We start from the raw sequence: 71145 nt of genomic DNA on the forward strand, positions 1-71145 counted from the left end.
AATATGTTTATCTTTTCTCATATTGCCTCTAAATTTCCTATCTTGCCTAGGACAGAATAAATATCATTTAGACTATTTAGAATAAGAAAGAAATGAGGTGTTTGGAAGTAACAGCATATGCAAATGAATTTCTTAAGGTAGTTCCAATGAAGAAAAAAAACCTGGAGACATGGCAGAATTATTGATCTCAGTGTTGTCATAGACGAAAAAAGCCACACACTTGTTAAATTTTAACTTTTATCAGTAATTTAGTATTTCACTGGGGAAAAGTCCAGTGTGAATACAAACTGGACATCTGTCAACATTTAAATTTTAATCAATGATATACTGTTGCAATAAGGAAATGTTCAAATCAACTTTGATTTGTACATAGGAGATCTCACGTTTTAAAAGGAGAATGAGAGAATGAGGGTGGGGGGATGAGTAGGGGACCAGTAGAGTCAGGGAAATGAAAGATTACAAAAATTGAGAAGCAGCTGTTAGGCAAGTGAAATCCCTCTGCTTTCGTTAACTGCTGCTTATCGAATTTCGTCTCTAGTCCTTCCACAAAGACTAGAAGATAGGGACTCTATCTTCATTTGTTAGCTGGAACTAACACTAAATTTTTTTGGCAGCCTTGAGTTTTTTCAGATAGGCACTTTAAGGGAAGTTGGGCTCATTCCAAGGATGCGGCTTTGAGCTGTTGTAAACTGTGTTAGTCTTTATATGCTAAAGCTGAGGCCCTGTTGAGAAGAGGTCTCAGAAGAACCTGGCTAGAGTTTGGTCAAGGAGAGAATCTTAGTGTTTAGGTTCTTAAGGAGACTGCTTTCTTGAACACTTCTTTGAATAAATATTTCTTATATTGCTTTATTATTACACTTCATAGACATGGTAACATTTTCCACCAATGACTTAGAAAAAATCTTTTTGAGTTTTAGTGACAGTAGTCTTTTGAAAAGTTAAGAGTGCAGAATGAGAAAGCCTTCAATCCACCTCCACTTTGCAAGTCTTTTTTACTGTCTCTTCATCAAGGGTCCTTTCAGCAGAATCTTTCCTAATGTTTCAAAAGCAGAAATGAAAGTTTCCGCTTAGGACAGGTGTGTGAAGTTCACTGACATGGTAAATTCTAATCAACCAACATATATTTATTGAAGGGCTTTTAGGCTTAATGTACTTGGTGTTGTGGGCATAATGTAGTTTGGAAAAAGAAAAGTAAAAAACACATAATTTAGGTCTTTCTTTGTAAGTTATAGAAAAAGGAGACAATCTTCATATTTTTATGTTCTTTCTGTTTTTTTAAAAAGACTTTATTTCTTTTTTTTCATTGCAGTGCGCGGGCTTCTCATTGCGGTGGCTTCTCTTGTCGCGGAGCTTGGGCTCTAGGTTCCGTGGGCTTCAGTAGTTGTGGCACACAGGCTCAGTAGTTGTGGCTCGTGGGCTTAGCTGCTCTGTGGCATGTGGGATCTTCCTGGACCAGGGCTTGAATCTGTGTTCCCTGCATTGGCAGGCAGATTCTTAACTGCTGCACCACCAGCAAAGTCCCTATTTTTATGTTCTTACATGGAAGTGTTTATTTCTTGTGTGACTTGCATCTTGTTCCATTAACACCACCATTTCCCCCTTTCTTACTGTGCTCTACTGGCTGTTCCACAAACATGCCAGGCATTTTCCTTGCCTAGAAAGCTCTTTCCCTAGATATTCACCTAGTCCACTCTCTCACTTACTGCAAACTTTTGCTCAAATGCCATCCTGCTCAATGAGGCTTGATCTGACTATCCTATTTAAAATTGCAAGCCATTCCCCTTTCCTCTTTCCCCACCCTACATTGCATCATTTACTTGTTTACTCTGATTGTCATCTGTCTCCCTCCACTAGAATGTCTGTGTCATTAGAATCTATATATATATATATATATATATATATATATATATATATAGATTTTTTTTTTTTTTTTTTTTTTTTTTTTTTTTGCGGTACGTGGGCCTCTCACTGTTGCGGCCTCTCCCGTTGCGGAGCACAGGCTCCGGACGCGCAGGCTCAGCGGCCATGGCTCACGGGCCCAGCCGCTCCGCAGCATGTGGGATCTTCCCGGACTGGGGCACGAACCCGTGTCCCCTGCATCGGCAGGCAGACTCTCAACCACTGTGCCACCAGGGAAGCCCCTAGAATCAATATTTTAAAAAATCAATATTTTCTACTGGTTTTTCTCAAGTTCCTGGAACACTGCATGCCACTTGGAAGGAACTCAATAAATATTTGTCCAATAAATGAGTCCTTTTTTGTAGTGGATTTTCTGCTTCCTTTCTCCAAGCTTATCCTTTTTTAAAACCATAATTTAATTAATTTATTTATTTGGTTGCTCCGGGTCTTAGTTGTGGCATGCATGTGGGATCTAGTTCCTTGACCAGGGATCAAACCCAGGACCCCTGCATTGGGAGATCGGAGTCTTATCCACAGGGAAGTCCCTAACCTTTCTTTTTATCCAACTTGTTTTCTTTCCACCCATACTGTTCTTCACGTTCATGTACTAGTGTTTTCTTTTCCTTTTTTTTTTTTTGACTGGGTGGGGGTATTTTAATTACAGAAATGGGATCATATAATACCCATCACTCAGTCAGCAGTTTTTATCACCTAACAATACTAGGACAATAGATACTGATGCTACAAATCTTTTTAATGTTTGCATAATGTTCCAGCATATGAGGTCAGTACACTACTTTTATTCATGTCTGTCACTATTTTTCCACTCCCTTCACTTTGGGGCACCCCATCCCTGGTCTCCCCCATTTTTCCTTCTACCTAGTACTATTTACCCATTCATCCTGTACCCAACAGTCCCAAACATAGTGATCACTCAGTAAAGTGTTTGTTGCACCCCTGGTCTGTTTCTGGCAGCGATTAGCTGTGTGCATTGTTTGAGCGAGAGCTACTGAAGGGAAGGGTGCCACAGAAGAAGGCACGACTGAAGAAATTAAAAGCTGGGGTGGGGCCTTTGGTGTCTCCCTGAAGCAGCGTGGGCTTCGGAGGGGCAGGGCGGGCTTAGGGGACCGAGAGGACCGGGTTGGCGGCTCTTGGAGGGAAGGGTGGCCCTGGGGTGTCAAGGTCGGCCTTGGAGTGTCAAGGGCGGCCTTGGAGTGTCAAGGGCCTGTGCAGCAGAGCAGGGTAGGTTAGGGGTGGACCTGGGCGGGGCTTGGAGGGGAGAGGCCAGCCAGGGGGCGGGGCGGGCAAAGAGCGCAGACTCAAATGCGGGCGTTCAGCTGGTCTCTCCAGTCCGACCGCGCTCCGAGAGCCATGGAGCGCACTGCTGGGCGGCTCGCCTGCTCGACTGTGGGGCTGTGGCTGGGGTTGTTGCTGCTGTGCAGCTGGGGGTTCCCTGGGAGCGCCGAGCCACGGGCCCCGCCGGAGAATATCGGTAGGCGAGAAGGAGGCGGTGCGCGGCGGGGGGCGGTGGGAGCGCGCCCCACGCCGGGCGGCCGCTGCCTGATGCGCCAGGCCGGGCACCCGCGACGCCCGCCGGTACGCGCAGAACGAGCTCCCTGCGCAAGTGGAGCTCTTCCCGGTTCGCGCCTTGAGACTGCTTTACGTGCCCCAGGGACCGCCCTTTCCCGGGCGTGGAGACTTGACCGCTTGAGCAATGGGCCGTGGAGGGGGGCGACCCGGGGTGGCGGGCGGGCGCCAGGCCTCCCTGCAGCCCCTGAGTCGGAGGCCTTGGGCTCCGGGGAGGCTGAGGCCCCTCCCGCGGCCTTCCCTTGCTGCACTTGTTGGGAGGTCGGTCTTCTGGCTGGTCCGGGAGCGACGGGCCAATTCCGCTCTGCAGATGAGAGGCGCACGCGGGCACAGCACACCAAGTAGCGCAGATGAGCTGACCGCGCTGACCGAGTCGGCTTCCAGTGATGGACTGGGGCGCCCTTCCCCCGTCCGCTTTGCTGAAGTCGGCCGGCTGGCACAGTCCCCTGGCTTGCACAAGTTCTCTGCCTAGGACGACTACACAGCCGAAACAGCCACTCTTTTAGTTTGAGTGGTTTTGGTGGTTTGCCCCCTGTTTATTTTGTTCTGCTTTGTTTTTTTATTCCCCTTTAAGCCGTGTTCTTTGGAATCATTAACCTGTTTACATTAACGAGATGGAACAAATCAAGGCAAAAATGGCGGCCACTTTATTTGAAATGCGTCCTGGAAAGGCGCCACCTCCTCTGTTCCTTTGCATTGGGCGCACAGAAGGGTGTGCGGCGGTCCACTTGGTCCTTCCACAACCAACTGTGAGAATCTTGGGCCATCTGGCAAAAAAAAAAAAAAAAAAAAAAGTGTAACTACCACTTTTGTCTGGGGGCAGTGTCTGTCCAGATTCATAGTTCTATCTTCACTGTGGCTGTCACTTGCCTCCCCGTCCCCAGGCTTCCCTAAATTGTTGATAACAGCCTTAAGCAACGTCTGTTGTTGATTTACGGCCTTTCAGAAACAAAGCAAACCTACAAAGCTGGTAAGAGGGAAAAAAAACCTGTTCCTTTTTTCCCCCCCATAGCGATTATTGGAGCTGGCATTGGAGGCACTTCAGCAGCCTATTATCTGCGGCAGAAATTTGGGAACGATGTGAAGATTGACGTGTTTGAAAAAGGAGAGGTGGGGGGCCGTCTGGCCACCGTGACTATGCAGGGGCAAGAATATGAGTCAGGAGGTTCTGTCATCCATCCTTTAAATCTGCACATGAAGCGTTTTGTCAAGGACCTGGGTATGTAATTTGGTCTTAGAGCTAAGCGGACTTCAATATGCATGGATATTGTTGTCAGATAGGGAACTGAAACTTGCCTGCCTTGTTAATCGTCTTTTACAGTGAAGCTGGTAAAACTGCTTTCCTCACTTTCCTGCTAGCAGTTGGTACTGCCTTAGGAGCTGCTCTGCTGTAATGGGACACTAGTTATCTGTATCTTCAGTTATCTGGAATTACAGCCATGGGGCACAGGGTGGGGATGGTTGCTGCTGTGGGTTCTCAAACCTCTGGGTTCGTGTTAAAGAATCAAAGAATGGTTTGCGTTAGCAGAAACCCTAGCGTACTCATTTTACAGCTGGGGAAATGAGGCCCAGAGACTTGAGGTGTCTGGCTTAAGGTCACTTACACAGCTGTAGGTGCAAACATGTGCCTAGAACTTGGGACATCGGACTGCTTGCCTACCAGCAGAGGCACTGGACAGGTGTGGGGGAAGTGTGGCCAGCCTCTGCAGGCTCTTTCCTCAGGGAATATTGTGTAATTTTGGCCTTCTTCCAGTTATCAGAAATATCCAGTTATGCAAAATAGGATTTGCACCGGAACGGGACTGACTTCTTTTCCTTAGCTGCTTGCCACATCTCCGGTGGACGCCTCCTGGGCCTCTTTCCTGCAAGAGGGCGAGTGTATTCCAGGAGCCATTTATGCTGCCAAGAGTCATGTCTGACATTTCTGTTTTTAAGTTGAATTCAGCTCATCCTTTGGTTTTTTCTTTTGACTTTTTAGTCTTTTTAGACTAACTATAGCCAGTCTCATTTTGATATATCTGCATGATCATCCAACCCATCTTTCAGGGAATCCGCTTTTGGAAAGTGTGGTGTCTAGTGTATTACCCACTGTTCTAAAGATAGAGCTCCTTTAACATGTCTCCTGAGAACTGGGGGAAGCCCGGATTCGCTCACTTCAGAACGTCCCCGATAGCTTCAGATTACCTTCTCTCATTTGAGCAGTACAGAAACCACTGACTTAGCTACCTTTCTTTGTTTTTACAGGTCTCTCTGCTGTTCAGAGCCCTAGTGGCCTAGTGGGGGTGTATAACGGAGAGACTCTGGTATATGAGGAGAACAGCTGGTTTATAATAAACATGATTAAACTAATTTGGCACTATGGATTTCAGTCCCTCCGGATGCACATGTGGGTAGAGGATATATTAGACAAGTTTATGAGGTAATTTCTTCTCTTCCGTTTAACCTAAGACTTTTTATTAGATGATCTGTAGGAATTATAGTTTTCTCAGAACAGTTCTCTACCTAACTGCAGCCTGTTTTTAAGATCGTTAGGCAAAATGTTTTGTATACAATACACAAACCATTTATCCACTTCGAAGCTGAAAGGGTAGTTTATTTTTGCTTCTGAAAACATATTTTGCAAATGCTTATTTAATGTTACCAGACACTTTAAAATGCTCTACAAATATTAACTCCTTGAAGTCTTGTGACAGCTCTCTGAGGTAAGTACTGTTATTAGCTGCTTTTCACAGGTGTGGAAGGTGGAGGCTTAGAGAGGTTTCAAGTGTGCAAGTCCACCCGCCTAGTAACCGGTGGAGCTGGAGTTCTTACGCAGGCAGTCTGGCTCCAGAGTCCTCCTTCTTAATCTCGGAACTGTTTTAGTGTTGTGTGTAGATGAATGAGCTGATGTGTACAAGAGCTTGTAGAAAGGATCAGAAAACTTAAATGAGCTTTATTTAACCGTGACGTGATGTTTCAGTGAGCCAGCAGCCTGAAATATCAGTTCTGAGCCCCAAGAATTTAAATTCGGATATTAAATTCCCACACTGTCTTGTGTAGTGAGAATACAGGTGCCTCTTTTCCTTCTCTATGTTTTTCTGTATTTTCAAAAATTTCTTTGTGTATGAATATGCATTGCTTTGGTAAGTAGGAAAAATAACATAAGATAACCAGTCTACCTTTGAAAGACACAACCTATTTGTTTTTTTTAAGGTCATTGGCATGTGCTAATTTTTATGCTGGTTTACAGTTTTAGATCCTGGAGAAACTCAGCTTGTAAATGCTAATAATGTTTCATTACTGTGACTGTGCCAATGGAATAAAATAATTGTTAAAAAGGTAAAATTAGGGACTTCCCCTGGTGGTGCAGTGGATGAGAATCCTCCTGCCAGTGCAGGGGACACAGGATCGATCCCTAGTCGGGGAAGATCCCACATGCTGTGGAGCAACTAAGCCCGTGCGCCACAACTGCTGAGCCTGTGCTCTAGAGCCCGCGAGCCACAACTACTGAGCCCGTGTGCCCTAGAGCCTGCGCGCTGCAACTACCAAAACCCACGTTTTCTAGGGCCTGTGTGCCACAACTACTGAGCCTGTGTGCTGCAACTGCTGAAGCCCACGTGCCTAGAGCCCATGCTCCGCAACAAGAGAAGCCATTGCAAGGAGAAGCCTGTGCACCGCAACAAAGAGTAGCCCCCACTCGCCACAACTAGAGAGAGCCTGCATGCAGCAATGAAGACCCAATGCAGCCAAAAAAAAAAAAATTAAATTAAATCTGTTAAAAAAAAAAAAAAGGTAAAATTACATGTCATATGACCAAGTATTGCCCAGCACAAATGTAAGAGGTGAATAGGATAAACGTACTCTAGTTTCTGTAACTTATAGTAGATAAGGACTTCTTTCTTTCTAAACATCATTCTGAGGTCAATTTCTTGAACTCCTTTCCAGCGGGTACATTAAGTTCAGCTATAGTGCAGGTTGTTTTAAAGTAGTCATTCACTTGTTTGTTCATTCACCAAATATTGAGTACTTATTATGTGCCAGGCAGTATTCTAGGTCCTAAAGATGTAGAACCCAGAACATGTCCCTGCCCTCAAAGAATACATATTCTAGTAGAGAGACAAGCAGTTTACTAGGAAAATACATAGAATTTGTGTAGAGACAGCCAGTCACTTTTTTTCTTTTAATTTTTTATTTTTTGGCTGTGTTGGGTCTTCATTGCTGCGCGTGGGCTTTCTCTAGTTGCGGTGAGTGGGGGCTACTCTTCCTTGCGGTGCGCGGGTTTCTCATTGTGGTGGCTTCTCTTGTTGCAGAGCACAGGTTCTAGGCATGCGGGCTTCAGTAGTTGCAGCGTGCAGGTTCAGTAGTTGCGGCACGAGGGCCCTAGAGCGCAGGCTCAGTAGTTGTGGTGCATGGGTTTAGTTGTTCCGCAGCATGTGGGATCTTCCCGGACCAGGGATTGAACCCTTGTCCCCTGCATTACAGCCAGTCACTTTTTTTTTTTGTTTTGCGGTACGCAGGCCTCTCACTGTTGTGGCCTCTCCCGTTGTGGAGCACAGGCTCCGGACGCGCAGGCTCAGCGGCCATGGCTCACGGGCCCAGCTGCTCTGCAGCATGTGGGATCTTCCTGGACCGGGGCACGAAGCCGTGTCCCCTGCATTGGCAGGCAGACTCTCAACCACTGCGCCACCAGGGAAACCCTACAGCCAGTCACTTTTTAAAGAAAGAGGGCATGTTGCAGCATCCTCAGCAGAAAAATCAAGTTCACATGGCATCAGATACAACCTTGCCTGTGTGTATCAGTTTTCTTGACATGTAGAGAATTGCCCTTTCAGAAATTAAGAAATCACTTTTGAAGTGAATTCAGGGTATTACAGAACTGTGAAAAAGACCCAGTGAGGGGATACATAGATTATACTGTTTTTAAAAAGTTTATTTTATTGAAGTATAGTTGATTTACAATGTGTTAATTTCTGCTGTACAGCGAAGTGATTCAGTTATACATATACATACATTCTTTTTCATATTCTTTTCCATTATGGTTTATCACAGGATATTGAATATAGTTCCCTGTAGATTATACTATTTTTGATTTTAGAAAACAATTCCCAAACTTTATGGAATTACTGCCCCCCTCCAGTGTATCTTTGATACTTGATTATAGAGCGCTGACCTTTATGTTGTTTAAAGGGCCATCCATTTCTGTTTCTTTCAATAAATCAAGAACATGCAGATCTTATTTTGATAATTTTGTCATACCCTATGAGATAGTTGGGGAAAGGGCAGGTATTGATCCAGCATGTGCCAGTTGCTAAAGTAGTGAAATACTGCTGGACTTGTGAAATAGCTACTACCTGCATGTTTTCTCTTCCCTGGGAGTCTCCTCCACTGCCCCAGCAGGGAGTCTTGACTCAGTTCCAGTGCTGTAGTCAGTCTACTTTCTGTTTAATGTTGTACCGGTTATTAAATATTTGTAATATCACCCATGTTACAAAAACCAGGATTGGGAGCCACAGAGGTTGCCAAAGAGGAATCTGGAACAGTGAAATCCCCAACATTTCAGTAAAGTAGTAGTTATTAATCCTGGCTGTACATTATATTCACATGGGGATCTTTTTTTTCTTTGGCCATGCTGCGTAGCTTGCAGGATCTTAGTTCCCAACTAGGGATGCAACCTGAGCCCCCATCAGAGGGAGTGCGGAGTCCTAACCACTGGACCACCAGGGAATTCCCAACATGGAGATGTTTTAAAAATAAGAATGATGTGGGACTTCCCTGGTGGCACAGTTTTAAAAATAAGAATGATGTGGGACTTCCCTGGTGGCACAGTGGTTAAGAATCTGCCAATGCAGGGGACACAGGTTCAGTCCCTGGTCCGGGAAGATCCCACATGCTGTGGAGCAACTAAGCCTGTGCGCCACAACCACTGAGCCTGCGCTCTAGAGCCCGCGGGCCACAACTACTGAGCCCACGCGCCGCAACTGCTGAAGCCCGCACGCTCTAGGGCCTGTGTGCCGCAACTGCTGAGCCCGTGTGCTGCAACTATTGAAGCCTGCGTGCCTAGAGCCTGTGCTCCACAACAAGAGAAGCCCGTGCACTGCCACAAAGAGTAGCACCCGCTCGCCACAACTAGAGAAAGCCCTCGCATAGCAACGAAGACCCAACACAGCAAAAACTAAATTAAAAAAAAAAAGAAGGCTGTGCTCTACCCCTAGAGAAGTTTTATTTCATTGGTTTGTGGTAGGCATCTGGGCATTGGTGTGTTCACCTCAAGTGAATCTTGCCTATAATCAGGGTTGAGAACCACTGGGTTAAAATGAGTAATTGGAGAATATTCTTGAGTTTTCTCTTTCTTTGAATGGTGTAAGAAACCTAAAGTCCTTGCTCACATATTTTCTCCCTTTTTTGGATATATATGACAGAGGCAGTTGGCTCCTTTTGAAAGTGGCTTGTGTGATCTTCTGTAGAAAGTTTTGGGAGATTTGTTGACCAGCTTTGGGGAGGTACATTGTCATTTTTGTGCTTCTATTTCAGAGTGTGCAGAGTGAGCAAAAGCCCATGTGACAATAGTAAACCATGATACGTGAAAGAGGGTTCAAGCTTGTGGTAGGCAACACCCCACACCCCTGGGAGTGTGCATTTTTCTTTGCTGTTGAAGGTACTTGGGTGGAGAGCCTGCTGCCCCTGATACCCACACTTGCCAAGTCAATTTCCAGTTCTGAGCATTTATTTATGCAGTTTTTCTGGTTGGATGCCATTCTTTATTCCAAAATTCATGTCTTATCTCACCCCTTGCCTAATACTCTAGTCACCATTCATCTCTCTTTTAAAACATCTCAAGTATTATATGGTGTACACCACACACACACTTGTGTTCTGTAGTATGCATATTAGCCAGAATGTCATAGATATTCAGTCACATATTTGTTGAATTGAATCCTGTGGTCCACAAAATGGCTTCCTGTTGAGATATCTTGGCTTATAGGCTGGGTTCAAGCTCATTCTTGTCTCTAGCACTTAGTGCATTTCTGGGGACATGTTAGATCCTGAACACTTCTTGATCTGAGACTGATAGGACTCATAGTGAAAGGCTTTATAAACACCCTTTTTATTCCTCAAAGGAAAAAAGTTACACCTAACAAGTCATTTTTTATTCTTTTCGTTTTCTCATTTCCCAAATCCAGTCTATCTTGAATCCTATCAGTCTTTAAAATATATTCAGAATTTCACCACTTCTCACCACCATCACTGCTACCGCTTTGATCCAAACCACCATTATCTCTTGTCTGGCGGCATGTGGGATCTTAGTTCCCCAACCAGGGATCAAACCCACATCCCCAGCATTGTAAGCACAGAGTGTTAACCGCTGGACCACCAGGGAAGTCCCGTCTGGATTGTTGGAATAGCCTCCTGTGGTGGGCTAAATAATGCTTCCCTCCCTCTGCAAGATGTCTACATTCTAATCCCTGGAACCTGTGAATGTGTTACCTTACATGGTAAAAGGGACTTTGTAGATAAGATTAAGGATCTTGAAAAGGGGAGATAATTCTTAATTATTTAGGTGGGCCCAGTGTAATCACAAGAGTTTTTATAAGAGGGAGGCAGGAGAATCAGAATGAATATTAGATGTGATGATGGAAGAAAGAAGTTGGAGTGATGCTTGGCGGGGCCATGAGCCAAGGTGGCTTATAGAAACTGAAAAAGGCAAGAAAATAGTTTCTTCCCTCAGAGCTTCTAGAAGGAACCAGCCTTGCTGACACCTTGAGTTTAGCCCAGTGAGATTGACTTTGGATTTCTAACCTGCAGAACCATAAGATAGTAAGTTTGTATTGTTTTAAGCCACTGAGTTTGTGATAATTTGTTACTGCAGAAATAGGAAACTAATACACCTCCTAACTCATCTCCCAGCTTTTGCCCATGTGTCATCACAATCTGTTTTCAGCGTAGCAGCCAAAGTAGTTTTCTAAAAATCTAAGAGTTATCACATTACTCCTCTGCTGAGAAACTTTCAGTGGCTATTTCATGCAGAGTTACAGCCAAAATCTGTGCCATGGCTTGGAAGACCTGATAGGATGTAGATAATCCCATTCATCATTTTTAAATTTCCTGTTTGTTATGGGCAGAGTTGTGTGTCCTCTCTACCCCCAAACTTATATGGTAAAGCCGTAACCTCCTGTACTTCAGAATGTGACTGTATTTGCAGATAGGGTTTTAATGAAGTAATTAAGTTAAAATGAAACCGTTAGGCTGGGCCCTATCCAATTTGACTGTTGTCCTTATAAGAAGAGTAGATTAGAACACACAGAAGAGGCACCAGGGATGTGCACAGACAGAGGAAACACCATGTGAGGACACAGCAAGAAGGTGGCCATCTGCAAGCCAAGGAGACAGGCCTCAGAAGAAACCAAACCTGCCAACACCGTGATCTTGGACTTGGAGCATCCAAATCTGTTGGAAATAAATTTCTGTTTAAGCCAGCCAGCCTGTGATACTTTGTAATGGCAGCCCTAGTGAACTAATATACAGTTGGTATTCTGCGTACTCGTTCACCCATTGTTGAAAGTGGGATATTGGAGTATCCGGCTATTATTGTTGAACTGTCTGTCTCTCCCTTCAGTTCTGTCAGTGTTGCTTCATGTGTTTTGGAGCTCTGTTGTTAAGTGCATATATGTTTATAATTGTTATGTCTTCCTGATGGAGTAACCCTTTTATCATTATAAAATGTCCTCCTTTGTCTCTAGTAACAATTTTTGTCTTAAGTCTATTTTCTCTGATATTAGTGTAGCCACTCCTGCTCTCTTTTCATTACTGTTTGCATGGTATATCTTTTCCCATCTTTTTACTTTCAACCTATTTGTGTCTTTGAATCTAAAGTGTATTTCTTGTAGACAAGATAAGTTGGATTATTATTATTATTTTTTAAATCCAGTCTGCCAATTTCTGTGTTGTGTTTGGAGCGTATAGTCCATTTATGTTTAATTACTGTTGATACTTGCTTTTTATATGTCTTTTTTCTTTTTGGCTGCACCACATGGCATGTGGGATCTTAGTTCCCCACCAGGGATTGAACCTGTGCCCCCTGCATTGGAAGGCGGAGCCTTAACCACTGGTCTGCTGGGGAAGTCCCTCTATTTGTCTTATATCATTTTTGTTCCTCTGTTTCTCCATTACTGCTGTCTTTTTTTTAAACCCATTTATCTTTTGATGGATATTTGGGTTGCTTCCACCCCTTGGCTATTGTGAATAATGCTGCAGTAAATGTGGGTGTTCAGTTATCTCTTTGATCCTGTTTTCAATTTATTTGGATATATACCTAGAAGTGAGATTGCTGTATCTTTTGGTAATTCTACTTTTAATTTTTTGAGGAAACACCATACTGTTTTCCATAGCAGCTGCACCATTTCACATTCCCACCAACAATGCACAAGGGTTCTAATTTCTCTACACCCTTGCCAGAACTTGTTATTGTTATTTTCTGTTTTTTAGATAGTGGCCATCCTAATGGGTGTGAGATGATAATCTCTTTGTGGTTTTGATTTGCATTTCTCTAATGATTTAAAAAGTCAGATAAGGGGAAAGAATTTCAAGCATATACAGTGGTCCTTTGGTATGCATGGGGGATTGGGTGTAGGACCACCCCACAGATACCAAAATCTGCAGATGCTCAGATCTCTTACAGTTGGCCCTCTGTATCTGTGAGTTCTGCATTTGTGGAAATGGAATGCCAACTGTATATTTATTAGAAAAAATTTGCGTATAAGTGGACCCATACAGTTCAAATCTATGTTGTTTAAGGGTAAACAGTATATCTTTATACTGTCTTTTATATTTACCTATTTAATTACCTTTACCCATTCTTCATGTGGATTTGAGTTTCTGTCTGGTGCTATCTCAGCCTGAAGGGCAACTTTTAGTATTTCTTGTAGGGAAGATTTGCTAGTGTTAAATTATCTATTTTTGTTTACCCTGGATTATATTAATTTCTCTTTATTTTTGAAGGATAGATTTGCTGGATATAGAACTCTTGGTTGATAGTCTTTTTTTCCCCGGCATTTTCAATATGTCATCCCACTGTCTTCTGGACATGATGGCTTCTGAAGAGAAGTCAGCTCCTAATCTTACCGAGGATCATTTTTGCTGGATGAGTTGCTTTTCTCTTGCTGCTTTCAAGATTTTCTCTTTATCCACAGTTTAACCATTATGTGTTTAGGTGTAGATTTTTTTGAGTTTATCCTTTTTGGATTTGTTGAGCTTCCTGGATGTATAGATTAATGTCCTCCATCAAATTTGGGAAATTTTTGACCATTATTTCTTCATAAACTTTTTGTCCGTTTCTTTTTTCTCCTCTCCTAGGATTCCCATTATGTGTATCTTGGTATGCTTTTTGTTGTCTCACAGGCTCCGAGGCTCTGATCATTTTCTTAACTCTTGATTCTTTCTGTCCCTGATTGTATAATCTCAACTGACCTTATCTTTTTTTTTTTTTTTTGCGGTACGCGGGCCTCTCACTGTTGTGGCCTCTCCCGTTGCAGAGCACAGGCTCTGGACGTGCAGGCTCAGCGGCTGTGGCTCACGGGCCCAGCCGCTCCGTGGCATGTGGGATCTTCCTGGACCGGGGCACGAACCCACGTCCCCTGCATCGGCAGGCAGACCCTCAATCAGTGTGCCACCAGGGAAGCCCTCAACTGACCTTATCTTTAAATTCACGGATTCTTCTGCTGTTTCAGATCTGCTGTTGAGCCCCTCTAGGGAATTTTAATTTCAGACTATACTTTCCAACTCCAGAATTAAAAATTTTTTTCTATAATTGCTTTCTCTCTATTAATAGTCTATTTGTTCTAATCAACATTGTTTTCATACTTGCTCTAGTTCTCTAGATATGGATTCCTTTAGTTCTTTGAACATATTTATAATAGCTGATTTAAAGTCTTTGTCTATGGGACTTTCCTGGTGGTCCAGTGGTTAAGACTCTGTGCTTCCAATGCAGGGGGCGCGGGTTTGGTCCCTGGTTGGCGTGTAGCGAGGCCAAAATAAATAAATAAATAAAGTCTTTGTCTAGTAGGTCCAATGTCTGGGTTGTCTTAGGGAAAGTTTCTGTTGACTCCTCCCCCCCACCCCCCCACCCCATGTATGGGCCATACTTTCATGTTTCTCTGAGTATCTCATGATTTTTGTTGAAAACTGGACATTTAAAATAATATTAAATGGCAGCTCTGGAAATCAGAATTTCCCTCACCCCAGGTTTATTGTTGTTGTTTGTTTGTTTAGTGACTTTCTGGGGCTGATTCTGTGAAGTCTGTATTCTTTGCCATGTATGGCTACTCAAGTGTGTGTGTTGGGATATGTTTGCAATGCTCTGGAGGGTGGTTTACAACTCTAGCCTTTACTTCTGGCTTGCTCAAAGCCTCAAGGTCAGCCAGAGGTGACAGATTAGGGCCTTCTCAGGTCTTTCCTGGGCATGTGACAGCCTTGTACATGGACATGAGCTTCTAGGTCCCAAGGAATGAATTGGGGTTCTTCATTCTCCAATATTTAAAAAAAAAATCTTTTGGTAAGCCTCTTATTAGCCCCAGTTGGTATCACAGCCTCAGGCAGCTGACGTTAAATTGCCACTGATGTTTTTGACAGATGCACTCAGGATGGGCTGTTTGTACAGAGCGAGCTCTGAATCAGGTCAAAAAAGACAAGCCCTAATCTAAAAAATACAACAAACTAGTGAAAATAACGAAAAGAAACAGACTCACAGATATAGAGAACAAACTAATGGTTACCAGTGGCAGGGGGGCGGGGGAATACAGGGGTGGGGGACTGGGAGGTACAAGCTATTGGGTGTAAGATAGGCTACAGGATGTATTGTGCAACTTGGGGAATATAGCCAATATTTTATAATAACTGTAAATGGAGTATATCCTTTAACAATTGTATTAAAAAAAACAAAAGGACAATCCCTGAGGATAGAGCTTTTGAGTGAGTTACCAGATAGGGCAAAAGTGGCACTTCTCTGGGAATGGGAATTCTGGGATGCTCCAAGCCTGTTTTATCCCCTCCTGTGGCTGCCAGCTTGCTGGTTTCACAGGGATTGTAGTTGCAAGGCTGCTGATTTTGAAGGCTACCTTGTTGCTAGCAATAGGGGAATGGGAATAGGGGAAGTTAAAATACCACAAGGCTCACTTGTTCTTACAGACATTCAGCCATTTTTCTTGAATCAATTCTCCTGGAATGTTGTTTATTTCCAGAGTTCTGAAAAAGTTGACGTGGACAGTGTTTGTCAGTGTTCTCATTGCTTTTATGTAGGGGCAGATGTTTTCAGGTCCTTACTCAACTATCGTAGAAGTGCTTCACCCCACCTGCCCTACTTTCTTCTGTCTGTGCCTCTTCCTGCTCTCCGGGATCTCTCTGCCTCAGCTGCAGTGCCAGGCATGCTGCTGTCATAAGGCCTTTGCACTGCTCTTACCTCTGTCTGAAACATTTCCCCCCGCTCCTGTCCCTTCAAGGCTTGTATCCTCACCTCCTTCGGGTGTTTGCTGACGGATCACCTTCTCAGTGAGGCTTTCCTTGACTACTTATTTTTTGTATCATCTTATTTAGAGTTGCAACCCTGTCAGCTCCAAGCATTTCTAATCTTACTTTTTTTTAAATTTAAATTTTATTTATTTGTTTTTGGCTGCATTGGGTCTTCGTTGCTGCATGCGGGCTTTCTCTAGTTGAGGTGAGAGGGGGCTGCTCTTCGTTGTGGTGCGTGGGCTTCTCATCATGGTGGCTTCTCTTGTTGAGGAGCACGGGCTCTAGGCATGCGGGCTTCAGTAGTTGTGGCGCATGGGCTTAGTCGCTCCGTGGCATGTGGGATCTTTCCAGACCAGGGCTCGAACCTGTGTCCCATGCATTGGCAGGTGGATTCTTAACCACTGTGCCACCAGGGAAGCCCTCCAATCTTACTTTTGATTTACTTTTCTCCTTGATAATTATCATCCTCTAAACTGTCATATAATTTGCTTGCATTTCTTTATTTATTTTATTGCCTGTTTCCCCATCTAGAACAAAAGCTCCATTAGAGCAGGGACTTTTTTCTGTGTTGTACTGACTTCTGCATCCTTAGCACCTAGAGCAGTGTCTGACTCAAAGTTGATGCTCCATAAATATTTGTTGAATGATTAAATGAATGAATGAGTGAATAAATGGGTAGGGGTTATACAAATGTAGTTTAAAAAGAAAAGAAGTTTGTGTAACCAATCTGATTAGCAGAAACTACTAGTTACATCTCACTTTTTAGTAAATAGGCATTTTTTCCTTAAATTTATTTATCTCATTTATTATTTATTTTTGGCCGTGTTGGGTCTTCGTTGCTGTGTACGGGCTTTTCTCTAGTTGCGGCGAGTGGGGGCTACTCTTCGTTGTGGCGCGCAGGCTTCTCATTGCGGCGGCGTCTCTTGTTGCGGAGCACAGGCTCTAGGTGCCCGGGCTTCAGTAGTTGTGGCTCGCGGGCTCTAGAGTGCAGGATCAGTAGTTGTGGCACAGGGTCTTAGTTGCTCCGCGGCATGTGGGATCTTCCTGGACCAGGGCTGGAACCCGTGTCCCCTGCATTGGCAGGCGGATTCTTAACCACGGCACCACCAGGGAAGCCCGTAAATAGGCATTCTAATGCAGGGGTCTCTAACCCCTGGGCCTCGGACCTGTTAGGAACCGGGCCAAACAGCAGGAGGTGAGCGGGGATGGGGAGGGGGGTGGTGGGGGTGTGGGGGTGTGGGCTGGGCAAGCAATCGAAGCTTCATCCGCCGCTCCCCGTCGCTCACATCACCGCCTGAACCATCACCCCCGCCCCGTCCGTGGAAAAATTGTCTTCCATGGCACTGGTCCCTGGTGCCGAAAAGGTTGGGGACCGCTGTAATGCAGCTAGTTTTGTAAAGCAGTTACAGTGCTCAGTGTTTACACGGTGTATATTGTCTCATGTCACCCTCTATGAGGCCTTTACTTAGGAGGCTTGTTTTGAGTGCGGTTGGGGCTCAGGTGGGAGGAGGCAGGGGATAATTTTTTTATAACATCATACTTAAGTTATTTAATTGGCTACTATTTTGTCATGCTGACCATTACAAAAGATTGCTCTTCATTTTATGAGGTATTCAGTGCATTATTTTTCTGAAGAACTCAGTGTTTTCATCTTACTTTTTCCAACTTCCTAGGGACTACAAGCCAAACAGTATGGGCTGGAAGGAATTATTTTAATTTCTCAGTTTTGGCACTGTATTTTTTTTGTATTTTTTCCCACAAAAATATATTCAACATTTTTTTTTTTTTTTTTTTGCGGTACGCGGGCCTCTCACTGTTGTGGCCTCTCCTGTTGCGGAGCACAGGCTCCGGACGTGCAGGCTCAGCGGCCATGGCTCACGGGCCTAGTTGCTCCGTGGCATGCGGGATTCTCCCGGACTGGGTCACGAACCCATGTCCCCTGCATCGGCAGGCAGACTCGCAACCACTGCGCCACCAGGGAAGCCCATATTCAACATTTTGTATACTATACCGTTAGACAGTAGGTAATGTTGAAATGGATATGACATTATCTCTGCTCTTTAAAAAAATTACAGATTATTTTGAGAGAAGAAATTCGATGTAAAAACTCTTCTGTGATCACTGGTAGAGATCTTTCCTTGGCACTTATTTCTTCCTTTGCTTCATACACTTATCTGTGCATATGCCTGAGTACCTATTCCTAACTGTAAGTTCCTTGAGAGAAAGAAACCATGTCTTCCTCATTTTTGTATCACTTGTACCCTGAAAAAATATGTATTGAATTATTGCATGAACTAATTTATGTGAACATTTTTTCAAGTCTCTAAAGTGCAGAGAATGTCAGGTGATAGTTCCTAAAAATTAAATAATTTGAAGTAGTATCTAAGTGCTGAGCATGAGTGCTAAGTGTTATGGGACTTTTGGAGGTGATGACATTACTGTGGACTGGGAAGTTGGGTAAGACTTTGCAAAGGGTTTGGGATTCAGGCTCTGAAGGAAAGTGTAGCTAGTTGTTCTATGATTAGGGATGGGAGTGTATCCCAGATGGAGGGAAGAGGCAGTGCAGTGTTTGGGAGCAATATCCAGAGCATTTTTGGAGAGCAGTGAATGAATGGGTCAGCTGTATTCAAGTGGAAGATTGTGTGTGTGTGTGTCTGTGTGTGTGTGTGTGTGTGGTTGAAGGCAGAGGGGGATAGTGGTTCTTGAGCCTTCTACTTGCCATGTGACTTCTAGACAAGTTCTTTAACTTCTACTTTGTTTCTTTATCTGCAATTGAGCAAAGGAGTTAGTTAGACTTGATGAGCTTGGCTCTAAAAATCCATGATTTTTTTTTTTTTAATGTCAGAACTTTAGTAAGTAACAGTAATACGCAAGATGTTTTTTGAGTAAGTGGATGGATGACAAAATAAGGGTATTTTCGGACATCTGGGAGATTCATAAATGTTTCAAAGAAGAGAAACTAGAGGCAGGTAGATCAGTTATTCACTTTAGTAGTTTGAATATAAATCCTTACTTAAGATCAGGGAGATGAGAATGAAGTAACAGAAGAGATGTTAGAAAGATTGATAAGATTTCCTTCTTAGGTGGGAGAAGCAGAGAGGAGAAGTGAAATGTTTCCATTTGAAACTAAATGAACTGAGAATGACATGTAGGATGTTGGGAGAAACTTGTTATTTTTGGTTGTGGGAGGAGAGAGGATCAAGTCTAGTGGAAAGGTAAAGTTTAACTTTAGACATGTCTAAGTGTGCTCAAGATAAGATGAATAAGACATACCTACTTCTCGAAAGGTGCTCCCAGTGACCATATTAATGCAGAAGAGTGTATATAAAGGACAGTGGCCTTCCCCCAGAGGAGGCGGAGGGAGAGGGAGGCCAAGAACCTCTGGGATACCTGGGGCAGATGGTGACTGAGGTGCATCTCACAGGATAGGTAGGGACTCATCAGAAGGACACATGAAAGTCACTTTGAGTCTTAGAATGCTCTTTTCCTTCTTTTTTTTTTTTTTTTTTTTTTTTTTTTCTTTTTGCGGTATGCGGGCCTCTCACTGCTGTGGCCTCTCCCGTTGTGGAGCACAGGCTCCGGATGCGCAGGCCCAGCGGCCATGGCTCACGGGCCCAGCCACTCCGCGGCATATGGGATCCTCCCAGACCGGGGCACGAACCTGTATCCCCTGCATCGGCAGGCGGACTCTCAACCACTGCGCCACCAGGGAGGCCCTCTTTTCCTTCTTTATGTGTACCCTTCCCCCTGTCTTGTTTGGTGTTTAATGCCCATTTCTTTTCTGTTCAAAAGGATCTACCGCTACCAATCTCATGACTATGCCTTCAGTAGCGTAGAAAAGTTACTACATTCCCTAGGAGGGGACGACTACCTTGGATTATTTAACCGATCACTTCTTGAAACCTTGCAGAAAGCAGGCTTTTCTGAGAAGTTCCTTGATGAAATTATTACTCCTGTCATGAGGACCAATTATGGCCAAACCTTGAACATCAATGGCTTTGTAGGTAAGTCAGGGCTTGGAATAGTTATGGACATTAGTTTACAGAGTGGTTTACCTGATGCTATGGTGGCTCCTTACTTTAGGCCATGATTTGGAGAAGACTACCTTTCTTTGTGAAACCTCAGACACAGTAAAAATGTTGGCAAAATTGTGTATGTGTAAATGTGCATTTCTATGGGAACAGAGTCTTTAGCTTTTATTAGTTGAATGCTTCTCATCTGGGGGAGATTTTGCTCCCAGAGCCATCTGGCAATGTCTAAAGACATTGGAGCAGGGCTTAGCTGATTGGGAAGGGAGAGTGGGTAGACGGCCTCTTACAGAGTCAGAATTAAAACACGTTTTCTTCCTACTGCGGACAGGGGCAGTGTCAATGTCCGGTACTGATCCTGGCCTTTGGGCAGTAAAAGGTGGCAATAAACTTGTTTGCTCACGGCTCCTTCAGGCTTCCAAAAGCAATCTTATATCTGGCTCAGTAATGTCCATAGAGGAGAAAACGAGGACCAAGCAGACAGGTAAACTTGAACTTCTGTTTTATTGTTCCTAATCTTCCCTGCAGAAAATAACGGCTCAGGGAGAAAAACCTCTTTCCATCTCTCACTCAGTTCCAAATGATGGAATTTTAGTTTCCCGACCAGGGATCGAACCTGCGCCCCCTGCACTGGACGGCCAGGGAAGTCCCAAGTGATGGAATTTTAAATTGGAGGTGTTGTCTGTCATGTAGAAATATTCACAAATGTGCTCAAGTACAGCAGCATGACTCTTTGGATTTAAAAAACAATTTCATCCTCAAAAGTAAAAATTTCATATTTTGTACTTATTGACAAGATTTTATTTCCATTCCAAGTAGAAAATTGGCCTCATTGTAATACAGATGCAAGGGATAATTATCTTAAGGGATAAAACTTGTTTAATGCCTTAGAATTACAGAGAAACTATTAAGAAGGTATAGAATTATTTTTAGAAGGTATAAAATATAGTATGTTAGAAACATTAAAAAAATGTATGCTTCCCTATTGCCTCTAGGAAATCCCACAAAGGTGTATGAAGCGGTCTACCAAACTGGATCTGAGACCCATTCAGACTTCTATGACATCGTCCTGGTGGCCACTCCATTGAATCGAAAAATGTCCAATATAACTTTTCTTAACTTTGATCCGCCAATTGAGGAATTCCATCAATACTACGAACCTTTAGTGACAACTTTAATTAAGGGGCAGTTGAATTCAACTGTCTTTACCTCTAGAGCCTTAGATGAGTTTGATCTCGGTACAGTCTTAACCACGGATAATCCAGATTTGTTCATTAACAGCATTGGGCTTGTGTCTTCTGTGGAAGAAAATAATAATCCTCAACCAAAAGCGGACAGGGCACACGTTTGGAAGATCTTTTCCGCAGGACCTCTTACTAAAGAACAAATTTTAAAGCTCTTTGTGTCCTATGATTATGCTGTGAAGCGGTCATGGCTTGCATACCCTCATTATACGCCTCCAGAGAAATGCCCTTCCGTCGTACTCCACGACCGACTTTATTACCTCAGCGGCGTGGAGGTTGCAGCGAGTGCCATGGAAATGAGTGCTGTCGCAGGCTACAATGCTGCTCTCCTCGCCTATCACCGCTGGAACGGGCACACACACATGATTGACCAAGAGGACTTATATGAGAAACTTAAAACTGAACTATGAAATACCACGATTTCTTTTTTTCCCCTCCTGGTTCCAAATGGAATTATCACTGGCAAAAAAGAACACAGTCTGAGCAGAGATGATTTTGAAACAGATATTTTGCCATTATCATTGTTTAACAAAAGTAATCCCAGTGAATCATGAGATATACAAGGTTCTAATTAAGCATAAAGGCATATTCATGCTTATTGAACATGCATCTCCAAAATTTATTCTTTCTTTAATATCCATCAGCAGTGTTTCCCAAACTTCTCTGATCATAAGAATCATCTGGAGTTTGTTAAACGTATGGATTCTCTGGCTCCTCTGGAGTTGCTGATTTAGTAGGTCTGGGGTGGGGCCCTGGATTTTGAACCAAACCTTAAAGCATTTTAAGCTGAGCACTTGAGGAAGAGTCATCTTTTAGTTCGGGTCAGTTCATTTGTGCTTCGCAGCTGGATGTCATCTTCAGTCAGATACAACTACTGTGGGAGCTGGTATCTTATGCCTGGCTTTAGTAATTTATATTTTTCAAAGTACATATGCCCATGCTTGAAGCCTTGACTTTCAGAATGTTCTTTTCATTGCTTCTGTCTCTATTTCATTAGGGGTGAAATTCGGAAGTCTTAGTTTAGTATAAATTTAAGATGTCATGCAAAAATCTTAAAATGAAAAGTACAGGCTATTGATTTAAGAAATTGGCCATTATCAAACCCTCACCTGAGGAGCTTTTAAGAATAGTGATAGACCTCCGCAACAGAGATTCTGATTTAGTTGGTTGAGGATAGGACCTCAGCTTTTTGTAGCTTTTGAAAGTTCCTAACGTGCATCCTGGGTTGAGATTCACTGATGGTGGCGGTTTATGATGTTTCCCAAGGGTTTTTAGTGCCTTACAAGTCCCAGGAAACCCAATCCATTATCAAAGCGGGTCCATGTTGCAAAGAATGATTTCTCTCAGTGAGAACTCTCGTAATCTTGATAGTAAGATGCAGTGACAGTCTCACAGCAGAGGCAACTTAGATTACTCCAGAGCAGTTGGCACTAGAGTAGGATATTCAGCAAGACACCTTCCTTGATCAGATCCAGTGTATGTTCAAACTGTTAAATGCTTCTAAAGGTACTGTAGCATTTTGGTTGAGAAATTGGTTGCTGAAATCTTTTGAGGCCCTGGTTCTGAGCCTCAGCTGTACACTGGAATCACCGGTAGGAGTGCTTCCTGAATGATTCTAATATGTAGCCAAACTTGAGAACCAGTTCTCCATCTGTACAAAGATCATGAGTGACTGTCCTTATAGTCACTGGGAGGACAGGACAAGTAAAAGCTTGTGAATTCTAAAAGTAACTGCAACCAAGTTAACATGTATTGTTTAAAAAAAAAAAGTCCTCCAGATTATAGCAAAAAACAGAACATTGATTCTCAAAACAATTTCTTCTCTATTACAATTGTGAATAATATGCTGATAAAACTGCCAAGATATATTTGATGTAGAGGCAGGAATTAAATTTATAGTTTGTCAAAGGGTCAGCTTTTTACTATTTTTATTCTTAACAAGTATGTTGAGACATTCATATTTTTCCTTTTGTGGTTTTAATGAAGACAGTTATGTAGAGAGTGTAATACTATTATGTATGTGCTAAAAGTGGGTGAATACTAATGAGGTAATTTAATTTCTATGACTTATAGACTTGTTTTGTGATAGGATATATTTGTACTTAGAACACCAATTTAAAAGGTTGCTGTTATATCAAACCCAACTCTGTTTTCCAACAGGGCATCTGAAGTTGTTTCCTCAAAGAGCAAAACAGGTTATCCGTATGTCAAGCATATTAGTATTAATGCAATTACAGCATTAAAAAACCTTTTTTTTAATTGGAAGAAAAATCCTATCAGGGCCCATTATTCCAGGAGGCCGCTCAAATCATCTTTTTACAGAAGAGACTGGTAAAAATTATGCAGGGGCTGAATGAAGGCCAAGTTCTGCTCCAGTGGTTCTCCAACTTGAGTGTGCATCGGAATCACCTGGAAGCCTTGTTAAAACATTGCTGGGGGCTTCCCTGGTGGCGCAGTGGTTGAGAGTCTGCCTGCCGATGCAGGGGACATGGGTTCGTGCCCCGGTCTGGGAGGATCCCACATGCCGCGGAGCGACTGGGCCCGTGAGCCATGGCTGCTGAGCCTGCGCGTCCGGAGCCTGTGCTCCGCAACGGGAGAGGCCACAACAGTGAGAGGCTCGCGTACCGCAAAAAAAAAACCAAAAAAAACGAAAAAAAAGCCCCCCAAAACATTGCTGGGCCTCACCCCCAGAACTTGGTTTCAGTAGGTTTGGAGTGGTATACGAAAGACTGCGTTTCTGTTATGTTCCTAGGTGATGCTACTGGTCTAGGAACCACACTTAGAAAACCAGTTCAACAATTCAGCTCTGCGTGGCTGCAAAAAACACAAGCTTGTCGACATTAGTGAAGAATCGAAGAGAATAGAAAAATAAAAATGTATTGGCCTTCGTTAGTTTGATCCCTCGCTATTCTTTTGCTGTAAACATTTCCTATAAATAGGAAATACCACTTTACATACACATAAGCCACCTGTTTTATTATACTTTACAAGTACCTCACATACTGTGTGTACACCCCACTCTCCAGTTTTAAAGCGATTCATGATTTGTAGGCTTTTTACCAGATCACAAAAATAAGCTTAAGCATTTGCTCGATAGGTTTCTTAAAGTTAGGTTTATGATACAACCATCTGTAAAATCTCTCTCATTTGAGTTTGTGAACCATAAGATTTATGAACTAGGTGACTATACCATGGGCAGCGTTAATCACCGTCTTCTACTCCACAAAGAACCACAGTGCACTGGAATGTTTTTCTCTGGAATTGTATTTCTACTCTTGTATTCAAAAAAAGTTCCCACGTATGTTCAAAATAAAACCATGATATCATGACTTCCTGTGTTTTACTTCTGTTGTACTATATGGTTGACTCTTCAACAATGTGGGGGGTAGGGACGCCGACCCCCGAGCAGCCAGAAATCTGTGTGTAACTTACAGTCAGCCCTCTGCACGTGTGGTTTCTCCATTCAGTTCAGAATCCGTGGATTCAAACCACCATGGATGGTGTAGCACTGTAGTATTAGTAAATTATTTACTAATAATCCAAAATTATTTTGGAAAAAATCTGTATAGAAGTGGGCCTGCACAATTCAAACCTGTGTTGTTTGAGCAAAACCGTACTTGGTATGTAAACGTATGTGAAAAAGTCAGAGTGAGTTTGTCAAAGTTATGGCAAGAACTTTGAAAATTCCAGTTAATGTTTCAGAAGAAACCCACTCAGGCTTGCAGCTTCTTTATCTCTGTTCAGTGGTAAAAGATACAGAAAATGGGCATCCTTGCCAATGTTTCATATTTAATAAGATTCTTGTATTTTAATGCATTAAAAACCTCGGGGACTTCCAGTGGATGAGCATCCACCTGCTAATGCAGGGGACACGGGTTCGATCGCTGGTCCGGGAAGATCTCACATGCTGTAGAGCTAAGCCCGTGCGCCACAACTACTGAAGCCCGAGCGTCTAGAGCCTCTGCTCTGCAACGAGAGAAGCCACCATAATGAGAAGCCCGTGCACTGCAATAAAGAGTAGCCCCCACTCACTGTAACTAGAGAAAGCCTGCACGCAACTACGAAGACCCAGCATGGCCAAAAAACACCCCTAAGAAACAAAAAACAACACCCGTGAACAAATCAGTCACAACCAGGAACAGGTCATGATAGAAAAAAATCAGAATAAGAGCAAATCTATGTTCAGAACAGCTGAGAAAGCATTTTTGACTATTACAGAAGTTTATTTAACAAAAAAGTTCAGTAAGAAAATGTACACGACCCAATTTTCATCATAGTAAAATGTGAGGAGGGGACATGTGGAAGCAGTTGATTGCTCTGGTGAAGACAGCCGTTGTTCATACTCGTTCCAAAGCTTCTAACATGATGATACTATTTCCTCGTATTACCTAAGAAAGAGAAAATGAATTTGAAAGAACACAATTCATTTAACAGACATACCGATGATTAAAATGATTTGATTTCATCAAATCATCAATGGTTTTTTGGTTATTAACTGTGAGTTTGTGAGGCTTTTTTCCTGGTCACAGGAACGCAAAATAATTCCAGTCTTTTAATAATGACATGAAGCCACTAAGCCCTTCATAATGAGATGCACATCTAGATCGAAGACTAACAAGTACCTTTTTGAGACCAGTCTCCAATGACCCATTTCACTTAAACTGCAGGACTCAAAGGAACATGCCCATCCCTGCCCCTAAGGGATCCATAAGTTAGTGGGAAAAATAGGTACAGCAGAATACATCAGTCAGTTTAGGGGTATAAGATCATTGAGGGAACAAACCAGGATGGAAGTTGGAAAAAGTAGGATTTCTGAAGATGACATTTTAGCCGGGTCTTGAAAATTGGGTACAATTTTGACAGGAAGATAGGAAATTCTAGACAGAACTGAGATGAAAAAGTGTAAGGGGATAAGGAAAAATCTAATCTGAATAAAGTAAACGGTTATGAAAGGAAGTGGTAAACAAAGACAGTTCGCACCTAATCTTAGAAGGCCTCAAACACCAATCTTAAAAGTGTTTGGAAAGCATCGTGAAACCAACAATGAACCAGTGACAGTTTCAGAGCTGGGGGAATGACCACTGTTTTGGCAAAAGCGTATATAAGAGAATGGGGGTGGGGGAGACTTAGAGGCAGGAAGAAAAGTTATAAAGAAAAGGCCCCAGGGGCACAGTGCCTGATATAGTAGCCATTCTATAAAAGATAAGCCAGGATACTCATGACAGCATAGGTGAAATGGCTGGTAATGGCTGGTAAAGAGGGATAGAAAAATAAGTCAAACTGGAAGGGGACTATGAAAATAAGGAGCCCCTGGTGGACTGTAGGTAATGCAATCACAGATCAGTTCGAGTAGAGCTGGATAGGTGAAAAGGACAGGAGTGGGATGAGGGATGTGGAACGATTTATTAGAAATGGAGGCATTCTGAGTGAGATCAAAGTGGAGCTATGCTTGTAGGCGGGTGGTGGAAAAATAGCTGTAACTTGTTCTTTCCTCCTCTCATTCTACTTGCTTTATTTATTATATACAGTATCATTTACTATCTTCCTCACTCCAGTGTCATTTCTATGAGGCAGGGACTTTGCTTGGTGCACCATCCCCAGTGCCTAAGCTGTGGCAGACACACAAAAGGTTAAGTACTGTTAAGTAAACAAATGAACCTCCATGTGATTACCGCAGCTGACAGACTGGGAAGGAACATGACAGGTGGGAAAGTGTCTTGGAGCCTGGCAGAGGCAAACAGCAATGAGTATGGTGAGAAGGTGGCAAAGAATTAAAGAGCTGCATTAAAGAGAACAAGGCCCTGAAAATGACAATGGGGATTGAAGGAAACTACAGATTCTTACTCTTCTTACAAGTTAGGAAAAGAAGAAAGCTAAACAACATGATTACCTAGTTCTCAAGAGTTTTAAACTCCTGGCTTATTTGCAACAGATGATAAACATCACATCTCACTGATAAAAGCATGAAAAACAAGTAGGCTTCTTTCCTAGCTCCCTCCTAAATTTGTCCCTTTCTGACACTTTCCCTAGACGTGGAGGGTGGTGGAGAGAAGTTATTTCAGGTAACTAAGATTTTCAGATCTGTGGGCTTTTCCTTTTTGCCATCATTAAAAAACAAAACCACTACTTTCATCAACATTTTCTAAAATGGTATCACACACTTCTTTGCCTTCTCACATAATACACAGTTAAGGTTTGTCGTGAACACCTCTGTTGTGCAGCACTCTACCTCTTTTCCCACTGTGCTCGAGGCCCCATTCTCCGAATCAAACTGGAACCATCAGGTCCCGAATTCCATATTGCTCCTTCGTTGGGCTTCAATACTAAGTATTGGCAAAGTGCTGCTGAGGCTTTTAAAGTCTCTTGCAAGGGCACAACTGCCTAATAAAGAATACAAACATAATATGGAGCTACAGAAGCACAAAGCCTGATCATCTGAAATATGTAGCATCAAAAAAAGACACAATTTTTACTACATTCTTAAGGGAACCTTGGAGTGGAGCAGAATCTTTAGGAAATAAGACAGAGTTGACGCTACTGACTACTCTGGGGATGTCTCAGAAGATAAGAGGCTGGTCAAGACATTGTTATGTAATTATCCACCTGACAGATCCCCCAAACAAATTACGCCACCCCCTTCAGAATACACACATTCTTAATACTATTCTTAATTTAATACTATTAAGTTTGGGCAGAAGACCTAAATAGACATTTCTCCAAAGAAGATATACAGACTGCCAACAAACACATGAAAGGATGCTCAACATCATTAATCATTAGAGAAATGCAAATCAAAACTACAATGAGATATCATCTCACACCAGTCAGAATGGCCATCATCAAAAAATCTAGGAACAATAAATGCTGGAGAGGGTGTGGAGAAAAGGGAACCCTCTTGCACTGCTGGTGGGAATGTGAATTGGTACAGCCACTATGGAGAACAGTATGGAGGTTCCTTAAAAAACTAAAACTAGAACTACCATATGACCCAGCAATCCCACTACTGGGCATATACCCTGAGAAAACCATAATTCAAAAAGAGTCATGTACCAAAATGTTCATTGCAGCTCTATTTACAATAGCCCGGAGATGGAAACAACCTAAGTGTCCATCATCGGATGAATGGATAAAGAAGATGTGGCACATACATACAATGGAATATAACTCAGCCATAAAAAGAAACGAAATTGAGCTATTTGTAATGAGATGGATAGACCTAGAGTCTCTCATATAGCGTGAAGTAAGTCAGAAAGAAAAAGACAAATACCATATGCTAACACATATATATGGAATTTAAGAAAAAAAAATGTCATGAAGAACCTAGGGGTAAAACAGGAATAAAGACACAGACCTACTTGAGAATGGACTTGAGAATATGGGGAGGAGGAAGGGTAAGCTGTGACAAAGCGAGAGAGAGGCATGGACATATATACACTACCAAACGTAAGGTAGGTAGATAGTGGGAAGCAGCCGCATAGCACAGGGAGATCAGCTCGGTGCTTTGTGACCACCTGGAGGGGTGGGATAGGGAGGGTGGGAGGGAGGGAGACGCAAGAGGGAAGGGATATGGGAACACATGTATATGTATAACTGATTCACTTTGTTATAAAGCAGAAACTAACACACCATTGTGAAGCAATTATACTCCAATAAAGTTGTAAAAAAAAAAAAAAGAAGAAGAACCAGGAGACCTGGGTTCTAGTTCTGAGCTTGCCACTAATCAGTGATGTGTCACTTCCCCTGTCTGAGCCTAGGTTTCTCTTTCAGTTAAATGGAAGGGCTGGGCTAAACGATCTCCCGTCCCTTCCTACTCTAAAAATGTTACCATTCTATCCTTCCTTCCAAGGCCTTTTTAATTGAAACTTGTATCAATTTTCAATTCAGAGAGAAATGTTTCTGATGCCTAAGTGAGAAGCTGAGTTTTCAACAAAGGCAGCTATGCAAGTTTTTATTTTTCAGACCAAACGATTCTTTGGGGCAGTTTTGATCTCAGTTCTCATAACTTAAAAATCTAGATTTTGTCATTACTCCAATCTAAAATAATATACTGTGACTCCAGGGAGATCATGGGAAGCAGCCGCATAGCACAGGGAGATCAGCTCGGTGCTTTGTGACCACCTAGAGGGGTGGGATAGGGAGGGTGGGAGGGAGGGAGACGCAAGAGGGAAGAGATATGGGGATATATGTATATATGTATAGCTGATTACAAGTATAGCCAAAATACAAATATTTTGGTTGCCAACACAAAAATAAAGAATGCTCAAAATGTCACATTTAATTTTATAACATGTTTCAGTGCCAGCCTTTAGTATGTGTATGGTATAATCCACACAAATTAGCAGGAACATTCATTTCATATATACTTTACCCAGTAAATATTTAATTTCAAATCTACGGGTCTTGAATCATGTACCAAATACCATCCAGTCTGTTAAACTCTCCTCAAATTAAAGATGAGGAAATGAAAAAAAAAATACTATTAAGTAATTTCAGTGGCCTCAATGGGCCACTGATTGGACAAAGGAATAATGATGCCAACGTAACTGTCTCCTTAGCCAAACAACTTGTGAAAAAACAAAACTGTAACTTGTTTCCCCTTTTTTCCTTAGCAAAGCTATCCTTCCATTTTCTTTAGACTGTTTTTTAAATTAAAGACAATTGATATATTATCATTATTTCATTTTCAAAGTGAACTCAGCCACAAGAATTAGCACCTACTAACACAAGGCTTTAATTTTTAGTCACACAACACCCATCAGAGGTGGAGGAGCAGACTGCCTAACACGGTAAGTAGGTGCTCGTTATTTGAATGACTTGGGAAGACACTGCTTTTAACCAATTTCCGTGTAAAGAAAATTAAGCCCATCAAAATTTAGGGAGAAAATTAAGAGAAAGATCCATGATCTAGGCTCAATTCCTTCTCTGATAAAAATTCCGAGAAGTGCCACACATTCTCTAAAAAGTTGTCTTCCCAAGTTAAGAACTTTAGATGTCAATTCCTTCTTGAATCCTTTTTTAGCAAATTTGTTGACATATGAACCAAAATCCTAATCTACCCTCTATTAGAATGAAGATTTCCTAATCTGTAAAAGGAATGGCTAGGGGGAAATCTTGGGGTATTTTAAAACTGTTTTTATAAGAAACTGTTGCTAATGATTTGCCCATACTTTTATTCATTTTTAACAGAAGCTCAAGGAGACTGTACCTGGAAAGAAGGCAGGTTTACATGAAACGTGTGGGGGTGGGCGGGAAGTCTCATAGCTAGAGATTCCAAGTTGTTTCTCTAACCCTGACTACTGATTTGCTTTTCAAAATGCAGTAATGGAAATACACTTGAAATAAGCAATAACACAAGCCTTGGAAAGGGTGATTAAAAAATTACACCCTTTTACTGCTCAAACTTTAAAAAGTGAGGCAAAATCAAGGCTAATGATTAGGAACTCTTACCACCTCTTAGAGGTCTACATGCTCAATGATTTGCTAAAGCTAAATTGTCTGTTTTGATTCACCCTGCCCAGGTAACTCAGACTTAACACTTACTGGGTATACCGTCCTGTGTTGGGCAGAGTGGAATTCAAAGTCTGGGTCTTGTTGACAAACATCGACAAACTCTTCTTCGGTAGTCATACCACTATGGCCTATTGAATGCAGAAACGTTTGCTCCTATGATTAAGAAGTCAGCATCTGTTTTCCTCCTATTTTCTTCCATGTGAATGGCTGTCATTGTATCCCTTGCAACTTTCACCTTGACTACTTTTTGAGTGTGATAAACCAGAAAATCTAGGTTAATTATATATACAATTAAATCCCAAAAGCGTGATCTGTGACCTGGCAGATCTGCATCAAATGGGCACTTGTTAGAAATGTAAAATCTCAGGTGCCATCCCATACCTATTGAATTAGGATCTGCATTTTAACAAGATTTTCTGGGAATTCATGGCATGTTAAAGTTTGATAAGCAGTAATCCTCACTACATGTTAAAATTACACAATATCTTTTAACAAAAAAAGAGAGCAGCACCCTTAGAGATATAGTTTCAATTGCTTTGAGGTGGACTCTAGGCATAATTTTTGTTTGCTTGCTTTTAAAAAAACTCCTCAGGGCTTCCCTGGTGGCGCAGTGGTTGAGAGTCCGCCTGCCGATGCAGGGGACATGGGTTCATTCCGGGAAGATCCCACATGCCGCGGAGTGGCTGGGCCCCGTGAGCCAAGGCCGCTGAGCCTGCGCGTCCGGAGCCTGTGCTCCGCAATGGGAGAGGCCACAACAGTGAGAGGCCCGCATATCGCAAAAAAATCCCCCCCAAAACAAAAAACAAACAACTCCTCAATGACTGATTGTAAATGCTCTCAATCACTGGTTAATCTTTGCCTTACATTAGAACCACCTGGGGAACTTTAAAAAAATTTTTTTATTGGAGTATAGTTGGTTTACAATGTTGTGTTAGTTTCTGCTGTACAGCAAAGTGAATCTGTTATACATATACATATATCTACTCTTTTTTAGATTCTTTTCCCATAGAGGCCATTACAGAGTATTGAGTTCCCTGTGTTATACAGTAGGTTCTCATTAGTTATCTATTTTACACACAGTGCTATATATATGTCAATCCCAATCTCCCAAATCACCCCTGCCCGCCGGCCCCTGTAACCATAAATTTGTTCTCTACATCTTTGTCTCTGTTTCTGCTTTGCAAATAAGTTCATCTGTACCATTTCACCTGGGGAACTTTAAAAAACTCTAGGCTGCATCCTAGACTAATTTGATTCTAAAATACAACTAAGATTGAGAACTACCACTCTAATGAAGGAACAAGTATGCGTCTCTATTATAGAATAAAGCTCAAAAATGATTTCTAACAGCCATTTCAAGTCTAAGGACCTCAGTGGGTTCTGTGTAAGATTCGGATCTAACCTACAGGTAACTGGGATATTATCACAGTTGAATAACTGTCATTAAGTTAAACTAAAAGGGAGATGGATGTCTAATCTTGCCTGAAATTTGCCTAACTTCAGTTTAACCCAAGAGTTTGATAGAAGGGACGTTAATGCTTATTCCAAAAGAAAAATGAAATCTCTTAAGAGAAATCTTGTGTCTTTACTTACCACCATTCCAATATTGTTCTGTTGCCCACTAGTTGCCATCTCCACACATTCATCTATCACAAGATTCATAAAGGGATCAAATCCCCTCAATATTCCTTGGACATGTCTGCCACCATTTAATTTCACTGTGTAAAGGGAAAAAGACATTTTAATAAAACTGACCATTAATTATCAACTAAACTATTCATTAAAAATTAGGTGAGATAGGGATTTCCCTGGTGGCACAGTGGTTAAGACTCTGCGCTCCCAATGTAGGGGGCCCAGGTTTGATTCCTGGTCAGGAAACCAGATCCCATGTGCATGCCACAACTAAGGGTTCACCTGCCGCAACTAAGGAGCCCGCCTGCCGCAACTAAAGACCCAGAGCAACCAAATAAATTTAAAAAACTAGGTGAGATAAAACTCAGGTATTTGAGATGTATAATCTACTATCTTTACTATAGGCCAAGCACTGGGCTAAACATTTTACATTTACTTTCACAGTTAAACTTATAAGAATCCTATAAAGTAGAATTATCCTGACTTTTTATGAAGGAACTGAAGTACAGCATTTTTAAGTAACTGGTTCAAGATTATACAGTTACTGTGGGGTACAGCTGGAATTCAAACTGAAGGCTGCTTGCCCCTAAAGCCATGGTCTTAACCCCTATATACTTCGAGTACTGTACAGGTTAGATTTTAGTCCTTGTCTGTCCTTTGTTTTAAGGAAAAAAGTTAAGTTTTCAAATAGAAAATAGAAAATACTGTCAATTTTATCAAAGTGAGAGAGGGCTTATATGAAGTAATGAAGAGTCTGAAGTACTGTGAAACTTCCTAAGTATCAAAAATTAAGTAAATAAAACTGTCTAGTTAGAATTTTGATAAACCTGCTTAATTAATGGATATGAATCAGAGGTTCTGTGTGCTTTGAATTTTTATGTTGCTCCTTCAAACATTATATACCGCCAAGGCACATGTAAAAAGGAATTTAATATTTAAAAAAAAAAGCCCAAAAATAAAAAACCAAAAAGACTTACATGATAACTTCTTGTCCATAAATCTGAAAAAGCAAAAGGGGCAAAGATTATGTAACTAATTAAAAAAATTTAAGCACAAGTAAGCACAAAAGTAGGTATAGTCAAGATAATCCGTTAAAATATACACAATAGGAATAATGAAATTTAAAAGAGTAAAAACTGTACTGTGGTAAAGGATGAGAGAGTGATGGGCTACCTCAGTTAGTACTTATACTAACTGAGCAATATGATTTGGGAAGGGGAAGATAAACAAAAATGGAATGGATTTATAATACATTAATGTACATTAAATTGCATCTTTATACTGATGTGAATTACAAACCATTCTTGTTGTTCAATACTGAGCTAACTTTCAATGACAGGATTTTACAACCATAACAGAAAAACAAAGATTTGGTTATATTTTTAGCTATTTCCAAAACCAAACAAAGTTGTGAAGAAACCAGAAGGTATTCAAACTATACCCAATCCAATAGGCATTTTATTTTATTTTATTTTATATTTGAGACAATAAGTAGTATTGTTTTATTTAATATTAAACACCAATCTTAAGTGTTCAGGATAGTCTTCAACACATAATTACGCTTTAGCAAAATAAATGCATATTTTGAAGTTTTAAATAATCTGAATTAAACAAGAAAATTCCATCTCAGCAGGGTAGTATGAGAATATGAAGACATGTAGTCAAACCAGTTTTTACCTCTTCCAGTTATAGGCTAAAAAATATGAAATTTCATTCAATTTTAATATAAATCATGGGAGAATTCAAAGATAAATAAGAGAAAGGGCCTGACAGAAGGTGTAAGAGGATAGGTTTTTACAAATAAAAAGATATAGTATGATATATAAAATAATCTATTTTAATAGGATATGTTATATAAAACAAATATAACACACATGAGCTTATTTAATCCTATGATGGCTTTTATAAATCACATACATACAAATTAATAATAAGTATCAGCATTTAATAGATGGGGAACTGAGGCTCAGAAAGGTTAAGTAAAATTTCCAAAGTCACAGCAGTGAAAAAGTTTGAGCAAAATCAAATGGTTCAGTTTGGCTGGAGAACACAGCACTCAAATGTTAGTGCGTGTAATATTCGGTGCCTGGATTTCTGATGGAGGAGCTTGAGTGCCGGGTCAAGAAATCTGGACTTTGTTATGTATACAGCAATAAGTTATTGCAGCAGAACCAGCCAATGGCAAGACTACTGTGGCATGTGTAAGTCAAATCATTATGCTATACACCTTAGACTTACACAGTGCTGTATGTCAATTATATCTCAAAAAAACTGGAAGAAAAACTGGCATTGACTTTTAAGAGCAGGACAAAGAATTTGGTTAGGCCAGGGTATCTCAACCTCAGCATACTGAAATCTGGGGCCCGATAGTTCTGTTGTTGCATGATATCCAGTGCATTGTAGAAAGTTTTAGCAGCAACCCTGGTCTCTTCCTACTAGATGCTGATAGAACCAGACTCCCATCCCCTCAGTTAAGAACCAATGAGTTATGCTAAACCAGGAGGATGGTATAAAAGTGTAAAAGATGGTTATTTGTGCGAAATTAAAGGAAGAAAAAAATTAAAAGTCATTTTGGAGGCAGACCTGCCAGGATTTCACAATTCATGAAATCTAAAGATAACAAGAGAAAGGTATTAAAACTAGTTTCATCCTCTGAAATTCTCAAATAATGTCTTAAGAATCAAAAAGGAAACCTTACAAATACAGAATGGTCCTTCTGTTAAAAAATAATTACCATTTCTCCAGTTCCTGATGAAGCCAGAGGACACGTAAGATTTTACCAGCTCACCAATAAAAGGATAACTTGGATAAGCATTTTCACAGCAATAATTTTTTTCCTTAATGTTAGGCTTATGATTTAATAATTGTCTTAAATTTATAACAGATCCAACTAAAATACACACGAGTTTTTGCACAAAAGATGGCTTCAATACAAATGTGCATTTAAGTGTAAAATCATTAAATATGAACTTTTCCTTAAGTCTGACTTCTTTATGGGGCTGATAATAAATGAACTGTACACACGGCAGACCAGATGGCTGGCTGCCTCACAAACTGATCCCTGGACCAATTTTCCATCCTTTGTGCTATCCAACTACTACAGCCAGAATTCTGGCATTACATAGTATAAACAAGACAGAGAAATTACTTAGGAAACATGGCCCATGCTAAGTTCAACCAAGAGTGTTTGAGGACGCTAAAACTTTAAAATGGGCCTTATCTAAAGTAGGAATATCCTACTTTGAGTTGACTTTCCTGGGTTCAAACCCCACCCCCGCCCCCCAAACAACCTAGCCTTCTCTAATTAGAAAAAATGAATATTCTCACACAGCTCTGTTAACAGAGCAAGATATCACACGACACTCAAGTTTAAACTAAGAACAAGAAAACAAGAAAAAGGAATGTGATTTCTAAGTTAAAGCTCAAAGAAACAGCTACAAACACACTCTAAGATTAAAGAGGCTTTTGATTCCTCAGATACTATCAAACACTTCCATTCCACCCATCTCCTTAGTTCCTTATAGAATTACTCTCCAGCCACCTTATCTAGAACATGATGCTACTCAAGATGTTCAACAAAGGGTGGCATTCGAGATCTTCAAGTAACCAGCGAGAGCGTGCGGGAGACAGGGCTTGGTGCTCCTGCCTGGGATGCAACTCGGCGGGCGGAGGCGCCTTGCTGCCTCTGGTAAACTTGCCCACCGGGCCGAAATGCTACGTCTGAGCGGGTCTTAGGCCCCGAATCGCGGGACACCGGCCCGGATCTCGGCGGCCACGGATCAGAAGACGCACGCCAGGCGCACTCTCGGGAATGGCGGAGGATCTAAGGAACCCGAGGCACACAAATAAGCTGCCATTTGGGCGCGGGCCTCACACCTACTTACTTCTTCAACTCGGGAGGGTGAGCTTTGCTCATGATGTCTACTCGAGGAGCTCAAAAACGCCTCCAAACGGAACTTGAGTCGGCCCTCTCGCTCCAGCAGTAGGCCCGGCGCTTTGCGTCTGACGTCACTCACCCCGTTAGCCAATTGATTGTCTGCCGCTTTCCCGCTTTATCTCGCGATACTTAGGGAAGGCCTGAGCGTGTCGATCAGTCCCAAGCTTCCGGTTGCGCCGCCAGCGATTGGCCAGGATGGAGGGATGGGACCTTCGGGAACCCCGTTCTTTCCCGTCTGTAAAATGGGGGTGCGCCTCTAGCTTCGGAAGGAGCCTGGTTAATCCCGTGTCTTTGTGGGTTGCAACATGTATCTTATTCATATGTACCAAATGAAAATGAGCTCTAGAGGAGTGGGCCCCTAATATTTCTTTGCATGTGTGGGGATATGTCCATGTATTGCGCTGCCCTTTGTTGTGCTTTGCAGATACTGCGTTTTTGTTTTTGTTTTAAACAGAAGGAAGGTTTGTGGCAACCCTGAGTCTAACAAATCTCTTGGTGCCATTTTTTCTTTTTCCAACAGCATTTGTTCACTTGGTGTCTCTATGTCATTTTGGTAATTCTTAACAGTATTTCAAACTTTTCATCACATTTGTTACGGTGATCTGTGATCATACCAAATAATTCACGTGCGACTTGCTTTATTGAGACATTTGCTTCACTGTGGTGGTCTCCAACAGAACCTGCAGTATCTCGGAGGTTTGCCTGTACTCCCACAGGAGAATGTCATGCTAAGTCTAGGGTTCTGGTAACAGCTCAGTTAGTGAGTGACCTCTGCACCATAAGAGAGGGTGTTTGGGCCTCAATTTCCAAGACTTTGAATCTAGAGCCCAGAAGTGTATTCCCCACGGTCGGTCCTGCAATGCTTGTTAACAATGCCTCCAAAACCCCACTTAACGTACATTGTCTCTCTGTATAAAATGTGAAGTGCAGCACACAAATGATCTCTAATACGAGGTATTGATTTTCAAATCAGGAGTGTAGGTGTAAACCGTGGTCTCTGACTTGTTCCTAGTTAAGTTATCCAAAATAGGTGCATCCACATTTATGAATCAGATACAATTGGGATTAAAGAAGACTTAGGCCAAAATAGAAAAGCATTAGTGATTTTAAGTAGGGGATGGTTCAGATTCAGTTCATTCCTAATGTTCAGGAATGACTCTATTTAAATACCAGTGATAGTAAAGACTTAAACTCATCTATTTTGTACTCTCTTGACACTCAAAATCCCAGGCATTGCATTTTCTCTAGAGGGGTCATAACTGTCTTTTCCATTTTTTGTTGTTAGTGTTTAGTTGAAGCTAGAGAACTGATGTGGATATTGAATTTCTTTTTCAGCCTTATAGTTTCTGTCTTTTTACATTAACAGACTTCAATTTGTAGTGTCCTAGCATGCCCTCAAAGTTCTTCTCATTTACAAGCATCCGAACCATAACATATAACTAATTTTCACTCCCCTGGACCTCTTAAATTTATTTCACACATTACAAAGAGAAGCATCCTGAGAAAGTTATATATTCACTGGCCAGATATAAGGAAAGAAACACAATAGTGGAAGAAAAATTAAGTCATGTATTTTTAAAACCAAACCACTAGGAAAATATATCACAGTCTTGAAACAGCAAACAGACAGGCTATATTATCATTTCAAGTAATAAGTTGGTAAAAACACAAGGTCCTTAATACAATGATAAGGTGCCAGAACTGGGGCAAGAACAACGCATGACGCACAAGTAGTATTTGGTACCAGAGGGCTGTCCCGTTTTTTGCTCTAAAGGAGTCACAGCTTGCCCCTGAGTTGCTTACTTTTTCTTCTTTGACCTTCGTGTTGCCAAGGGATTGTTTCAACAGAGCTCTGTTATCACAGGGGGCAAAGTAAGCAATACTGGGTTTAGGCTTTCATTCTATTTTGTTTTACGAAAACCAGATTTTTCCAAAGCCAGTACTTCATAACTCTCTTAATTAAGCAGCTAACAATTCCTCTTTCACTGTTCATTCTTGAAGACTAGCATATAGCACAATCAAAATCCCCTTTCCCTTCAAGGGTGAGTGTCACTGCAAGATTGTCTTGTCACTCGGCTGACTCTGCTGCTGACAGCCTCAGGGCTCATCATGGCTGCCAGTCAGAGGGAAGGTTTGCTTCCCCTACCAGTGTGATAGCACTTCTTAAATTTTTGCAGGGTTTCCAGGCTGAAAGATGTCATGTGTGAGAATTTAAAGAAATGCGCATCCACATCCTGACGGCCAGAAATGAATATCTGCAAGGACCTTTTCAAAGTTTTTATCGAAACTACCTCTCCCAACTATACATCTTAAAGTAGCTTCATGCCCTTGTATATAAAACAAAACCACGCAAAACAAATCCCCAGAAGCCCCCTTTCCCCTTCTAAATTAGTGACCTCATGGATTTTGTCTTATTTCCAGTTTGTGGGAAATGTTGTAGTGATCCTTCTGGTAAACAGGAGGTTGACAACAAACAGAAACACCTCTCCTCACACTCCACCAGCTCATAAGCAGGTCAGATGAACCTGCCAGCCTGTTGGTATCTGTGTACTAAGAGAATCTGGTACCTTGGAGGGCTCTGGTTTGGTACAAGGGAGACTCCCTGTTGCCAGGATAAGCACTTGCCATGTGAAATTCAGGCTCACAGAAACTCTCCTGTGCTATCTCTGACCCCAATTTTAGCACCAGGTTTTTTCACTTTCTAGGTTTCAAACACAAAGGAACCAGTGTCCAGAGGCAAGTGATGTAGGCCTTAAACTTGCTGCCATCCTTAATTTCCTCATTCATAAACTTTCCTTAAACTTTCCCATTTCTCTTTTTAAATAGACTCTTGCCTTCAGCCCCGATGGCCAATAGCAGACATCTATTTCCCAATGGATGACAGAGACTCTTTCATCTTCTTGGTCATGGTTGGGATGAGGTTCATGTGGTCATCTACACACGTGGTCACGCAACGCTCCAGCTGCCGCTTCACCTGAAGCTCTTTACTCCCTGCATCAATTGAATCTTTGGCTTTGTCGTTGCAATGCATAGTGCACCGGGCCAGGCGGTCCTGCGGCAAGAGGGAAAAGGGTAGAGGAACTGAAAGGCTGGCCTTTATTTACCAAATGCTTATCACGTGCCAGGCTCTGTGGTACGTATTTTTCTACGTATTATGTGGATTGTCTTGATCAATTAAAGTGACACTATCGTGCAATTAACCAAGACTGTCCTGATTGAAACAGAGGGTGGCACCATGAGGGCCCAGGGAAAGCATCACTAGAAAGCAGGTGAATAACAGAATAAATTGTACAGAAGCCCCTTTCAGGAGGTGAGAAGGAACTAGAGGCTACTGTTACTCAACTACAGACTTTCAAACACCTTGATTTTATAAGGTCTGTACTTGCTACAGAAAAATACTCAATTCAACGAATATTTAATGAGCATCTACTATGTGCTAGGGACTCTTCTAATGTTGGGGAATACAGCAATGAGTAAAACAGATAAAGTTCTTGCCTTCATTGAACTGATATTTCAGTGAGGGGAGAGAGACAAACAAAATAAATAAGTGGAGATGTTGGGGGAAACAGTTGGATATATGAATCTGGAGATCAGGAGTAAAGCTGGTCTAAAGATATGAATGTAGGAGTTGTCAGCATATAGATGATATTTGCTATGAGACTAGAGAACTAGATTGAAAAGAAAAAAGATCCAAGGACAGCCCTGGGCACTCCAGTGCTCTTCAGAGGTTGGAGAGGGAAAAAAAACAGTAAATGAGAACAAGAAAGGAGAGAGGGAGAGAGGTGGAAAACCAGGAGAGTGAGCCATCCTATCCTGGTGGCCAACTGAGTACAGATTTTTAAGGAGGGGGAGAGGAATCCACTGTGTCAATGATGCAGGTAGGTTGAGTAAGATGAGGAATGAGAAATGACCACTCCCATGGAAGGGAGTGGCAAGAGTGGTTCCGGCACAGTGGGAAAGTAAGTCTGATTGGAGGAGTGACAAGTGAATGGAAGAAGAAAGTTGTATAGTAATTCAAGAATCAAAATTTGAAAGACCCTATCTGTAAAATAAAGTGTCAAACACAAAGAAAGCCCCGAAGTTCCATGATCTTGGAGAAGTTATTCTTTTATAGTGTCAGTAATTTTGAAGAATTTTATACAGAATGTAAAACTGTACCACATTAGATATAATTTTTCCATTTGAACAGAATCCCAGGCTATGAAAACTGGTTCAGAGGTGGGCCCTGCTTCCCCAAGTTCCAGGAAAGTATATCCAGAGGAAGGGAGTAAAAGGAAGTTGTGGATACCCTTTGCTCCAGAGAGGGATACTGTAGGGGGGCTTCTTAGTGACCTCAAAGAGGCTTGTGAGTCAGGCATCAGTGAGTCAACAATAATAATTCTTCATATAAATGGCCGCTCTTTAGTGACACAGGAGCTGCCCCCTGGGTGTAGCAAGTAGGAGCATCCTGGGTGGGTATATCCACAAAATGACGGCAGGACCTTGTTCTAATCTGTACGCTTTAAAGACTGGCCCATTCCACTTTCCTGGGGATTCTGCTGTTGTAAGAATGAATTAATATGTTTTAGAAAGCTTTATACTGTACAGTATACATATGTATTTGATATTTATGGGGGAAAAAACATAAGGCTCTTGGTCATGAACTCCCTTGGTTAACTCCCTTTTACATTGTTTCTATGGGAAATTTTTACAGCACTCAATCTCCAGGACTTTTTCCAAAATTTGAAACTGTGTAAAGAGTAGTTGGCCATAGGACTGTCACAAATGTTAACACAGAACCAAGACACTAAAGCTAAGAGTTTTGAACAAATGCTTGTCATCTGCAAAAGAGCAACAGCAAGGGCTAGAGTCATTTGTTTGTAATTCCTCACCTGGAACTTCTCCAACTCGCTGGTCACCAGGGCCTGGGCTTGAGCCAGAGGTGCATGGCAGCGCTCAATGCACTGGTGCACTTGCTGCATGGACGCCTGGCTGTCCTCACAACAGCCGGCGCTGCACCGGAACATGAGGCCCTGTGGGGGGAGGGCAGAGGGAGGTTAGGTAGGAAAGCCTCCGGGACAGAGATGACCACGGAGTGCAACAGAGGCTAGGAGAAGCATCATACCCGCACCTGTCCTTAGAATAGACATCAGGACCTTAAAACCACGAACAGGAACATTATCCTCGGTGCCTAGCGTAGTGTTTCACAGCCTGCTTGCCGCTAGCTCATTGGCACTTGTTGAATCGAAGGCTGGGTGGACAGGGAAGGTGGTGGAGGGTCAGATGAAGCCAAGCTCTGAAAACCTGGCGCCTAAACCACAGGGTTCAGAGGTCAGCAATCTAGTAACCTACATTCCACCAGAGGGCAACTGGTCCACTGACTCCAGGGGCACCTTTACAAGGGAAACCCACAATCCGGTTAGGGAAGCAGGACCAGCAGCCACAAAACATTTAGGAGATCAAAGTGGAACAGCACATAAGCCAGCTCTGTGTGGAGCCAGGTTCGGTGCAACAGAACCGGGCATGACCTGGCCATTGAGGAGGCCGAGCGCAGTCCCCTTTCCGCTCTTTCACCCTGGCTGTGCTCTTTCCGGGCCTCTGGCTGCTCACCTGCAGAAGGGGCCGCGCAAGTGGGGAAGGTCGGGGAGGCCTAACATCTTACACCGGGAGCTTCTTAACCCTGGCCCGGGGACACCCCCTCCCCCGGCCTGGCCTTGGGGGCAGACGGCCTTGCGCATGGCGAGGGAGCACAGATTTCATCCGCTCAGCCGAAGCTCCAGAAGTTCTGTCTGAGGGTGAGCCGAGCTTCCAAGGATGCCGCGACGACCCCAGTGACACCCCGACCCGGGTATGCAGGGAGGGAGGCAGTGGCGCCGGGGATCGTGCGACGGCTGAGGGAAGGGGCCAGGAATCCCGGACCGCCTTGGCTCCCCCCGGGTCGGCTCCCGACCCGCTACCTGCATCTTCCGGATGTTCTCTCTCTCCAGACTCTTCACCATAGAGTCCACCGCCTCCTGCACCCGGAGCTGCTGCAGCTCCGCCATGGCGACACGGCGCTGCTCCGCGCCGCGCCGGCGCCCACATGGACTCCCGGGCACGAGCCCGCCCCCTCGCCGCCTCTTCCCGGGTCACCGCGGCGCGCCCTTTCCGGGCCCACGCCGCCGCCTAGCGTCCGAGAGGAGCAACTGCATGTCCGGCGGCTAGCTTCTGCCCGCGCTCCCTGGCCCTTCCACCTGGAGTCCCCGCCCATCTCTCGGCCTTCTTCACCTAGTTCGCCCACCTCCGCCGGCAGTGCAAGCGCCGAGACTGCATTTTTCCCTCTACCTTCCTCCGTCCCTCTTATGTATGTATGTATGTATGTATGTATTTTGGGGTACGCGGGCCTCTCACTGCTGTGGCCTCTCCCGCTGCGGAGCACAGGCTCCGGACGCGCAGGCCCAGCGGCCATGGCTCACGGGCCCAGCCCCTCCGCGGCATGTGGGATCCTCCCGGACCGGGGCCCGAACCCGTGTCCCCTGCATCGGCAGGCGGACTCCCAACCACTGTGCCATCAGGGAAGCCTTGTATTTTTTTTTTTAAATTGAAGTATTTACAATGTTGTGCCAATCTCTGCTGAAAGAAAGTGAAAAAATATTTAATATAATTAACATAGCAGATAAGTGCACAGATCTTAGATGTAAACACCTTGATGTGTTTTAACAAACCTTGCCCTTTCCCAGTCAATCCCCGCCCATTCCCTCCCTATCTCCCCACTCCAGACCCCAGGCAACCACTGATCCGCTTTCTACCACGACAGATTACACTTTCCCTTTCTAGAATTTATAAATCATTCCTATGTACTTTTTTGGGGGGTTTGGCTTCTTCACCTAACATAACGCTTTTGAGATTGAGCCTTATCTTCAGTTCCTTTTTGCTGCTGAATAGTATTCCATTGACTGGACATACAACAATTTGTTTTTCCATTCATCTGTTGATGGACATTTGGGTCTTTCCCAGTTATTAGCTATTCTGAATAAAGTGGTGACTATGAACATCCTTGAGCAAGTCTTTTGTAGATATAGATGTCCATTTCTCTTGGGTAAATATCTAGAAGTGGAACTGTTGGATTGTTGGTAGATGTATGTTTATGCATTTATTTCTAATAAGAAATTATTAACCTCAAAGGAGCAACGCAGGGGCTACAGATATTCAATCGACAATGAAGCATTTATACAGCAGTAACAGTGGGCTGTTTCTGAGCTCCTGGAGCAGTTCTATCAGGAATGCCCAACCCCACCTCCAACTTTACTGTCCTGTGTATTCATTGATTAAACACACGCAGTCGTCCCTCGGTATCCCTGGGTTCCGCATCCGCAGATACGGAGGGTCGACTATGATACTTGAGTGTCGGTGTCAGGACTTGGTGTGTGCAGTGGGTCCTGTAGCCAACCCCCCGCGGATACCAAGGGACAACTGTAGATGGTGCGTGGCACGAGGCACAGCGGTAGGGGCGAGGGTCCACAGGGGAGCTTTGGTGAGGGTGAAGGGAGCAGACAGGTAGTGTTGGAAGAGATGTGCTAATACGGGGTGACCGCGGCTGGCAAGAAGGAAGTGAGCAGTTCAAGTGTCTCAGGAAAGCTTCCTTAGAGGATACGACAAGTGGGTGTTTTTGCCTGGCACACGAGACGGTGAAGAGAATGCCATACCAGGCACGGGGAGCTTCCTGAACAAAACAGAGTGTGAAACAGCGTGAAGCTTTGGGGAAGCCAAGTGGTTTTGCTGACTTGGAACCTGGAGTAGAAAACGAGAATAATGAGTGAGGGACACAAGGAAAGGGGCCTTGACTTTGGAATTTAGGCATTTGCTGCCATCGGACACTAGATGGCAGGAGAACTCTGGTTTGAGTGCAGTGGGCCGCTTGACAGCCCAAAGACTTCAAGCCTCAGGCACTTCTCTAGCCCACGGGCTGGTGACTTCCAGGAAACCACTGTTCAGCATCTGAAACATCCTTTACACTTCAAGGCAGTCTAGAGGCGGCTACCAGCAGTCTCTGGAATTAGAATGACCCCGGCTATTACTGAATGTGCCAGGCTTTGTTTTAAGTTCTTTATATGGGTTATCTCATTTAATACCCACAACAATCCTATGAGGTGAGAACTTTATTATCCACTTTTCTCCTGCTTAGGGCAGAAAACTGAGGTCTAGGGAGGTGAAGCCATTTGCCAAAGGTTGCATATTTAGAAGCTAGAATCGGTGGAGCTAGACTTCCAACCTGCATAAGCTAACTCCAAACTGTGAAGTAGGAAATCTCTGTTATGACTGACAATGTTTATACTTATGTTTCTGTATTCCATGGAGAGTTCTTACTTTCTTCGTTATAGAACAATCTGAAATGTCTCACCTTTCCCCCTTATTTCTAAAATGTCAGATTGAATCTCTCCAACAAGTCCTACTTTTAGGAGCCCAGTTAATCACACTAAAATGAATTCAAAAGTCCTTGAGTAATGCAGCCTTACTAGTTCGTGTATATGAAATGAATGGTTCTTTAGTATATTTATGAAAAATGATTCCTGACTTCATTTGGCTTTGGAAACCTTCATGGTGGAAGCAGTTTAATCTCATTTTAGGAAGCTCAGGTACCTTGTTTGTGTTGTTTTCCTGGTGCTTTGGGAGTAGGAAACTGAGGTTTCAGGATTCGAGATCTTGTCTGGCCCAGCCTTGGCTGACTCACTGGAAACAAGTCTGAGCCCTTTCAGGGTCCTGGATGGTCAGTTGTATAATCTTGATGCCCTTTCTACCTCCCCTGCATGTGACGCTCTGCCCTCAGACCCTGGTTGTGGCCCAACAGCGTCCGAAATACTCCCAGCCACTCTGCCAGAGAAAAACAATGGCAATAGATAGACCAAGACTCTTTCTTATATTCAGATATGGGTGGGATAAAGGGGGCCCTGGGACCTTGGGATGATAGGAGGAAGTGAAATTTGCTCATTGCTGTCACCTTGACTGAACTTCACGTTAGCAATGGGTGACAGCCAGAAACCCCTTTGGCCAACCTAGGTTAAAGAGCTCCTGGGGCTTCCCTGGTGGCGCCGTGGTTGAGAGTCCGCCTGCCGATGCAGGGGACACGGGTTCGTGCCCCGGGCTGGGAAGATCCCACATGCTGCAGAGCGGCTGGGTCCGTGAGCCATGGCCGCTGGGCCTGCGCGTCCGGAGCCTGTGCTCCGCAACGGGAGAGGCCACAACAGTGAGAGGCCCGCGTACCGCAAAAAAAAAAAAAAAAAAAAAAAAAAAAAAGAACTCCAGATGAACCTCTATGCATCAAACTGATAATTCAAAAAACAATTCTTATGTTATCACTTTCTAGTCATGATATTCTATTCCTTGGTAGGTTAGGAAGTCTGCTGAGGAAAAGAAAACTCTCACACAAAGAATACCACCTTCTGTAGAATGAGGAATTTATCTTTTGGTAAGTCATAGAAATTTTTATTAAAATACATTTGAAGCTTTGATTGAACAGTTATATATATAACTAAACATAAAATAAAGCAAATGTTTTATGATTATAAATATTCTACCATGTAAATATTTCTTGAATCTATTCACATCTCTCCAGCCTACTGTTATCACCCTAGATAAAGCCACCATCATTATTAATATTATTATTATTTGCCTGGGCTACTACAATTGACCCTGTTTAAATCTTTTGCATATCTTCCGATTGAGTGGTCTTTTACTTCTTGGTTTGTAGAATATATTTATATATTTTTGTAATGGGCTTTTTGTCAGTTATAGGTGTTATAAATATTTTCTCCTATTTGGTGACTTGCCTTTTCACTTTAAAATTGGAAGAAGTCCTTAACTTGAATTTAGTCTTATTTATAATTTTTCCCTTTATAGTTAATTTCTTTTGTGTCATGTTTAAAATTTTTTTCTCAACTCCAAGATCATGAAGGTATTCTTTTTTTCTTTTTTAAAAACTTCCCTCTTTTTTAAAAAAATACATTTACTTGTTTATTTATTTATTTATGGCTGTATTGGGTCTTCCTTGCTGCGGGCTTTCTCTCATTGCGGTGAGTTGGGGCTACTCTTCGTTGCGGTGCACGGGCTTCTCACTGTGGTGGCTTCTCTTGTTGCAGAGCATGGGCTCTAGGTGCGCGGGCTTCAGTAGTTGTGGCACGTGGGCTCGGTAGTTGTGGCTCGGGGGCTCTAGAGCGCAGGCTCAGTAATTGTGGCATACGGGCTTAGTTGCTCCGCGGCATGTGGGATCTTCCCGGACCACGACTTGAAACCATGTTCCCTGTGTTGGCAGGCAGATTCTTAACCACTGCGCCACCAGGGAAGTCCCCACGAAGGTATTCTTGAGGTGTTTAAAAATTATATTTACTTATTTTTATTCAACCTTTCTTCTTTCAAATATATGCATTTTAAGGCTATAAATGTCTCTCTTCTACTGCTTTAGCTAATAATTTTGTTCAAATATTTTATAATTTCCATTATGAATTCTTCTTTGATCCACAGGTTATTTAGAAATGTATCTCTTAATTTCCTAACATATGGGTGTTTTTTTAGGTAACTTTTTGTTAGCAATTGCAGACGTGACTACATTATGGTCGGCAAACGTTCTCTCTGTTGAAATTTGCTTTATGGACTCAAAATAGACTTTTCTGACTGTTCCCTGCTCTCATACGCTCCCCTATCCTGTATTCTCTTAGCATCTTGCACTTGTCTGTGACAGTACTCATCACTACTGCTCCTTACTTGTCTTATGCTTATTTTCTTTGCTAGATTAACACCTCTACAAGGTCAGGGACCATGTGTGTCTTTTTTTTTTTTTTTTTTTTTTTTTTTCCATACGCGGGCCTCTCACTGTTGTGGCCTCTCCCGTTGCGGAGCACAGGCTCCGGATGCGCAGGCTCAGCGGCCATGGCTCACGGGCCCAGCCGCTCCGCGGCATATGGGATCCTCCCAGACCGGGGCACGAACCCGTATCCCCTGCATCGGCAGGCGGACTCTCAACCACTGCGCCACCAGGGAGGCCCTATGTGTGTCTTTTTCATTCCTCTTCCTCAATTTTTTGCTCAGTGTCTGGCACATACTAACCCCTCAGTAAAAATGTGTCTAATTAACAAATACATTTATTTATTTCGATATAAATATAATTAACCATAAATATTTGTAAACCAGGGAAAAAAACAATGATAAATGGATAAATAAAAAATTAAAAATCCATAATACTACACTACTATTTTAAATACCACTGTTGGCATTTTTATTTTTGGTTTAAATATGATAAACGTTTATTTCGCATATATCATCTGAAGATAAGCAATCTAGGGCTCATAGGGCAGCTCCATGGCTCTAGTCTCGTTCTAGTTGCTCTGCTGTTCCCAGGGACCACACCTTCAACCACATGGTCTTTTTTTTTTTTTAATTAATTTGTTTATTTATTTGTTTGGCTTCATTGGGTTTTCGTTGCTGCGCCGGCTTTCTCTAGTTGCGGTGAGCGGGTGCTACTCTTTGTTGTGGTGTGCGGGCTTCTCATTGTGGTGGCTTCTCTTGTTGCGGAGCACGGGCTCTAGGCGCGCGGGCTTCAGTAGTTGTGGCTCGCGGGCTTAGTTGCTCTTCAGCATGTGGGATCTTCCTGGACCAGGGCTCGAACCTGTGTCCCCTGCATTGGCAGGTGGATCCTTAGCCACCAGGGAAGTCCCCCACATGGTCTTGATTTATTTCTTTCCAGTCTTTTTTCCTATGCAGAGTTTTTTTTTAAACATTGGGGTAATAAAATATATATACTTTGGTATCTTGCTTTTATAATTAGAAGTATTTCCACGTCATTATGTACAAATAAAGGAAAAGATAGTATGTGGTTAGTCATCAGTGCTAGGTAGAAGAAGTCTGAAATTATAATACAAATGTTAAGATTTGAGTAAGTCCTAGGATGGAGGCTGGTAAACTCCCAAATGGTTGAGCAATCCAAGAGCAAAGGGGCCACATCTAAGTTCACAGGGGCCCAGGGAGTTGACCAGACTGCACAGAGGTGATGGCTGCATGTTTGGTGTAGGCAGAGGGTCCTTAGGCAGCCCACAGGTTCTGCAAGGCTCAATGTGAGTAGGAGTTGCCCCAGATTGTCATGGAGCCAGACAGGGCCTCAGAGAGTCTGAGACTATCTCTTTCGCATGGACCACCCAGGATGGGAGCTGCCTAATGACCTCCGAGGAGTGGAGAGAAGCACAGAGCCCAGAAGTGGAGGAGAGACAGAGCTGGACCCGGACAGATCTTGTGGTTATGAAGAAGGATGACTCGGCAGCACCTTGGTTCACTCCATGTTCACTTGCAGATGCCGGTGTGGACCGATGCTACAGCTCACCCTCCCCACAGACATCTTGTTAGATGCAGCTCTGGGATGTGTCCCCACATTGATGAAGATTGCATCTCTGTCACCCAGCTGAAAGGAGCTCACATAAGAAATTCTTTAGCCTTAGAAAAATAAAGTTGCATTTCTTTTTTTTTTTTTTTTGGCGGTACGGGGGCCTCTCACTGTTGTGGCCTCTCCCGTTGCGGAGCACAGGCTCCGGACGCGCAGGCTCAGCGGCCATGGTTCATGGGCCCAGCCGCTCTGCAGCATGTGGGATCTTCCCGGACTGGGGCACGAACCCATGTCCCCTGCATCGGCAGGCGGACTCCAACCACTGCACCACCAGGGAAGCCCTTCCATACACTTTTGAAATGACAGGGTCCAAACATGGCTTCCCCCATCATCTGGGTCATGCTCTCCTGAGCCTTAGTGGTGGGAAGGGTGGGCTCTGGAGCTGGACCCAAGCTGGGAGCTGAGTGGGGGCTCATCTTTCTCATTTGGGATGTTATCTTCAGTAATAATAATAGCAGCTTCCATTTACTGAGCACTTACTGTGTGCCAGACATACTGTTATCCTCATTCAACAAAGGAGTGTCAAATAAAAAACAAATCCAGACTTAGTAAGGAGAAACTTTAGTTCAAAATGATTATTGTAATGGGGGAGGGGGACTACTTTAAAAATGTGCAATCCTCTCCAGAGTTAGGCAAAAAGGGTTTCCCTTTTACAGAGCAGGAAACAAAGCTAGAGAGAACCAGGTGTGAGAAAGTGGGATGAGGGGATGGTGAGATTAGCTAGTAGATCAGAGATTGTTTTACCCTGAGGCTAGCTTAATTTCTGGGAGGGATCCTTTAAGGGGGCTGTATGCTGGCTCAGGCTGAGGGTGGACGAAAGTTCAGGGAGCTGGAGATATCAGAAAAGCTTAACAAAAAGTTTGGTTATTTGTCTTTCTCTTTCTGACTTCCTTCACTCTGTATGACAGACTCTAGGTCCATCCACCTCTACTAGAGAATGGACTTGAGGATATGGGGAGGGGGAAGGGTAAGCTGTGACAAAGCGAGAGAGAGGCATGGACATATATACACTACCAAACATAAGGTAGATAGCTAGTGGGAAGCAGCCGCAGAGCACAGGGAGATCAGCTCGGTGCTTTGTGACCACCTGGAGGGGTGGGATAGGGAGGGTGGGAGGGAGGGAGACGCAAGAGGGGAGAGAGATGGGAACATATGTATATGTATAACTGATTCACTTTGTTATAAAGCAGAAACTAACACACCATTGTAAAGCAATTATACTCCAATAAAGATGTAAAAAAATAAAGTTTGGTTAACAAGTGTCTTATTCTGACTGATCGATAAAGGACAAAAAGTTCAGCTAACGGTTTATAAAGCAAAGAATAGGAATTTGGAGGCTGTGTGTGCCCTGTCATAAGTAAACAAGGAAGACATCTGCAGCTTTTACAAAAGTCTCATAGGGAAGGGTGGTTCCTTGCAGTGAGCTGTTTTGGAACACAAAGGGTGTGAGGATATCTTAATCTTCACTGTTTTCTGGGATCACTGGGCTCAGGTTAAAATCCACATTGTCCAGGAAGCAGGTTTAAAAGTCAAGTAAATTGTCTAAGGTCACACAGCTAAAACAGTGGAAAGGAGACTCAAATAAGATCTGATAGACTCCAAAACCTACACATTTTATTCTACTCCTATTGGCCTCTCTAGTCTAAAATTGTGAAAGTGGGCTTATCAGTTGTCCCATCTGCCGGGGTGGTGGGGGTGTGGCGTGACAGCTGTGGTAAGTGTGGATTCACTGCTATTACATTTTTAACAAAATGTGGGGGCTTCCCTGGCGGCGTAGAGGTTAAGAATCCGCCTGCCAGTGCAGGGGACATAGGTTCGAACCCTGGTCTGGGAAGATCCCACATGCCATGGAACAGCTAAGCCCATGCGCTGCAACTACTGAGCCCGCGCGCCTAGAGCCTGTGCTCTGCAACAAGAGAAGTTACTGCAATGAGAAGCCCACGCACCGCAACGAAGAGTAGCCCCTGCTTGCCGCAACTAGAGAAAGCCCGCACACAGCAACAAAAACCGAACGTAGCCAAAAATAAATAAATTAAAAAAAAAAAAAGTGTACTCAGAAAACTGTAAGCCGCTAATGAAAGAAATTGAAGACCGCACAAACAGATGGAAAGATACATGGTTTTCTTGGGTTGGAAGAATCAATATTGTTAAAATGACCATAGTACCCAAGGCAATCTACAAATTCAATGCAATTCCTATCAAATTACCAATGGCATTTTTCATAGAACTGGAACAAAAATTTAAAATTTGTATGGAAACACAAAAGACCTGGAGTAGCAAAAACAATCTTGAGAAAGAAGAATGAAGCTGGAGGAATCACGCTCCCTGACTTCAGACTACACAGTAAGTCCCCTACATACGAAACTTCCAGTTGTGAACTTTCAAAGATGCGAACATGCATCTGGTCCAGCAAGGAACCAGAACCTGTGCCATCAACATCAGGCGTGAGTGAAATTGCAGCTTGCCCTCCGTCTCCTATTGCTGACGATCCCTCAGCTCTACCATCTCCCACCTCCTCTCCCTCCTCCAGTCAGTAACTCTTCTTTCCTGTTCTCTCAATGCCAGCCCCTGTATGCCAGCTGTTGTACTGTACTACTGTACTTTTCAGGGTACTGTACTGTAATATTAAAAATGTTTTCTTTATTTTTTGTGTTTGTGTTTTATGTATTATTTGTGTGAAAAGTATTATAAACCTATCATAGTACAGTACTAAATAGCCAATTGTGTTAGTTGGGTACCTAGGCTAACTTTGTTGGACTTAGGAACAAACTGGAATGGAACTTATTCATTTGTAGGGGACTTACTGTATTACAAAGCCACAGTAATGAAAACAGTATGGTACTGGCACAAAAACAGAAATATAGATCAATAGAACTGGATAGAAAGCCCAGAGATAAACCCACACACCTATAGTCAATTAATCTATGACAAAGGAAACAAGAATATACAATGGAGAAAAGTGAGTCTCTTTAACAAGTGGTGCCGGGAAAACTGGACATATAGGCAGAACACTCTTTGACATAAATTGCAGCAATATTTTTTTAGATCCATCTCCTAGAGTAATGGAAACAAAAGCAAAAATAAATAAAAGGGACCTAATTAAACTTAAAAGCTTTTGCACAACAAAGGAAACCATAAACAAAACAAAAAGACAACCTACAGAATGGGAGAAAATATTTGCAAATGATGTGACTGACAAGGGCTTAATTTCCAAAATATATAAACAGTTTATACAGCTCAATATCAAAAAAACAAACAACCCAATCAAAAAATGGGCAGAAGATCTAAATAGACTTTTCTCCAAAAAAGACATACAGATGGCCAACAGGCACAGGGAAAGATGCTCAACACCACTAATTATTAGAGAAATGCAAATCAAAGCTACAGTGAGGTACCACCACACACTGGTCAGAATATCCATCAACCAAAAGTCTCTAAATAATAAATTCTGGAGAGGGTGTGGAGAAAAGGGAACCCTCCTACCCTGTTAGGAATGTAAATTGGTGCAACCACTATGGAGAACAGTATGAAGTGTCCTTAAAAAACTAAAAATAGTGTTACCGTATGATCCAGCAATCCCACTCCTGTGCATATATCCAGAAAAGATGAAAACTCTCATTCAAAAAGATACATGCTCCCCAATGTTCACTGCAGCACTGTTATCAATAGCCAAGACATGGAAGCAACCTAAATGTCCATTGACAGATGAATGGATAAAGATGTGGTATATATATGCAGTGGAATATTACTCAGTCTCAAAAAGAATGAAATAATGCCATTTGCAGCAACATGGATGGACCTAGAGATTATCATACTAAGTGAAGTAAGTCGGACAAAGACAAATATCATATGATATCACTTACATGTGGAATCTAAAAACATGATACAAATGAATTTATTTAGAAAACATTTCTAAATGTTTTCACAGACATAGAAAAGCAAACTTATGGTTATCAAAAGGGAAATGAGGGAGGGATAAATTGGGAATATGGGATTAACATATACACACTACTATATATAAAATAGATAAACAACAAGGACCTACTGTATAGCACAGGGAACTAAATTCAATATCTTATAATAACTTATAATGAAAAAGAAGCTGAAAAAGAATATGCATATGTATACATATATATGTGTGTGTATATATATACATATATATATATACACATACATATGTACATATATAAAACTGAATTACTTTGCTGTACACCTGAAACTTTGTAAACCGACTATACCTCAATTAAAAAAATATAATCACAGGGCTTCCCTGGTGGTGCAGTGGTTGAGAGTCTGCCTGCCGATGCAGGGGACATGGGTTCGTGCCCCGGTCCGGGAAGATCCCACATGCCGCGGAGCGGCTAGGCCCGTGAGCCATGGCCGCTGAGCCTGCACGTCCGGAGCCTGTGCTCCGCAACGGGAGAGGCCACAGCAGTGAAAGGCCCGCGTACCGCAAAAAAAAAAAAAAAAAAAAAAAAAAAAAAAATCACAAAAAAGGTTTATGAAACACCATTTTAATATTCATTGTGATGTTAGAATTTAGATAAATTCTTTTATTAAAGTCTTTATTTCTTTCCCTTTCCCCCTAACATTTTGTTTCCAAAAAAATTTTAAACAGAATCCAGAGCATCTACAATACAGCATCTATACTATTACATCATAATCCACAGCATTCAAAAATTACCAGACATGCAAAAAAACAAAAACAAAAACAAAACTCACCCCAGAAAAAATATGGTCCATGTACTAAAAAACGTTAGATTTAGCAAAGACTGTAAAGTAGTTATTATAAATGTATTCAAAGATCAAAGCAAAACCTTTTAAACTTACAGATAACGTTGAAAGAATAGGTTGATGAGCACCTACCTATATATCCTTCTCCTAGATTCACTAATTGTTAATATTCCTCTACAATTGCTTTCTCTTTCTATACACATATTCTGTCTTCTGAAGCATTTGAAGTACATTTCAGAGGATACAATTCTTTCCCCCTTAAATCCTTCAGGATGTACCTCCAAGAACGAGGGCCTTGTCTTACATAACACAATGCCATTATCACACCCAAGACACTTAACATGACCCAATGGTATCATCTAACATGAGATCACATTCACATTTCCCTCATTGTCCTCATACTGTACTTTGTGGCCGGGTTGTTGTTGTTTTCCCTTTCTCCAGCCAGAATCCAATGAAGGATCACATATTGCATGTGTCATGTCTCTTTGGTATCCTGTGATCTAAAACAGTCTCTTACCTTTTCTTGCTTTTTATGACAATGAGATTTTTGAAGACTTCCAAGTTTGTTGTTGTCCTGTAGAATGTGCAGGATTTGTCTGATTGTGCCTGCATGATTAGATTCAGGTTAAACATTTTGGGCAAAAATTCTATATAGGTGATGCTGTGTACTTCTGCTATTATACCTTAATCTTACAAATGTGACTCTATACTCATTTTCTTCTATTTTTATCCCTAACTGCTTTTCTTTCTTCTTTCTTGGAGAAGAAGCTCATCCAGCCCTTCTCCTTTAGGACTGCTCTTTCATCTTCCCTCTGAAGATATATTTTTCAAACTGTGGGTCATAACTCACCAGTGTGTAGTGAAATACATTTAGGGAATTGTAACTAGCACTTTAAAGAACAAAATAGAATAGACTTAGAATGAAAGAGAAAATATCCAAATGCATGGCATGTAGTAAGGGTTAACAGGACTGTTTATTTATTTATTTATTTTTAACATCTTTATTGGAGTATAATTGCTTTACAATGGTGTGATAGTTTCTGCTTTATAACAAAGTGAATCAGCTATACATATACATATATCCCCATATCTCCTCCCTCTTGCGTCTCCCTCCCACCCTCCCTATCCCACCCCTCTAGGTGGTCACAAAGCACCGACCTGATGTCCCTGTGCTATGCAGCTGCTTCCCACTAGCTGTCTATTTTACGTTTGGTAGTGTATATATGTCCATGACACTCTCTCACTTCATCCCAGCTTACCCTTCCCCCTCCCCGTGAACAAGACTGTTTTATGAACGCTTTTATTTCTTTTATGTACATATATGCATGGGTGTAAAGATAAAACTCATATTATTTACCAGGGTAACGGTCAAAAGAGCTTGGAAACTGCTGCGTTGAGGTGTTGTGTAGGGCACAGATCTAGGTTCTGTTGAAAACACAGGTCTGCAGATCCAATCTTGGGCTGAGCATCAATGCCTTCTGTATTCTCCACTTAGCTCTGACAATCTATCTTTTGATGAATCCACTGATAGAGCACTCCCCTCTTCTCTTGCTTCCCTCTCCTTTCTCACAGTTGTGGACAGTACTGATACCTCTCAGGGGTAGCAGGCCATGGTTTACTGTCTTTGAGGTATGAGGTAAGTAATTATTGTTGTTGGGCATCTTGTATTTCCCTCTCTCCCACTCATTACTGCGGTTGTCATGGCCAAAACAACAATGATAACGATCATTTGTGGAGCCTGCTGTGGGCCAGGCTTTGGGGGCAGAAGTGCTAGGAGCCCCCCTAAGAAGACCTCTTGTGGGGCAGTTTTCGGCATAGCCTGAAGGAGGAGGCCTGAGGCCGTTCAGACGTGTCCTCAACCCAACGAGCTCTGGTTCTCATGACAATGAAGGGAAGTTTGGTTGAAATCTTTGGGTCTGTGCCGGTCTTACGCCTTCCGTTCTCTAGGACTCAGTTGCTTGATCTATAACATGATCAGGATTGGATTAGACCATCTCTATGGTTCTCATCAACTTTACTCCCTGTGACACCCTTTACCAAGCGGCGAAGAGTCTCTTGCTAATTGGGAAACATACCTGGCAGCCAACTTTTGAAGAGTAAGAGTGGAGGAGAGATCCGTTCCGAGGCCTTGTCAGGACTGAGCGGAGACAGGCGGTGCAAACAGTGGGCAGTTAGAGGGCAGAATGATGGCACTAAGCTCCCAAGAAGACCAGGGGTAGAAGTTGTAAGAGAGAATTCAGGGAGTTACCAAAGACTGACTTCATCTACTCTAAACACTGAACACTTTAGCTACTGTAAACACCAGGTAGTGCAAATATTAAAAATATACCTGAGTTCAACAAGAAGAGTGATGCAAGTAGGCTAGATACAGTTTCTCTTGGGGATATTAGAATGTCAGTGAACCTCACAAAAAAGTCTAGGCATCTCAGGTCGGAGGGCAGGGCAAACACAAGAAGCTCATTCTTCATCTGACCTCGGACCGCCGTGAGTCATGGAATCCTGGAGAAATGGAAAGGTTGCCTTCAGCTTTTAAAAACAAGATCTGCGTGCTTACTTGTGTCATGACATCAACATAACTCAGGGGGTGCAGGAGAGTGACGGGCTGGGAAGGGGGGTTGCCATTCAGGAGGTCAGTGCTGAGGGGGGTGAGAGAGGCTGAAGGAAGGAAGGGAGGAGCTGTCATCCTACCAGAAGCTCCCCTGGGCTTTGGGGCTTCCAGCTGCAGCCTGTGGCTTCTGGCCAGGGACCCAAGGCTGGCAGACAGTACCCTCGGATTCCAGCTAAACTCTTAGCAGACTTGCCCCATCTGAATACCAGAGAGATGGGATACATTTATTTTCCCGACACGAAGTGACGTTGGTAATAAAGAGAAAGATAATCAGCAGGACTTTCCTCCCTGTTAGAAGCATAGAGAATTGCTTAGCAAGGGGTCAGGTGGGCACATTCTTACTGGAAGGGCAAGAGATGGGAAGAATGCCCTTGGCTCACCTGTGCTAGCCTGAGAGGACCTCAAGCTACCCAGGGCCGAGCTGTGCATCCCTCTCTGGAATGAGGTGTGGGGCATGATCAAGGCTCTACACAGGGAAAATAAGGCTAAAATGTGTTTGACAGGCAGACTTGAAGGAGATAAGATATTACACCTGGATGACCACACAAGGGTGGGCTGTGTATGTGTGGTGTGCAGTGGGAAAGGGAAAAAGAAGGAACTGGCCGGTAGGTATTCAAAGAGTAACCTGGAATACAAGCAGGTTGTCTGTACATGTGCTTTGAGTGTATTTTAGCAACAGATTTCTCATACCTTTTTGTCTCGCATCACTACCCCACTGGAGTAGCCATATCCTGATGGCATCTTGGGCCCCCTGTAACCTGGGGATGTGGACATCAAGTGGAGTGGTCATCCCTTCTGTGGAAATAAATGAATAACAACTGACTGAGAAAAGCAAAGGCTTAGAAATTGATCAAGTCCTGCTCATTTCGGGCTGATTGTGAGAAAAGTTATTGCTTAGCTTCCACGATTGTCACTAGAGATAGCAATATGGCTTTCCACAAATCTGACTTCCAGCAGGCTGGCTTCCTGGGTTCTTTATTGGTGATAAGGGGGCTCGTTTCCTGGACAGGTAGCTGCAGGTTGTGGGTCAGAGTCCTATTCTTAGGTCTGACGATTGTCCATTCATTTTAGATTTTAAATTTTACTTTATTAAAATCTTGGCAATAGTCCATTGATAGGGTCAGTCTCTCAGAACTATTCTGACAGGGCAGAGAAGGAGCTGCAGGGTAGGCCTCTTTCCCCAAGTCAGTTTTTCCCTCTGGAGAAGAGAGTGGTTGAGTTTTCTGGGCCCGTGGCAGCGTTCTCTGCTCAGCTTGTGTGATGTGAAGAAGGAGGCTGGGAAGACTGCCTGGAAGAAAGGAGCTTGGCAAAATAAAGCCTAATTGGCTTTGTTCAAGCTTTTTAAAGGAGATGGTGTTTTATCCATGCTTTGATGTTCAACAGTGCTAGTAACTTCCTTGTTTTGCTAAACATTAGGTGAAATCAAATGAAAATCCTGAACTTTTTTTTTTTTTTTTTAGCGGTACACGGACCTCTCACTGCTGTGGCCTCTCCCGTTGCGGAGCACAGGCTCCGGACGCGCAGGTTCAGCGGCCATGGCTCACGGGCCCAGCCGCTCCACGGCATGTGGGATCTTCCCAGACCGGGGCACGGACCCGTGTCCCCTGCATCGGCAGGCGGACTCTCAACCACTGTGCCACCAGGGAAGCCCGAGAATCCTGAACTTTTGCTTCTGGAAGTGGGACTCTCGGGCTAATGAAGGGACTGTGCCCAGGAGACAGTGGCACAAGTCAGCACGGAGCATCTTTCCTCCTATTCAGTCCCACCTGTCCTCCAAAGCCCAGACTAAGTCCCACCTCTCCAGAGAGAGAGGCCTTCCTCGAATACTCCCACTCACAACAAACTTCCCCACTTCTCTGAATTTCTATAGCCCTTGTTGGAATGATTTCTTCCAGCTCTTCATCCCACTCAGCTTTACATGGTTACCTGACTATGAACCTGGGGGGCAGAAATCACATCTTATTTTCAGTCTAGATTGGAACCTAGGAAAACCCTGCACATATTGGGCTTGCTAACTGCATGGGGGAGTGGTAGTCTTGTGGTAAGAAAATGATGGCTCGGTGAAGACTTCAGAGCATCATAAATGCCCTGCTACCAGAAGTTGCCAGACTCTGTTGCCTGAACTGAGATGGTCAAATTCACTAGGCAGAGATTTAGGAGGAAACAGTAAGGTTTCTTGCATTTTCTGAAGAAAGACTCTGCATTGGAGGCTGATGCCGTGGTTTCTTACTATTTTGGCAAAGACACATAAATGTATGCAATGTCACTAATGGTCATTGAACATCTGCAAAGTCCTCCTCCCTGCTGGGGTCACCTGTCCTTTAGGATTTAAATAAAATTGTCTTGACCCCTCATCCACATCTGTTGGGAAACTTAAAATCCTTTCCCCAGTTTCTCGGAGGATTGTAAGGGGCTTACATTTCTTTCATTTAATCCTAGTTGGATTTACCTGCTCGGTGGCATTTTCTCCCCCACGACATCTCAACTCTCACGTGTGCTACCCTTTTCCGAACCCTGTTGTGCTACACTAGAATCCTCCGTAAATTCCTACACTCCTTCTCAGTAATATGGACACAGTGGAATGTGTGTGGATGGCAGTTTTTGACCAAAAATTTGAGGCCACACCTTCTACACACATCCCATACTTGTGTGGTCATCCAGGTACAATATCTTATCTCCATGTGAAAGACACTGTAGAACAGAGTAAGTGGAGGAAAAATACCTTTGAAAAAGATTTAAGGCAGGAAACAAGAGAAGATTATCATCTACACTGCTCTTTACGGGAAAGTCAAGAAAATGTGTTTTCCAGGAAATTGAAAAAAAAAAATGAGATAAGAGGATAGTAGACAAATGAAAATGAAGCTGCCTCATGAGTACATAAATAAAAGGAAAGCAGAAGAAATGAGGAAAAGAAGTGCTTTGAAACAAAATGAGGGGGATTGTAGACATTAAAAGTATTTTAGAAGTAGGGACACGAGGAAAATCTAGGTTTCAGTTAAGGCAAGAAGATGAAAGAAACATCAGTAGAGAGGTTGACAGTATGGGGGGATTTACTTTACACAAAACGAGTTCTGGTGGGCACAGTGGAAAATTTGGGAAAGAGGAACAGAAAGAAGCAGAGTCAGGGTGTGGAAACGCTCAGTGATGTGATGAAAATAGATGGCTAGAGAGCTTATATAGTCTACAGTTGTGTGAGTGCAGCAGAGTGAGTTTAGCTGGGCACTGAGGGCAGCCTGCCAGTCCTCGTGGGCCCCAGAATCTCCTCAAGATCAGAGACCAGGAGGTACTTAGCATGCCTGTGAATCTTCTCCAAATCTTTTTTCCTCCTGAGATTCTGAAACAAAACCCCTACCATCATGGTCTGGTCATTTCCTCTTCTTGGACTCAGTTTACCAAATTGAAAATGAGGTTCGATCAATGTTTCTAAATGTCTCTTCTGTGAGGTGACTCTAAAAATCCTAAAACCAGCCAAACTCTCAAAATAATGCAGACTGTATTTTTTCTTAAATATATTTAAAAACATGTAGTAAAATAGAAACACACATATATTGTAATTATTATTGTGTAATAAGCTATCTTTAAGGGGCGGTGAGCCAGGCCTAGGCACATGAGGTAGAGGGCGTGCTGCATGGATGGGCAGTGATTACCGACGATGATAGTGGGGTCCAGACCCACCATCTACCTGATGATCACTGGTCCATGCTAGGCCTCTTGTCTTGTAATTATGGTACAATTTTGTCATAGTTTGTGCTTTATGTTCTTCCTGCAATAAAAATGATTTAATTTTTCAAAATATTTTCATTCCAATGTATGAATATACTTGGGATCATTTTGTGTAGCATTTAACTCCCCTGTGAGACCATTTTGGCTGCTTAGTTGAATCCAAGTGGCCCAACTCACATTCTATCAATGGAAGATGATTAAAAGAAAAGTTATTGTCAAATTTCTTAAGAAAGCACTAGATTGTAGGATCTTTAGATTTCCTTTTACATCAGGGAATCTATACTCATGTGGATATAATTCAGGGAATGAAAGAAGAAAAAAAGTTTGGAGGCCCCATCCAGTAGGAACTTAGGGATCTACCAATCAAAGCAAAGTGTTTGTATGTGTGTATACACCTGGGTGCACAGTGTGTGTGAGGGCAAAACACTCAGGTACAAGGAGGCTTGAAGCAAGGAGGCTGAATGGATAGGGATTGCTCCCAGAGCTTGTCAAGAAACACCTTATCTAAGGACTCCTTCCAAGGCCACCTGGACACACTCAGATAGACAGACAGGCTCACACACACACACAGAAACACACACATACTCAGACTTAGAGAGGTGCAGAGACACACACACAAACACTGTTTTGTATTCTTTTACAAGAAGGTTAGTTAGGTGCAGCCACAAGAGGAGACAGAGGAGGGGCTCAGGAAAACAAAGTTTATTGCACTCATGGGTCCTAGAGACAGGAGGCACAGCACGTCACACCAGACTAGGGGGAGAGACACCCTGGTGGCCAGGAAGCAGGAGTGAGGGGAGCCCTCAGTCCATGGATTTTCTTGGGGTTTCTGTGGAAACAACAAGGCAAGACAGGGTGAGCAGTTTAGGACTGGCCAGTTTGAATAGTTTCACTGGGCTTTAGGGGTGAGTCCTAGTCGCTGGAGCAAGCTGTCACACTCACAAGTCCCAGTCGTCCAGAGGTGAGTGCCAGAGAGCCCTTTGTTGTTTATCAATCTAAATCTGCTCTTACTCAGGGTTGGGGGGGGACAATTTTTGGGGTACCTGACCCTGGGATGATTAAGGCATAGGAATATTGCTTCCAGGTCAGATAAAGTAGATGTGACCTGGCTCTGGATTGCTTAGTTTGTGTCCTGGCTAGATCCTTTGCTATCTCTAAGAAATGGGAGATAGCAGTCTCTGCTCAGCAGGAAAGGTTTTTTAAGATGCAAAAACATAATAATATACAGAAAATTAGGTAATATAATTTATATATACATATAAAACAGACACACGGACTTCCTTGGTGGTGCAGTGGTTGAGAGTCCGCCTGCCGATGCAGGGGACACGGGTTCGTGCCCCAGTCCGGGAAGATCCCACATGCCGCGGAGCGGCTGGGCCCGTGTGCCATGGCCGCTGGGCCTGCGCGTCCGGAGCCTGTGCTCCGCCATGGGAGAGGCCACAACAGTGAGAGGCCCGCGTACCGCCAAAAAAAAAAAAAAAAAAAAAACAGACACACACTCAGACATACACAGAGAGACAGACGCAGACACAGACATACACACAGATATACAGCACTCCTCAGAAATGCTATCTCTTTTAAAAAAAATGGAGGCGTTCCAGCCATGGCCCTTCCTTTAAAGGAGTCCTGGATGAGGTTTCTTGGTAATCAGAGCTATTTCCAGTTACATCCACGGTGCAATGAGACCACTCAGTATTCTGACCAGCTTAAAGGCCTTTGCATGATCGAGTCAACCTTCATTTTCTAGGGGAATTTGAACTTAAAATCTGAAGTCCTCTCTGCGACTCAGTAGATCTCAAACTTTGGCCTGCTGATGATTCTCTGGGAAGCTGGGTCTTGGGCTCCATGCCTCTGATACTGAGGGTTCAAAGAAAGGTCCAGGGATCTTGCATTTTTACAAACCCCCAAGTGATTCTGATGCAGAAGTTTCATGGAGAAACATGCCATCAAACTGTCTCAGAAATTCCATTAATGCAAGAGTATTTACTGAGAATCAAGATACTAAGTATTATAGTAAAAATATACAAGAGCCACCTAGAATGTCTCTTTCTTAGGAATCGCCTTCTTTCTTGCTCTCACAAGCAGAAGGCCCTTCTGATCTTCTTTCTAGTCTAGATGATAAAGCCAAATGGGCCCACCTGTAACATAATGGCAAGGTACTAGATTTCCCAGCCTCTCTGCAATGGTATTGGCCTCAGTGGGCTTTGGTAATTTCTGGAATTGCAATAATAGTCTAGTTTCTCAAAACTTAAAAAAAAATTATATTATTCACAGGAATAAATACATTTAATTTCTTAACCTAGTATAACATACACAAACACACACATTTATTGAAAAAGTTTCTTGGCAGTACATATACCCTTATTATTTTATTTTCCATTCTATTCTGTTCTACTTAGTTTTAAAAAACATACTGGTCATGATATACCAGACTGAATTCATGACCCACTGTTCTAGTTATCTATCGCTGCATAACAGCTCACCCCAAAACACAGTGTCTAAAAACAGCAAAAATCATTTTATTATCTCCCATGTTTTCTGTGGGGCTGGAATTTGAGAAGGGCTCAGCAGGGCTGCCCTGACTTAGGTCTGTAAGTGGTTGTAGTCAGTTAGTGGCTGCGGTTGGAATGGTGTGGGCCTAAATCACTGTTTCTCATGTAGTCTCTCCATGTGGTCTCTCTACATGGGCTAGTTTGCACTTCCTCATAGCATGGCAGCCCCAGGGTACTTGAATTGATTACAGGTGGCTAAAGGCTCCAAAGCTGAGACCAAGAGAGAAAGTAGCCTAGCCTTGGAAGTCACTTAGCATCACTTCCTTCATAATCACAAGCTTGCCCCAATCGAAGAAGATACAACATAAACTCCACCTCTTGATGGGTGGAGTGTCAAAGCCACATTGTAGGCAGAGCAGTTGGGGTGGGAGATACTGATATGGCCATCTTTGGAAAAGGCAATCTGTCACACCCTCCTAGAGGGCACCGTGGCAATTTGGAAAACTTTCCTCTAGAAGGCACTGTTGTCATGTGACATTGGCTCCATCTCACTATGAGAAATTGGGTGGAGTGATGCGTAGGGTGATGAGAAGATAGAAAAAGGAATTTGGGTGTTGGCAAAGGTGGAGCAGCTCATCCTTTTTGAACTGATCATTCTTTCTGTTGCATAGAACATGATGGTAGGGATGTGTGTGTGTGTGTGGCCATGTGGATATGCTAGGAGGAAGAGGGCTGGTGACCACTTTAGGGCTTTGAGTCTATGTGCATCCCCCAACCGTCACCCCTTTGCCTAGCAGAAGGCCTTGCACATGGGTCTGCTGTGACAGCTAAGCATAACGTGCCTGTGGGTCACCAGGCAGAAGTCCAAGCTTTGGGAAACATAACGCCACCCCCAGCACCCTCATGGAACCCACAATTCCCAATAAACTATGGCTGGCTCCATGCCTGCAGTGCTCCGAGACTGGAATGGGGATTTGGAAGAATATGGAAGATGAGTTAGTAAATGAGCCTGTCCAGGGAGAGTGCATATAGAAAGAAGAGGAGGGGCTGAGGAGAGAAAACTGGGGGCCTTCAACGTTTAAAGAGAAGAAGAGGTGACTTAGGAGACTAAGGAGGTGAGCAATGGTCTGATGTAGGAGGAGAACCTGGTGACAGTGGTGGCATGGGCTGGGATAGAGTTTCCAGGAAGAGGGAGTCGGCCTGAGGGTCAAGTGTGGCAGCTAAATCAAGACTGAAGACAGACCATCGGATTTGGCAACATGGAGGTTGTTGGTGACTTTTATGATGACATGTGAAGGAAGCCAGGTGGGCAGGGTATTACAGGAGCTCAGTAGTGATGGGAGGGAGGGGTAAAAGGGTGGAAACTGAAGAGGAGGACAGGTCCAAGAGGTGTTTTTTAAAAAATCTTGGCCAAGGGGCTTCCCTGGTGCCGCAGTGGTTGAGAGTCCGCCTGCCGATGCAGGGGACGTGGGTTCGTGCCCCGGTCTGGGAAGATCCCACATGCCACGGAGCAGCTGGGCCCGTGAGCCATGGCTGCTGAGCCTGCGCGTCCGGAGCCTGTGCTCCGCAACGGGAGAGGCCACAGCAGTGAGAGGCCCGTGTACCGAAAAAAAAAAAAACCTTGGCTAAGACTAAGCAGGTGTATAGGCAGGGAAAGGAGACAGAGGAAGAGAAACCAGGCTAAAGAGGAGTAATTGGTATATCCTGGCCCAGAGAGGAGTGGGGTCCAAGGTCCAGATGGAGGGCCTAGCCTTGGAAGGTGGCCATTCCTTCTGAGAGAGAGTGCAACTGATGAAACAGGGAAGAGGTCGAGGTTCCGGGAGAAGGGGTGGTCGACTGAGCTAGTTCAAGTTGCTTCTGTTTCCAGAGTGAGCAGTGAGGAAGGGTAAGTGGCTTGGGAAGAACTCACCAGCCCGCTAGAGAGGAATGAAAAGACTGTTTAGTTTTAACTCACATACTTAGGATCTACTCTGTATCAAGTATTTTCACTGAAATTACTTTATTCTTCCAACAATATGTGAAATAGAAAGTATCCCCATTTGCAGGTTCTAATGTTTTCCTTGCTTCATCTAAGCACGAAAAGAGCATGGCTGTGAGGAAAAGAGGGACGTGCTTGTTCCAAGTCCGTCCTGGAGCTCAGAGAACGGACCCTCGTCTTAAGCCTTTTATAGTCTCCTCTTTCCTTGATTTTCCTCCTTTTTTTTTTCTCCTCACTCTTTACTCTCCAGGTTGCTTTCAGGAACTTCAAAGTCTTCCCTCAGTAGTTTGAAGACCAATGTACTTACTGAGAGCATCCTTGATAATAAAATAACTAACGACTGTAGAATACTTTATAGCTATTACTGTATATGTACATGTGGGGTGTGTGTGTGTGTGTGTGTGTGTGTGTGTGTGTGTGTGTGTGTGTGTGTGTTGGGGGAAGATTTTGGTGGCCTCTCTTATCTGATCCAGGAACACCAAGCTCAGGCGCAGCTCAGCTCTTCCTTGCCTTACTCAGGGCAAACAGCTGAAATAGGTTTGTGGGCCAATGAATATAAGCCTGTAGATTTCCCTGTGTGTAAGAAGGACCCAACCAACCCTAGGGCCAAGGGGATAGGGACATGAAATAGAGGACCACTTAGTGATTTCTGCTTTGCTTACCCCAATCAATGGGCCTCTGCTTTAAGAAGCAGGGTGCTAAGTGCTTAGTGGGACTGCCTGGGCCCTAGGTTGGCAGTGACTGCCTCTCTCTACTGAAGGCCATGCTCTGTTGAATAGTTCTCTTTCATAGCTGTGGGTCTCTCTGGGTTACAGTGACCTTTCCCCACTTGTCCCCTCCAGGTCTAGAGATAGTAACAGCTCCCCAGATTGCTCACCTGGGGCACAGTGCAGGATTGTTGATTTTCCTTAATCCTGTCCTCATTCACTGTAATTGATCTCTTTATCTCACTCTCCTCAATTAGCTGACTGCTGGGCATACCCTCTCTTTTCAATTCACACTTCCTTTGAGTCCTTTGTGTCCTGGTCCTTGTCTTGCCCAGCTTGAGGAGTCCCACTGGGCCTTTCAGGTGTTGCTCCCCCGAGGCCCTTCCTGGCCCTGGGGTTGTGAGGGTAGAATAAGGTTTTGTAAGCAATCATGCAGCCCCTTCATTCCCCCCTCCCTCTCCTTCATTTCCCCCAGAGGCCCTAAAATGCTCAAGCAGCCCAGGGGTATGCTCTGGAATGAAAAGGTGATAAATAAGTTTTCTAGACTGTTTGGAGGGCCCAAGTGCCTTTAGAACAAGAATCAGAATAGGACAATGCCTGGGACCTGTTATTTTGTTACCAAGGCTGTTGCCCCAGAATCATACCCCAGCCCCTATCTCGAAAAAACCCAGTTACTCTTGGGGACTTCCCTGGTGGTCCGGTGGGTAAGACTCTCCGCTCCCAATGCAGGGGGCCCGGCTTCGATCCCTGATCGGGGAACTAGATCCCACATGCGCGCGGCAACTAAGAGTTCACATGCCGCAACTAAGAAGTCTGCATAATGCCACTAAGAAGCCCACATGCTGCAACGAAGACCTAGCACAGCCAAAAAAAAAAAAAAAACCAGTTACTCTTATCTAAGTTTCAGGAGGAAGCTGCAAAGAGCAAAAACACCAAGAACTGGTTAGAACCAATTAGACCCAAGGTGGCAGAAGATCTGACTTCAGCTGGATCTTGAGCTTCATTATACGCTCATTGTAATACATTAGCATGCTAAATGACACACCCACCAGTGCCATGACAGTTGACGATTGCCATGACAACAACTGGAAAAGCCCATACAAGGACTGAAAAGGAGAGTTGCATTAGTTCCAGGACCAAACCACACCCCTGTTCCCGGATAACCCATAATTCATTCCTCTCAGTCTTTCCAAATCTCTCCCTTTTATCTTGACCCTTCTATATATTTGGTGTCTCCACCCAAATTGGGTTGAGAAGTTGATTTGTGAACTAGGTTCCCAATTCTCCATTCTTTGGCCATTGAATAAAGCTTGTGTTATTCCAGTCATTGGTTTCGTTATTGGCTGCGAATCTGACTGGAAAAAGAACTTCCCTGACTGAGACAAGGGGTCTCAGCCCAGGCTCGGAACCCTGGTTGACCAATTTGGTGACACTTTTACCCACTGCCCACACCCCCCTGCTCTCTCCTCCAGAATTCTTATACCACAGGGTATAGGGGCAGTGATCTGGTTGGAAGAGGGTTGAGAAGATTTAGGAAACTTGTCTTGAAACTGCAATTGCAGGGTTTTGCTGGAGATTCAGTGTTTTATGAGGAGGCTTGTGGGGAGTGGTAGTGAGGAGAGGGTGTTGATGAAGGTCTGAGCCTTGCCCACTTACTCCTTAGCATGGCCACTGGCTCCCCGTTTTGTTAGAAACTGGCCATGCCAGTTCCCAAATAAAAAAATTATAAACTAATGTAATTCAAGTTGTAGGGGAACCAAACTTGCCACCCCAAAATGTCTCTTTGGCATGCAGACTATTTCGAACTGGAAAACATCAAGGCCCAAAAGATTCAGGAAAAAGCTTTGACCTTCCTCCTAACTGCCTAAAAGAATGTAGATAGAGGATGTGTTCCAGGAAAGAAGTTATCACCGTAGATAACTGTAGAGTGAATTAGATGTGTAGACAGGGAGGAGCCTAGCAAAGTCTCTTTGTTAAAACTCCGCTCTGTAACCCTCCTTTTCTCCGCGGGGATCGGGTGTGTGGTCCTGGTCCGCGTAATGTACGGAGGTAGAGGGAAAGGGCTTCGGCCCCCTCGGCGTCATGTCTTTGGTACCGGTGGCTTCCATTCCGCGGGTTCTATCCTCAAGCGCCGGGACACAGGGGAAAAAAAAAAAAATTCCACTCTTGTGTCCCATTGTCTCTGCATGGCCCAGCAATATTTATTTACCAAATATTTGCTTTTCCATCTCCATGTCAACTGCCTTCCTCCCCTTTGAAGTCCCAAACCACTACCTTCAATATTCTCTTTTGTCTTTAACTGAAGATGGCATTTAAAGTGAGAGTTTCAGCCATTTTGCCTTGTTACTCAGTTTTTCTGGGTTTCTTCCATGTATACATGTTATTAAACTTTTATGTGATTTTCTCCTGATTTTCTCATGTCAATTTAATTCTTAGACCAGCCAGAATAACCTAGAAAGGTAGAGAAAAGTGTTTTGCTCCCTGACAAAGTCAAACTTTGAGAAGGATTTTCATGGAATTTGACAAAACTAATATTAAAGTGTAAAGGATAAAAGAAAATAAAGTGTAAAGGATCAAGAATTGCTAGACAACTTTGAAGAAGAATGTGGTGAAGATATTCTTCTTTAAGTTATTAAGACATCATAGGGAATTCCCTGGGAGTCCAGTGTTAAGATTCAGTGCTTTCACTGCCGAGGGCCTGGGCTTGATCCCTGGTTGGAGAGCTAAGATCCCACAGGCTTCGTGGCATGGCCAAAAAAAAAAAAAAAAAAGACATCATAAAATGTGGAACTTAAAACTGAATTTTAAGGGATGAATTTCTGAGGTATCCAATGTATATGGGAACTTGAATTTAATGGAATGGCAGAAGTGCTATGGAGTATAGGGAATAATGAACTATTCAATAAGTGTTCTGGAACCAGTGGCTCTCTATGGAGAATATAAAAATAAATCCCTACCTCACATCACACACAAAATAAATATCACACGGATTAAAGCCCAAATGTGGAAGAAAAGCATAAAACTTTAAAAGGAAGAGTATTTTTATGGGGTAGAGATAGATTTCTCAAATAAAACAAAAAACTCCCATGAACTATAAAGGAAAATTTGACAACATTAAAATTAAAACACTGCAAATACTAAAACACATCATAACCAAAGGCACAACCTTTGAAAGAATGACATAACCCGAGGACATGACATAAACTGATTAGAACCAAAGGGGTCCAAGATGGCAGACAAGTCAACTTCCACTAGACCTTGAGCCTCAGTATACACTCACATCAGCAAGCTAAATGACACACTCACAGGCGCCATGACAGTTCCAAGACCAACCATAAGGATCAAAAAATGGGCGGTGGCCCAGTTCCTGGAAATCCCCGCCCCTTCCTAAAATAGCTGGAATAGTCCTCCCACTCATTAGCCTATGAAATTACCCACTCCTATAAAAACTGACAACCCCATACCCTGGTGCCTTTCTCACCTTCTGAGATGGCCCACACTCTGCCTGTGGAGTGTGTTTCTCCCAAGGCCACTCTCGCCTTCTGAGGTGGCCCACACTCTGTGGAGTGTGTTTCTCTCTAAATAAATCCACTTCTTACCTATCACTTTGTCTCTCACTGAATTCTTTCTGTGATGAGACATCAAGAACCTGAGCTTCATTAAGTCCTGAAACCAGGTGTGTGATCTCAGTTGGAAGACTGCCGGTTTTGTCTGGGTTTGAGTTCCAGCTGCATGGGTTCAAGTCCCAATCTGAGGTGCACAGTTTCAAAAAGACAAGCTGTAGACTGAGTGAAGATATCTGCCATATATATAACTGACAAATAATTAGTACCCAGAATACACATCAAGAAATAAAAGACAAATAACCCAGTGAAAATTGTTGTTTGGATAGGAATGGGTGATTAGTAGAGAAAGAACCTGAATATTCATAAACTAACGGACAGATGCTCAACTTCACTGGTCAGAGAAGTGCCCACTAAAACAGCATTTTATAATAATCATGCTGAAAAAAAATCAAGTCTGCTATGTCAAGGGTTGGTGAGGAGCTGGTAAATGGGAATGCTGGTGGGAAGTAAATTATTTCAACTGTTTTGAAGAGTAATTTGTCAATGTCTAGGGAAGTTGAATATATACGTTATGACCCAAGAATTCCACTCTAGCCTATCCCCTAGAGAAACTCTCACACTAGTGCACCATTCAACGTGAGTGAGAATGGCCACTGTGGTTCCTTTGCTGAGGTGAAAAGTGGAAACAACCTAAATGTCCTTCAGTAGGTCCATGCTGTGTTTTTTTGTTTTGTTTTTCGTTTTGTTTTTAATCTCTCTGTCTCTGCCTGGAACTGGTGGGGCGAGTGTTGTGGGGGCCCCAGGACTGGGATCCACGTGAGCAAGAAGCACAAGTAGGGCAAATGTCTCTATGAGAAACGTGTACAGAAGCCTCTGAAGCTGGTGCTAAAAGGGGGAGGAAACAAGGCCACTGGCAGGGCAGGACACAATTTGTTTTTAACATCTTTATTGGAGTATAATTGCTCTACAATGGTGTGTTAGTTTCTGCTTTATAACAAAGTGAATCAGCTATACATATACTTATATCCCCATATCTCCTCCCTCTTGCGTCTCCCTCCCACCCTTCCTATCCCACCCCTCTAGGTGGTCACAAAGCATGGAGCTGATCCCCCTGTGCTATGCGGCTGCTTCCTACTATCTATTTTACATTTGGTAGTGTATATCAGTCCATACCACTCTCTCACTTCATCCCAGCTTACCCTTCCCCCTCCCCATGTCCTCAGGTCCATTCTCTATAGGACACAATTAAAAAAAAATAACAGCTTTCGAGTTCCCTGGTGGTCCAATGGTTAAGACTCTGTGCTTCCAATGCAGGTGGCATGGGTTCAATCCCTGGTTGGGGAAGTTCCGCATGCTGTGTGGTGAGGACAAAACAACAACAACAAAACAAACAAACAAGCCCCCAGCATTATTGAGATGTAATTCACATACCATACAATTCACCCAGTCTGAAGTATACAATGCGATATGTTTTAGTATGTTTGAATAATTGTACAACCATCACCATCATCAATCACTGTTGACTCTATTTTATTTTTTGGCTTAACACAAAGAAATTCATTCTCTTATGGAGAGGCTAGAAGTCAAAAAACATCATGACAGGGTTGGTTCCCTCTGGAACCCCTGAGGAAGAATCTGTTCCATGCCTCTCTCCTAGCTTCTGCTAGCTGCTGGCAATCCTTAGCATTCCTTGGCTTATGGCTGCAACATGCCAACCCTTGCCTCCATCTTCACATGGTCTCCTCCTCTGTATGTCTTTGTGTGTCTTCTCTTCTTATAAGGACACTAGTCATTGGATTTAGGGTCCTCTCTAATTCAGTATGCAGGTCAAGGCACAATGTAAATCTCTTTGAGGATGGAAATGATCATTGCAAACAAGAACAGAAAAAGAAAAAAGAGAAAGAAAGTAGAAAAGCAGGTTCTGGGTGAGGAAAGAGGGGTGGGGAGTGGGGAAATGAAAAGAGTACAGGAGGATAAAAAGAAGCAAGATGAAGACCCATGAAGAATGAAACAGAACACCTCTGGAGTCAGGCTCCCAGAAGTTTGGAATTTCTACCTGTGAGCAGCCTCCTGAAAGAAAGTTCTATAGCTAAGCAAGAAGGACAATAGGGTTTGTCCCTTCCAGGTTTTTAAAATTTCTTTTTTAAGACTATTTTTTTAAGACTATCTTTAGGTTTACAATAACATTGAGAGGAAGGGAGTCTTCTGAGGAGATTGGTTCAAGATGGTGGAGTAGAAAGACGTGCGCTCACTCCCTCTTGTGAGAGCACTGGAATCATAACTGACTGCTGAGCAATCATGGACAGGAAGACACTGGAACTCACCAAAAAAGATACCCCACATCCAAAGACAAAGGAGAAGCCTCAGTGAGACGGTAGGAGGGGCGCAATCACAATAAAATCAAATCCCATAACTGCTGGGTGGGTGACTCACAGACTGGAGAACACTTATACCACAGAAGTCCACCCACTGGAGTGAAGGTTCTGAGCTCCATGTCAGGGTTCGCAATCTGGGGGTCTGGCAACAGGAGGAGGAATTCCCAGAGAATCAGACTTTAAAGGCTAGTGTGATTTGATTGCACGACTTTGACAGGACTGGGGGAAACAGAGACTCCACTCTTGGAGGGCACACA

The 71145-nt window shown here is 43.1% G+C and overlaps 3 protein-coding genes and 1 long non-coding RNA gene across 4 annotated transcripts; 2 read left to right on the forward strand and 2 right to left on the reverse strand.

Annotated features, from left to right (window-relative positions):
- The first annotated feature begins 3209 nt into the window (after positions 1-3209).
- On the forward strand, positions 3210-24567 carry PCYOX1 (prenylcysteine oxidase 1). The gene is made up of 6 exons (XM_082642962.1): positions 3210-3391; positions 4499-4705; positions 5731-5905; positions 19759-19970; positions 20326-20478; positions 20990-24567. The coding sequence occupies exons 1-6, from the start codon at positions 3223-3225 to the stop codon at positions 21646-21648; spliced, it is 1575 nt and encodes a 524-aa protein (XP_082499088.1). The 5' UTR covers positions 3210-3222; the 3' UTR covers positions 21649-24567.
- Positions 24568-25440: 873 nt separating this feature from the next.
- On the reverse strand, positions 25441-36397 carry SNRPG (small nuclear ribonucleoprotein polypeptide G). The gene is made up of 4 exons (XM_082642963.1): positions 36265-36397; positions 33358-33380; positions 32342-32466; positions 25441-25626 (listed from the first exon to the last, which is right to left on the reverse strand). The coding sequence occupies exons 1-4, from the start codon at positions 36294-36296 to the stop codon at positions 25576-25578; spliced, it is 231 nt and encodes a 76-aa protein (XP_082499089.1). The 5' UTR covers positions 36297-36397; the 3' UTR covers positions 25441-25575.
- A 1416-nt stretch (positions 36398-37813) lies between these two features.
- On the reverse strand, positions 37814-42369 carry FAM136A (family with sequence similarity 136 member A). The gene is made up of 3 exons (XM_082641935.1): positions 42254-42369; positions 41189-41329; positions 37814-39369 (listed from the first exon to the last, which is right to left on the reverse strand). The coding sequence occupies exons 1-3, from the start codon at positions 42338-42340 to the stop codon at positions 39181-39183; spliced, it is 417 nt and encodes a 138-aa protein (XP_082498061.1). The 5' UTR covers positions 42341-42369; the 3' UTR covers positions 37814-39180.
- Positions 42370-42378: 9 nt separating this feature from the next.
- On the forward strand, positions 42379-49145 carry LOC309815254. The gene is made up of 3 exons (XR_014295826.1): positions 42379-42639; positions 45664-45741; positions 48465-49145. It is a non-coding gene; the product is annotated as an uncharacterized lncRNA (long non-coding RNA).
- Positions 49146-71145: the final 22000 nt, after the last annotated feature.

The sequence above is a fragment of the Mesoplodon mirus genome (genome assembly GCF_964341445.2).
Source record: "Mesoplodon mirus genome assembly, chromosome: 14".
In the NCBI taxonomy this organism is placed as follows: Eukaryota; Metazoa; Chordata; class Mammalia; order Artiodactyla; family Ziphiidae; genus Mesoplodon; species Mesoplodon mirus.

Bases quoted from the DNA above. Each gene is read 5' to 3' on its own strand.
- SNRPG (XM_082642963.1), bottom strand. From the start codon at position 36,296: ATGAGCAAAGCTCACCCTCCCGAGTTGAAGAA. The intron at 33,381-36,264 runs GTAAGTAGGTGT...TTGCTTTTTCAG, and splicing joins CACCCTCCCGAGTTGAAGAA to ATTTATGGACAAGAAGTTAT. The intron at 25,627-32,341 runs GTAAGTAAAGAC...TCTCTTTCTTAG, and splicing joins AGAACAATATTGGAATGGTG to GTAATACGAGGAAATAGTAT.
- PCYOX1 (XM_082642962.1), top strand. From the start codon at position 3,223: ATGCGGGCGTTCAGCTGGTCTCTCCAGTCCGACCGCGCTCCGAGAGCC. The intron at 3,392-4,498 runs GTAGGCGAGAAG...TCCCCCCCATAG, and splicing joins GGCCCCGCCGGAGAATATCG to CGATTATTGGAGCTGGCATT. The intron at 20,479-20,989 runs GTAAACTTGAAC...TATTGCCTCTAG, and splicing joins AACGAGGACCAAGCAGACAG to GAAATCCCACAAAGGTGTAT.
- FAM136A (XM_082641935.1), bottom strand. From the start codon at position 42,340: ATGGCGGAGCTGCAGCAGCTCCGGGTGCAGGAGGCGGTGGACTCTATG. The intron at 41,330-42,253 runs GTAGCGGGTCGG...CTCCCCCCACAG, and splicing joins AGAACATCCGGAAGATGCAG to GGCCTCATGTTCCGGTGCAG. The intron at 39,370-41,188 runs GTGAGGAATTAC...CTCTTGCCGCAG, and splicing joins GCGAGTTGGAGAAGTTCCAG to GACCGCCTGGCCCGGTGCAC.